The 72,089-nt window shown below is 35.4% G+C and overlaps 1 pseudogene; it reads left to right on the plus strand.

The window, feature by feature from the left end:
- The first annotated feature begins 34,573 nt into the window (after positions 1-34,573).
- LOC136306861 (cofilin-1 pseudogene) lies at positions 34,574-35,020 on the plus strand (annotated as a pseudogene).
- Positions 35,021-72,089: the final 37,069 nt, after the last annotated feature.

Raw genomic sequence — 72,089 nt, forward strand, 5'->3', positions numbered from 1 at the left:
TTATTTTATTTTCCATATGAATAACCACAAATCTACTTTTGCCCCACCTTGTATATAGAGCTAGAATTTTTATTTAATACTTTGAAAATCTAATTATAGTTTATTAAATATTATCATAAAAATGAAGCTATACATAATTCTAGTATTCAATGTCCATTTAGTTTCCAATATAAAGAAACTGTTTCATGCTGTGTGCCTATTATATCCCATATGCACATATAAGTGTAATGTGAGATTTTTTTGTTTGTTGTGTTGTTTTTTTAGTGAGCAAGAGAGAGAGTGAGAGACAGACAGACAGACAGAGGCAGACAGAAAGGGAGAGAGATGAGAAGCATCAACTCATCATTCTGACATCTTAGTTGTTTATTGGTTGCTTTCTCATATGTGCCTTGACTGGAGGGCTTCAGCCAAGCCAGTGCCCCTTGCTTAAGCCAGCAACCTTGGGCTCAAACCAGTGACCTTAGGGTCATGTCTATGATCTCATGCTCAAGCCAGCAACCTTGGTGTTTCAAACGTGTGTCCTCAGTGTTCCAGGTTGATGCTCTATCCACTGTACCACCACCTGGTCAGGCAAAAGTAATATGAATTGTTAATATTATAAATGTTCCTGGCCACCATGTAACCCTCAACAATTGTGAAGACCATGCCATTTTGTGGTAGGTAAAGATAAAAGAAAAAAAAAGGGATGCTCTGTACTACTGGAAAAACGATGTCTTATATCTGCTAGAATGATCTAAAAGACAACAGATAATAAGTGTTGGTGGGAAAAGAATACTCTTCTATACTGTTGATGAAAAAGTAAATTGGTACAACCAGTATGGAAAACAACATGGAGATTCCTAAGAAATTAAAAATATGATCTAACATTCTCACTTCTGGGTATAAATCCAAAGGAAATGAACTCACTATCTCAAAGAGCTATCAGTTGCAGTATTATTCACAATAGCTAAGATATGGAAACAATGTAAATAGCCATCAACATATATATTGATGAAGAAAATGCAGTATATACATACATACATATAAAATAATATTTAGCCTCAATGGAGAAATTCTTGCCATTTGTTCCAACATGGATTAACCTGAAGGACATTATTGTTAGTGAAAGAAGGCAGGCATAGAAAGACAAAATACTGTATTATCATACTTATATGTGGAATAGAAAATAGTCAAACTTGTAGAAGCAGAGAATAGAATAGTTGAGAGGTAAGGGAAATGAGTAGCTGTTGGTCAAAAAATACAAAGTTTCAGTTATGCATGATAAGTACATTCTGTAGATCTAATGTCCAGCATGGTGACTATTGCTAGAAATACTGTATTGTAAATTTGAAAATTGCTCTTAGAAGGTGAATCCTAAGCATTCTCACCACATATGTACACAAAAACAAAATGGTAACTGTACAAGGTGATAGATGTTAATTAACTGGATTGTGATAATTTGACAATGTATGTATATCAAAACATCAATTTTACATCTTAAATATAAAAGATTTGTCAATTATACCACAGTAATGCAGGAAAAAAAGACTATTGCATTTCTACTATTTGAGAGCAAGGATCTGACAGTTACTTGTCTCTTCTCTTACTTAAGTACTTCCACTACTCATATTGTTTCCTCTCTGAAATATGTTTGTGTTCAGTGATGACAGGAAGACATACTAAAAATCTCACATCCTTTAAATGGAGTCATTCTTTATTTTTGAGGACAAAGGGAAAGAGTTGTGAAATGCTTCCCTGAGCTAAATGGTGTTAGTCTTTTACTTTTATTATTTTTTTATTTTTATTTTTTTAAGCCAGAGGAGTGGGGATAGTGAGACAGATTCCTACATGCACCCCATCCGGGATCTGCCTGGCAACCCCTGTCTAGGTGTGGTACTCCAGTACCAAGCTATTTTTAGCACCTGAGGCTGACATGCTTCTGCATATCAATTAAGCCATTTGCTGTGGTAGGGGAAGAGGGAGAGAAGAAGGAGGGAGAGAGAGGGAGGTCACTTCTCCTGTGTGCTATGACTGGGAATCAAGCCCAGGATGTCCATACGCCCAGCCAGGGTCATGGTATTGCTATTAGTCTTAAAAGTGGACTTTTAATGTTATGGGCAATGTAGTACCAATACTGAGCACTGCATCAATTACTAGGTCTCCAGGCATTCTTTAACACATTTATCTTTGTGGGTTTGTGCTCTGCAGACATCAGGCACAGGGCATCAGGCAAGGCCCCTCTTGGTGGTCCTCAATGTAGTCCTGTCCCGAGAATTTGTAACATGTGGTTACTGCAACATCACCTAAAGAAAGTTGATCTTGTAATAATATATTTTAAGATATTCATCTGTATCGCTCTTGTGATTGCCACCAAATGACTCATGATAAAATATAAAATAACAATAAATGTTATTTAATAACTAGAGAAAAAGGTGACCTTAAATTAAGTTCTAGGAGTAAGAGATTGCATTGACATGAATATCATAATTTCTGCTCTTTAAAAAAAAATCATAATACTGTGGTAATATCAGTGATGGATATACTGTTAAAACTGCAGTAGAAATAAAACAAATAATTCTGCCAGCTATTTCAAGTGAATATCTGAAGTCTCTATTTGGGGCTCTAGGAATTATTAAAATAGAGTTGGTTTTTATACATTTTTTATCTTAATAAACAAAAATTGATATGTATCCTCTCAGGACTTTATTTTCTCTATTGCACTCAAAATACTAATATAAGATGTTGCATTAATATGAATCAAGATACATATGTAAAAATTTACATTTTGGTGTAATAGTTTTATCCAATCCCTGAAAAGGTAAAAGAAAACAATCTTAATTTTGCTATTTTATTTCTGTAAAACATACATAAATAATCCTATTAGAGAGCTAGTAAACTTTAGCTTAGTTCTCTTACCATCACTTCTGTTCTAATGCACAAATTTAGATTGCATGAAGAATTTACAAGTTAGTATCATAATATAACATATACAAATGTTTTGGTCATTTTCAAAATGTTTGTCTAATGTTAGGTCATTTAATTATATTGTTAAAATTAAAGATGTAATCTTTTAGCCACTACAGTTTTTCTATATTAGACTTAAATTTTTAAAATAAGTTTATAATTAACTATGACTACTAAGCACTTACTATACAAAAAATTGTTTTTGTATTTTTCTGAAGTTGGAAAGGGGAGGCAGTCAGACAGACTCCTGCATGCACCCAACCGGGATCCCCCCAGCATGCCCACCAGGCGGTGATGCTCTGCCCATCTGGGGCATCACTCTGCTGCAACCAGAGCCATTCTAGCGCCTGAGGCAGAGGCCACAGAGCCATCTTCAGTGCCCGGGCCAACTCCGCTCCAATGGAGCCTTGGCTGCAGGAGGGGAAGAGAGAGTCAGAGAGGAAGAAGAGGGGGAGGGGTGGAGAAGCAGATGGGCGCTTCTCCTGTGTGCCCTGGCTGGGAATCAAACCCGGGACTCCTGCACGCCAGGCCGATGCTCTACCACTGAGCCAACTGGCCAGGGCATAAAATTTATAGTAGAAAATATTGAAAATCACCTGTCAATAGTGAATCAACTTCTGAATTTTGAGATAACCAAAGTTAACATTTTCTGTATATTATTCCAGATTTAGATTTATACTAAAAGATATATATATATATATATACACACACACACACACACACACACACACAAAATTGAGTCATATTGAATATGCTTTTGGTAAATACCCTGTTAACTTAATTATATATTATGCCCAGTTTCCCATGTCAAAAATGTATATCTTCCTGGCCAGTTGATGGTGCAGTGGATAAAGCATTGGTCTAGGATGCAAAGGACCCAAGTTCAAAACCCCAAGGTTGCTGGCTTGGGCATGTGCTCAGCAGTTTGAGAGTGAGGTTGCTGGCTTGAGTGTGGGATGATAAAAATGACCTCATGGTCACTAGATTGATCCCAAAGGTCACTGCCTTGAAACCCAATGTTGCTGGCTTGAATTCAGGTCAATGGCTTAAGCAAGGGGTCACTGGCTCAGCTGGAGCCCCCTGGTCAAGGCATATATGAGAAAGCAATCAATAAATAACTAAGGTGCCACGACAAAGAATTGATGCTTCTTATCTCTCTCCCTTCTGCCTGTTTCTATCTGTCCCTCTCTCTGTCTCTTGTGTGTGTGTGTGTGTGTGTGTGTGTGTGTGTGTGGTCAATATATATATAGTCATTTTAATTTGCGTAATATCTGAGTATATTATGTAAACAATACCTTCTTTTGGTAATTAGTTTTGTTCTTTCACTATTATAAACATCATTAAGATAAACTTTAAATATATCTTGTGATCAATCTATTATTGTCTGATGATATATTCATGGAAAATAATTTATTCAACAAAAGTTATTGACTATCTATTAGGTGCTAGCCACTGTACTTGAGTCTAAGTGGCAAAGAATAAAGTGACAAAGTCCCTGCCCTCATGAATCATATAGTTTGTTAAAGGTGAAAACAATAAAAATAAATAAGGATATTTAAAAATGGTGATATGTACAATGGAGGATAATAAAGTGTAGAATGATGATCAAAGTGTCAAAAGGAGATATGCAGTTGTGAAAAGAATAATCTGGAAGTGGAACTGTTGGGCCAATGTACATCAAACACTGTAAAATATATTGCTTATTATTTTCTATACATTTTGTATCAATTATATTTCCTGTGGGAGACAGGCTATAAACTGTCAAAATCCTTACAGCCTAAGGTTTACTTTAAGACTAAGCTCTTTTCCAACCTTCCAATACTAAGATCTTCTACACACCCTTTTAAGACTAAGATCTTCTCAACACCCTTCTCAAAACTAAGCTTTTCCCCACACGCTTGACTGTTGCATGATGTGGGGGGGGTGCACTCTTATGAGGAATCCCATTTATGCTTCAGATAAGTGGCTTTGTACCAGAGACTTTCTTATTTGTATATTGGCTTAAAGGCTTTAATTGTCTATGCTATATAATAAAGCAAGACCAGGAGCTCTCGCTCTCTGATCTTGCCATCAGCATTGCAAAAGCCTGCCAATTTCATCCTCTTTTCTCAGTGAGTCTATTTTCTTAATTCCGTGCCATTCTCCCTCAGGACCTGGAATTACTAGCTGTGCTGGTTTGCAGAAATTTCCACTAACAGATAACAGAAAAATTTTCTTCTATTATTAAAATCTTTCAAGGCTCTGGCTGGATTGCTAAGTGGATAAATCATCACCCCAACACTCCAAGGTCACAGGTTTGATCCCCTGCCAGGGTATCCATGAGAGTTGCAATGGTGCAACTAAATGGAAGAAAGAGTTGATGGTTCTTTTTCTCTCCCTTCTAGATTACATAAAGTGATGATTGAGAACATGAGCTATTGCCATACACCCTACTTAAAGTCCTGGCTATACCTGCTGTTTAAGTTTTAAATAAGCTTTCAATGCCTTGATTTCCTTGTCTATTGAATGAGAAATACTCAAGTGTGTTGGAATGGTGTCTGGCTCTTGATTTATTGTTATAGATGCTATCAATGTTTGTGACTAGCTATCATGTAGTAAATTAGAGGTGATGTTTAACTGAGAAGGTTGAAAACAAGGGTTTTCATTCCTGGCATCTCCTGGCTCTGTTTTACTCCCAAAGGCTTATTCCATTTTCTGCTTTGTCCTCATTTGCAAAAATCCCCACTCTACCATCAGTTAGTAGTCTTTTCTTGAGACTGTACAAATTATCCTCTATCTATCAGCTCTCCCATCTTTCTGTCTGCTTTCCCAGAGTCTTAGTGAAGCTACAGTCTATCTAAACAGTATCTGATGATGACTTGGATGGAAACAATTGTGATAGCTACAACTTCATGGGAGCAGATGGACACCTTTCTTCCTCAGAGATGTCACCCTTTCCTTCTGGTATTTGTACCTGCTCTGGGTAGGTGAGTCAGTTCCATAGTTGCAGTAAACTCAATAAACCATCCAGAGGTCCAGCAGATTGCGTGAGGCCAGTGTGTCTCTCATTGCCACCATGCGGTCCCTGTAACATGGGACATAGGATGGACTCAATAGATATTTAATGAATAAGTAAGTAAATTGAACAAGAGAAAACCCTTGGGCATTATTAGGTAGAGATCCCATTTTGTTGTCTAAAGCCTGATCTGATAGTGATGATACTGACTATTCATAATAGCTGCCAATCTTAAAGAAGAAGCAGCATCTTTCAGGTCCTCTTTAGACATTAATTCTTTAGTTTTAGGGAGGACTGAAGTGATCCCAGTAAAAGGCTGGGGCAGTTGAAAGGTTCTGGGCTGGGGAAGAATGTGAGACAAAGGCTATTCGTCAACAGATACAGACATACAATAGGTAAAGCCATCCCAGTATGTGTTGGCTAAATATTAGTACTCTCTAAATTAACAATGGGATTTCCACTATTCTGCCACCCTTCAGACATAAACGGGAGGTGCAGTACAGGTATGGGAACCTCAAAGAATGCAATGTTTGTATCTATCTGTCCTCAAATATAGCTTGGAAGACAGAAGGCACTCAGTAGATATTTACTGAATGAGTGACTGGACTGGGTGAATGTACTTATTGATAGAGATCTTTTTCTGTTTTACCTTCCTGAAAAGTTTGGACCACTTACTATCAGTAATATTTGAATAAATATTATGTTTGAGGGGTTTTGAACATTCTCCTAGCAACAGTGAAGTAGAGGTTTAGTAAAATGAACATAGGCTTTGAAGTCAGACACATTATAATTCAAATCTCAGTTTTGTCCCTACCATCTTTAGTGATCATAGACAAATATTTCTGCTCTCTTAGACTATAAGACAGTATTTTTCTCATTACTACATATAATGTGTACTTTACAAAACTGTTAGGAAATTAAAGGAATGTACATTAAGTGTGAATGTGTGTATGTGTGTGTATATATATTATAAAATACACTTATATAATATAACATATATTTATCAGAAAATATTATATATATACTATCAGGAAAAAATAAACAATTAATACCTATTATTGTTGTTGAACATTGGTGCTATTATTAGCATACTACATTAGACTGTCAGTGTCCCTTTCTCTAGGTAGAGAAGTCATAATAGTCAAGTCAACCTCTCATGACTTCAATTAGCTAAATTATGTGTTTTTTCCCATCCTACACATCTAGATTATAACTTTGTTGCATATTTAGCAACCAACCTTATTTATTTAATGATAATTCAGAATATATAAATTCACAAATTTTTAATTAAAATCCAAATACATAAAATAATTCTCCACTAATTATCAGAAAACACTTAAGAATAAAAACCCAGTAAAAATATGCTTTCTCATGTATACCCTGCTTATCTTCCAAACATCATGAACATTCTTATTATTACAGAGTATTAACACATATCATCTTAATTCTGTGCAGCACTTCGCTAGAAATCAGATAGTTATTATTCTCTGTGGATCTGTGAACTAAGAGTCAAGGTCAAAAACTTCACATAAAGTGTATTTTGTTTGTATAATCAGATTAACATTCTTGTTTGGAAAAACATGTAGTCTAACATTTTTTTTTAAATAATTTTATTTTTTTAATGGGGTGACATCAATAAATCAGGATACATATATTCAAAGATAACAAGAGCAGGGTATCTTGTTGTTCAATTATGATGCATACCCGTCACCCAAAGTCAGATTGTCCTCTGTCACCTTCTATCTTGTTTTCTTTGTGCCCCTCCCCCTCCCCCTTTCCCTCTCCCATTCCCCCCTCCCCCCAGTAACCACCACACTCTTATCAATGTCTCTTAGTTTCACTTTTATGTCCCACCTACGTATGGAATAATGTAGTTCCTGGTTTTTTCTGATTTACTTATTTCGCTTCGTATCATGTTATCTAGATCCCACCATTTTGCTGTAAATGTTCCGATGTCATCATTTCTTATGGCTGAGTAGTATTCCATAGTGTATATGTGCCACATCTTCTTTATCCAGTCATCTATTGACGGGCTTTTTGGTTGTTTCCATGTCCTGGCCACTGTGAACAATGCTGCAATAAACATGGGGCTGCATGTGTCTTTACGTATCAATGTTTCTGAGTTTTGGGGGTATATACCCAGTAGAGGGATTGCTGGGTCATAAGGTAGTTCTATTTTCAGTTTTTTGAGGAACCACCATACTTTCTTCCATAATAGTTGTACTACTTTACATTCCCACCAACAGTGGATGAGGGTTCCTTTTTCTCCACAGCCTCTCCAACATTTGCTATTACCTCTCTTGCTAATAATAGCTAATCGAACAGGTGTGAGGTGGTATCTCATTGCTGTTTTGATTTGCATTTCTCTAATAGCTAAAGAAGATGAGCATCTTTTCATATATCTGTTGGCCATTTGTATTTCTGCCTGGGAGAAGTGTCTGTTCATATCCTCTTCCCATTTTTTTATGGGATTGTTTGTTTGTTTGTTGTTGAGTTTTATGAGTTCTTTGTATATTTTGGATATTAGGCCCTTATCTGAGCTGTTGTTTGAAAATATCATTTCCCATTTAGTTGGCTTTCTGTTTATTTTGTTATCAGTTTCTCTTGCTGAGCAAAAACTTCTTAGTCTGATGTAGTCCCATTCATTAATTTTTGCCTTCACTTCTCTTGCCATTGGAGTCAGATTCATAAAATGCTCTTTAAAACCCAGGTCCATGAGTTGAGTACCTATGTCTTCTTCTATGTACTTAATTGTTTCAGGTCTTATGTTTAGATCTTTGATCCATTTTGAGTTAATTTTTGTACAGGGGGAGAGACTGTAGTCCAGTTTCATTCTTTTGCATGTGGCTTTCCAGTTTTCCCAGCACCATTTATTGAAGAGGCTTTCTTTTCTCCATTGTGTGTTGTTGGCCCCTTTATCAAAAATTATTTGACTATATATATGTGGTTTTATTTCTGGACTTTCTATTCTGTTCCATTGGTCTGAGTGTCTATTTTTCTGCCAATACCATGCTGTTTTGATTGTCGTGGCCCTATAATATAGTTTGAAGTCAGGTATTGTAATGCCCCCAGCTTCATTCTTTTTCTTTAGGATTGCTTTGGCTATTCGGGGTTTTTTATAGTTCCATATAAATCTGATGATTTTTTGCTCTATTTCTTTAAAAAACGTCATTGGAAGTTTGATGGGAATTGCATTGAATTTGTATATTGCTTTGGGTAATATACCCATCTTGATTATATTTATTCTTCCTAGCCAAGAACAAGGTATATTCTTCCATCTCATTATATCTTTTTCAATTTCCCTTAACAATGGTTTATAGTTTTCATTATATAAGTCCTTTACATTCTTTGTTATGTTTATTCCTAAGTATTTTATTTTTTTTGTTGCAATCGTGAAGGGGATTATACTTTTGAGTTCCTTCTCAGTTGTTTCATTGTTGGCATATAGAAAGGCTATTGACTTCTGAATGTTAATTTTGTATCCTGCGACCTTACTGTATTGGCTTATTGTTTCTAGTAGTCTTTTTGTGGATTCTTTGGGGTTTTCGATGTATAGGATCATATCATCTGCAAAAAGTGATACCTTTACTTCTTCTTTTCCGATATGGATGCCTTTTATTTCTTTGTCTTGTCTGATTGCTGTGGCGAGAACCTCTAGTACCACATTAAATAAGAGTGGAGAGAGTGGACAACCCTGTCTTGTTCCTGATTTAAGGGGGAAAGTCTTCAGTTTAGTGCCATTTAATATGATGTTAGCTGATGGTTTATTATATATGGCCTTTATCATGTTGAGATATTTTCCTTCTATACTCACTTTGTTGAGAGTCTTAAACATAAAATTGTGTTGTATTTTATCGAAAGCCTTTTCTGCATCTATTGATAAGATCATGTGGTTTTTGTTCTTTGTTTTGTTGATATGGTGTATTACATTAACCGTTTTACATATGTTGAACCATCCTTGAGATTCTGGGATGAATCCCACTTGATCATGATGTATTATTTTTTTAATATGTTGTTGTATTCGATTTGCTAGTATTTTGTTTAGTATTTTAGCATCTGTATTCATTAGAGATATTGGTCTGTAGTTTTCTTTGTTTGTGCCATCCTTGCCTGGTTTTGGGATGAGGGTTATGTTGGCCTCATAAAATGTGTTTGGAAGTATTGCTTCTTCTTCAATTTTTTGGAAGACTTTGAGTAGAATAGGAACCAAGTCTTCTTTGAATGTTTGATAAAATTCGCTGGTATAGCCGTCAGGGCCTGGACTTTTATTTTTGGGGAGGTTTTTAATGGTTTTTTCTATTTCTTCTCTACTGATAGGTCTGTTTAGGCTTTCTGCTTCTTCTTGACTCAGTCTAGGAAGTTTGTATTGTTCTAGGAATTTATCCATTTCTTCTAGGTTGTTGAATTTAGTGGCATAAAGTTTTTCATAGTATTCTACAATAATTCTTTGTATATCTACGGTGTCCGTGGTGATTTCTCCTCTTTCATTTTGGATTTTGTTTATATGAGTTCTTTCTCTTTTTCCTTGGTAAGTCTTGCCAAGGGTTTGTCAATTTTATTGATCTTTTCAAAGAACCAGCTCCTTGTTCTATTAATTTTTTCTATAGTTTTTCTGTTCTCTATTTCATTTATTTCTGCTCTGATTTTTATTATCTCCTTTCTTCGGCTGGTTTTGGGTTGTCTTTGTTCTTCTTTTTCTAGTTCCTTAAGGTGGGAAGTTAAGTGGTTCACTTGGGCTCTCTCTTGTTTGTTCATATATGCCTGAAGTGATATGAACTTCCCTCTTATCACTGCTTTTGCTGCATCCCATAGATTCTGATATGTCGTATTGTCATTTTCATTAGTCTATATAAATCTTTTGATCTCTGCACTTATTTCTTCTTTGACCCATTCATTTTTTAAAAGTATGTTGTTTAGTTTCCACATTTTTGTGGGATTTTTTTCCTCTTTTTTGCAGTTGAATTCTAGTTTCAAGTCTTTATGATCAGAAAATATGCTTGGTACAACTTCAATTTTTCTGAATTTGCTGATGTTGTTGTTGTGGCCCAGCATATGGTCAATTCTTGAGAATGATCCATGTACACTGGAGAAAAATGTATACTCAGTCACTTTGGGATGAAATGTCCTGTAGATGTCTATCATATCCAGGTGCTCTAGTGTTTTGTTTAAGGCCACTATGTCTTTGTTGATTCTCTGTTTGGATGACCGATCTAGAGCCGTCAGCAGTGTATTGAGGTCTCCAAGTATGATTGTATTTTTGTCAGTTTTTGTTTTAAGGTAAATAAGTAGCTGTCTTATATATTTTGGTCCTCCTTGGTTTGGTGCATATATATTAAGAATTGTTATGTCTTCTTGATTCAGTGTCCCCTTAGCCATTATGAAATGGCCATTTTTATCTCTGAGTACTTTTCCTGTCTTGTAGTCAGCATTATCCGATATGAGTATTGCTACACCTGCTTTTTTTTGGATTTTATTTGCTTGGAGTATTGTTTTCCAGCCTTTCACTTTGAATTTGTTTTTATCCTTGTTACTTAGATGAGTTTCCTGTGGGCAGCATATAGTTGGATTTTCTTTTTTAATCCATTCTGCTACTCTGTGCCTTTTTATTGGTGAGTTTAATCCGTTTATATTTAGTGTAATTATTGATACTTGTGAGTTCCCTATTGCCATTTTATATCTTGCTTTCTGTTAGTTTTGTGTCTTGTTTGATCCTTCTCTTTCGTTTTTCTATCTTTTGTTTTTATTTGGTTGTATTCCATACATCTTTCCTCTGTTGCTCTCTTTTTTATCTCATATGCTTCTGTGGTGGTTTTTTCAATAGTGGTTACCTTTGAGTAATGAAAAGGGTCCCTACCCTGTTCATTGTAGCAAACTCTTTTGTGAGTACTTTTGCACTCCATCGTCCTTTGCTACTGTTAATCTCCATCTTCTCCCCCTCTTTCTTTTTGTTGTTGTCACAGTTTAAATTTGGTTTTATTGTGTTCTTCTTGGAGCTTTTACTTGTGGCTCTGTTTTTTTTTTTTTGTTCTTTGTATCTGATTGGAGAACCCCCTTTAGTAATTCCTGGAGTGGGGGTTTTCTGATGATAAATTCCCTCATCTTTTCTGCATCTGTGAATGTTTTTATTTCTCCTTCATATTTGAAGGATAGCTTTGATGGGTATAGTATTCGTGGCTGAAAGTTTCTCTCTTTCAGGACTTTAAATATTGGGGTCCACTCTCTTCTAGCTTGTAGAGTTTCTGCTGAGAAATCTGATGATAATCTAATGGGCCTTTCTTTATATGTTGTATTCTTCTTTTCCCTGGCTGCCTTGAGAATTTTTTCTTTGCTGTTGGTTTGTGTCAATTTCATTATGATATGCCTTGGAGTAGTTTTGTTGGGGTTAAGAAAACTCGGTGTTCTGTTTGCTTCTTGAATTTGAGGCTTTAGTTCTTTCCACAGGCTTGGGAAGTTCTCATCTATTATTTGTTTGAGTATGTTCTCCATTCCATTTTCTCTCTCTTCTCCCTCTGATATACCTATTATTCTTATGTTATTCTTTTTGATGGAGTCAGATAATTCTTGTAGGGCTATCTCATTTTTTTTAATTTTTGAGTCTCTTTCTTCTTCTCTCTGTTGTGCCTCAAGTTGCTTGTCTTCTATTTCACTAATCCTCTCTTCTATCTGACCTGTTCTATTAGCTAAGCTTGTTACTTCGTTTTTCAGCTCGTGAATTGAGTTTTTCATCTCTGTTTGATTTGTTTTTATAGTTTCAGTTTCTTTGGACATATATTCTTTGTGTTCATTGAGTTGTTTTCTGAGCTCCCTAAATTGCCTTTCTGTGTTTTCTTGTATATCTCGGAGGATTTTTAGGATTTCTATCTTGAATTCTCTGTCATTTAGCTCCAAGGTTTCCAATATATTAATTTTTTTCTCCATAGATTTTTCCTCATCTAGCTGTGTTACCTCTCTTTCTTTTGTATCCATGATATTCGATTTTCTCTTCCTTAATGGCATCTGAGGGTGGTTTTGTTGATAGTATTAATGAAATTTAATAAAGAATAAAAAGTTAAAAAAAATAAAAAATCAAAAAGAGTTGTTTTTTTTTAAAAAAATTAATAATGAAATAAAGAAAAATAAAATAATAATTTTTTAAAAAAGGAAATTATTCCCCCCCTCCTTTTTTCCTCTCCTCTCCCCTTTTTCTTGAGAAAATCTTGTGGTGAACTGTGAATTATAACAAACAATGCCTGTGATGGAGGTCCTGAATTGGGGAAAAGTAATAAAGGGGCAAAAAAAAAAAAGAAAAAAAAAGGAAAAAAAAAAGGGGGGCGGTATGGACCCACAAAAAGCAAATAAGGAAAAAATTTGGGTCAAGAATAAAATGATTTGCTTTTAGGTGTTGGTGTTGTCTAAGAGTTATGATGAGAGGAATAAGAGAACAGAAAAATGGGGGGACAAATTAAAAAAATACTATTGTATTTAGTGGAACAAGAACTAGATAAAATGGAGAGCCAGGGATGGGAGCACTTCTAGTGAGTTAAAAAGGTGAAGTAAAAAACCCCCAAAATGCCACAAACATAAGTTTGAGTCCCAGATAAGATAATTTGTTTGTTATTGAGGTTTGAATGAGAGGAGATGTAAAGGAGAAAGGAAGAAACTAATATAGAGGGAGAAAAGAAAGAGAGAGAGAGAAAAAAAGAGGGAACCAGTAAAAGAAGAAAAAAGAAAGGAGAGAGAGAGAGTTAAGGGTTTTGGAGTGCAACCCTCATAGAGAGAAAGGAAGAGGAGAAAATGATAATGGGAGATGTAACACTTATGGGTAGTGTAGTTCAAGGAGAGGAGAGAGTAAGACCGGCAGAGAGTTAATCGGCCAAATTGGAGGAGGAAAAAAAGTATCAAGAATGAAGATAAGAGAAACAAACGAACAAATATAATAAAATAGGATAGGTTATAAAGTCTGCAGATTATTCTTGATTTTGAGAGGTTATCTTCTTGTTTTTTCTTTTCTCTCCCTCTTCCTGGTCGGTGACTCTGTACCCCAGGTTCTGCCCCTTTGGCACGCTCAGGTAGAGGTTTGCAGTTGATAAGTCTCTATGGCAATGTCATGTATTGTGCTTTAGTCTCGTTGGGAGTCAAGGCTCATTAGCTTTCATAGGCTCCGACAGTGAGAGAGTCCGTGTTCCTGGAGCCTTTCTCCTAGTCTTTCCTTCCTCAATTAGTAGCCTGATAATCCAGCTATGGGGTTGTTGCTGCCTCTGCCTGGATAGTAAGAGTTTCAAAGAGCTGGCAACTCCCCACTCTATTTCCACTCAGCACAGGGCTCTGGGTAAGGCTCAGTCAGTCAGAGCTGCTAGCATAATCAGGCGGGCTTTCCGCCCACTCAAAGACCTCTGGCTCTGCCACTCTGTCTGGTAACACAGGCGGGCACCCACTTCCGGGGTGCTTGGAGGAAACTCTCATTCACTATCTGCGTGCGCAGACCAGGATATCCGGCCAGTAGTCTCATGCTCTGAGTGAAACCCCCAACCGCATGGAAATTTGCAGCGCTGGAATTCGCTCTCGCTCTGTCCCCGTGCGCGGCTTTTGCAAGGCGCTGGGGCCGCCCGAGATTCCGCTTTTGCCCACACAAAGTCCCCTGACTCTGCCCTTCTGTGCGATAACACGGGCGCGCACTGCCGAGGCACTCGGAGGAATCGCTCACTACCTATCTGCGCGTGCACACCAGGATATGAGGCTGGCCGCGTTTCCCTGAGTGAAACCCTCACCAGCACGGAAAATTTCCACCGTTGGAATTAGTTCTCGCTCCCTCCCGTGCGCGGCTTTCCCAGGGCGCTGGGGCTGCCCAGAGATTCTGCTTTCGGCCCACAGAAAGGCCTCTGACCCTGCCTCTCTGTGGGGCAACACGGACACCCACTTCTGGGGCTTAGGAAGAGATCTCTCGCCCACTAACTGCGCACCAACCAGGAGAATGGGTGAAATGGCTGCCCCGCTTGTCTTTCTTTGTTTGGGTTTGGCGCGAGTGTTAGCTTGTATTGCCTGGCTTGCCACAGGAACAGTTTTTCCTCCGCTAGGATCTCCGTGCCACAGCCTGGTTCGGTCTTTTGTGTGCGGCCTGGATGTATTCACCCCCTTTGCCCGCCTCAGTTTCTATATTCACAGTTACCAGAGAAAGCCGCCCTGTTTAGGTTAGTGAGGAAGGCGGAGCATTTCTTACTCCCTATTTCCTTCAGGATTTGGTTATATATTTAGCCAATTTTTCACTCGACCATACCTTCGGGTGTATTGTGAAGCATCTGGAGGCTCCAAGTATAGGTTTTTCTGTTTCTGGTTGAAGATCTTGTTGAGTTTTGGGGGAGATTTATCGGTATCGCTTCCTACTCCGCCATTACTCTGACGTCATCTCCGTAGTCTAACATTTTTGTAAAGCATTTCTCTATCTCTAGATCTTGATTTGACTTATATATGAAGTGGTCTTAACTATCACACACTGTTTTCAGATCAAAAAATAGTTAAAAATATTTTTGATTTGATTTGATTGAATTTGACTGAGGGCTTTATGGGAATGTAAAAGAGACATATTATCCAAGTTGGAAGATAGTCTGTAGCTAGTACGAGCTGAAAGTAGCAGATGGCACTATCTCTGTAGAGGGATGGGCCACCAAGGAGGCATGAAGAAGCCTCACGCAAATGTTTCAGTAGATACTTTGGAGTAGACATTCAGATCTCTGTTATGAGATAGAGACTTAAGCAAGGTAACCATTTGAAATTAAAAATAGTTTTATCAGTCCAGTTCAGTTGTACTTCGGTGTTATTTGCTCCTTCTAGAGGAAAGGGGGGTAAACACGCATGATCTGTGCATGTAAAAGACTGTGAGAAAAACACAAGATGCTTCCATCATTTCATTCTAAGAATAAAAGTAAAATTACAGAGGTCTTAAAAATCCATCCAATTTTTAAATCCTGCAAATTTCAATAACCCTATTGTATAGTCGTGATTCTTCTTGGATAATATAGTTCCTCAATACAAAGCAGAAGTTATTGTTTATATCTCCTTATTTATAAAACTAATGATTTCCAAAACTGAAAATAAGAATAAAACTCATCAGTGAAAGAGAATGCATTATTATAAATGTTCAGCATCAAATTATTAGTTGGTAAAATCATTATTATAAAGATCAGTCAAGAATATAAAATAGCAGGCCCTGGCCGGTTGGCTCAGTGGTAGAGTGTCGGCCTGGCGTGCAGACGTCCCGGGTTCGATTCCTGGCCAGGGCACACAGGAGAAGCGCCCATCTGCTTCTCCACCCCTTCCCCTCTCCTTCCTCTCTGTCTCTTTCTTCCCCTCCCGCAGCTGAGGCTCCATTGGAGCAAGGATGGCCCGGGCGCTGGGGATGGCTTCTTGGCCTCTGCCCCAGGCGCTAGACTGGCTCTGGTCGCAACAGAGCGACGCCCCGGAGGGGCAGAGCATCGCCCCCTGGTGGGCAGAGCGTTGCCCCCTGGTGGGCATGCCGGGTGGATCCCGGTCGGGTGCATGCGGGAGTCTGTCTGACTGTCTCTCCCCGTTTCCAGCTTCAGAAAATACAAAAAAAAAAAAAAAAAAAAAAGAATATAAAATAGCCAGACCAGATGGTGGCACAGTGGATGAAGCATAGGACTGGGACACGGAGGACCCAGACTGGGAATCCCAAAGTCGCTGGCTGGATCATGAGCTTATCTGGCTTGAGTGAAGGCTCATCAGCTTGAGCATGGGGTAGCTGGCTTGAACGTGGAATCGTGGACATGACCTCATGGTAGCTGGCTTGAGCCCAAAGGTTGCTGGCTTGAAGCCCAAGGTCGCAGGCTTGAGCCCAAGGTTGCTGGATTGAGCATGGAGTCACTCGCTCTGCTGTAGCTCCTCAGTCAAGGCACATATAAGAAAGTGATCAATGAACAACTAAGGTATCACAACTATGAGTTGATGCTTCTCGTCTCTCTCCTTTTGTTTCTGTGTCCCTGTCTGTCCCTCGCTCTGTCTCTCTGTCACAAGAAAAAAAAAAGTATAAAACTGCTCCAAACTTAATATGATAAAAATTTTTCAAAAATTATGTTGCTATATTATCTTTATATATTTATGTTTATCATTAGGCTACCTGGAACATTTTAAATTAAAGTCATTAAGGTAGAATTTGAATTAAATGTATATTTAATTTATACTAAAGGGAGGTCCTTCCCAAGATTTTAACTAAATTAACCTGGCAATAGGCTCATGTTCTCAATCAAAACTTAATGCCACCTCTTACATGACCTGAAGGATTAGCTTTACCCTATTAAAATGAGATTCAGTTTATTATTCTCACATTTCAATAAATGGTGATGGACAGAGACTTGACTTGGGGATGTAAACACACAATGCAGTATACAGATGAAGTGGTGTGGAATTGTGCACTTGAATCCTGTATAATTCTTTTTTTTAAATAATTTTATTTTTTAATGGGGTGACATCAATAAATCAGGATACATATATTCAAAGATAACAAGTCCAGGGTATCTTGTCGTTCAATCATGTTGCATACCCATCACCCAAAGTCAGATTGTCCTCCATCACCCTCTATCTTGTTCTCTCTGTGCCCCTCCCCCTCCCCCTTTCCCTCTCCCATTCCCCCCTCCCCCCCGTAACCACCACACTCTTATCAATGTCTCTCAGTTTCACTTTTATGTCCCACCTACGTATGGAATAATGTAGTTCCTGGTTTTTTCTGATTCACTTATTTCGCTTATTATCATGTTATCAAGATCCCACCATTTTGCTGTAAATGTTCCGATGTCATCATTTCTTATGGCTGAGTAGTATTCCATAGTGTATATTTGCCACATCTTCTTTATCCAGTCATCTATTGATGGGCTTTTTGGTTGTTTCCATGTCCTGGCCACTGTGAACAATGCTGCAATAAACATGGGGCTGCATGTGTCTTTACGTATCAATGTTTCTGAGTTTTGGGGGTATATACCCAGTAGAGGGATTGCTGGGTCATAAGGTAGTTCTATTTTCAGTTTTTTGAGGAACCACCATACTTTCTTCCATAATAGTTGTACTACTTTACATTCCCACCAACAGTGGATGAGGGTTCCTTTTTCTCCACAGCCTCTCCAACATTTGCTATTACCTGTCTTGCTAATAATAGCTAATCGAACAGGTATGAGGTGGTATCTCATTGCCGTTTTGATTTGCCTTTCTCTAATAGCTAAAGAAGATGAGCATCTTTTCATATATCTGTTGGCCATTTGTATTTCTGCCTGGGAGAAGTGTCTGTTCATATCCTCTTCCCATTTTTTTATTGGATTGTTTGTTTGTTTGTTGTTGAGTTTTATGAGTTCTTTGTATATTTTGGATATTAGGCCCTTATCTGAGCTGTTGTTTGAAAATATCATTTCCCATTTAGTTGGCTTTCTGTTTATTTTGTTATCAGTTTCTCTTGCTGAGCAAAAACTTCTTAGTCTGATGTAGTCCCATTCATTAATTTTTGCCTTCATTTCTCTTGCCATTGGAGTCAAATTCATAAAATGCTCTTTAAAACCCAGGTCCATGAGTTGAGTACCTATGTCTTCTTCTATGTACTTAATTGTTTCAGGTCTTATGTTTAGATCTTTGATCCATTTTGAGTTAATTTTTGTACAGGGGGAGAGACTGTAGTCCAGTTTCATTCTTTTGCATGTGGCTTTCCAGTTTTCCCAGCACCATTTATTGAAGAGGCTTTCTTTTCTCCATTGTGTGTTCTTGGCCCCTTTATCAAAAATTATTTGACTATATATATGTGGTTTTATTTCTGGACTTTCTATTCTGTTCCATTGGTCTGAGTGTCTATTTTTCTGCCAATACCATGCTGTTTTGATTGTCGTGGCCCTATAATAGAGTTTGAAGTCAGGTATTGTAATGCCCCCAGCTTCATTCTTTTTCTGTAGGAATCCTGTATAATTCTGTTGACCAGTGTCACCCAGATAAATTCAATAAGATAAATAAAAGGAATTAAGTTGGTTAAAAAAATCTTTATTTAAAGATTATTTAATATTAGGCAATTTATTGACATATCTCATAAAGAAGCCTATAAAAGAGGAAAAATAATCAAAATTAAATCTATGAGGACCTCGAAATGAGCTAGAAAATAATTTAAATGCATTTGTTATTAATTTAATAGAAACTGAGGGAGCAGTCAGCTCTATGAGCAGTGTTGATATGACAGAAATTTCTCTACTTATTGATACACATAAAGATCAATAAATCATTTAAAAGTTGAATATAATGCTCTATGTTGAATTATAGATTAGATAGAGTCATTATTTAGTAATAGTCATACCAAATAAAAGATTATATCAGATGTTTTTAAAAATCAATGAATGATTTTGAAATTATTAGGGCAATTTGCACTATAATTTGTCACTCATTAAGCAGCTAAACTTGTTAATTTAGACTAGAATGAACATTAATATATTTTAGATAGCATATGCATATATTGAATTACATAAGCTGTGAAAGCTTTTGGAATCTGTGAGTACTTAAGATAGATAAATTAGGAAATGCTGATATGAATTGAAAAAGCACATAGAGGACTTTTAAATCAGTCCTTATACTACGAATTTTCATTATAGAGTTATGTTTAGTGAAATTTGATGTATAATTCAACATTTTATGTAAAAGATTAATTTTTAAAAGTAATAGTATATATTGCATCATAAATTTTCCTGGTAAAATGAAACAAGATATACTAAAAAATTAACTTATCCCTTTAGATTCTCACTGAGAATGATAGGAAGATAATATGAGACTTCATTGAGATACCAATGCTAGATGGAGGGCTAGATGTTGTTATAATTAATCTCACTCCCTCCTGCATATCGCCCTGCAGTATATACAAATAAAATTTGTTCCTCAGCAAAACTGAACACTGCTACTTGCCATAGAACTTCAAGGACTCACAAATCTAAACCACACATTTTAATTTGTGAAAGCCAAGCAAGGGTCTACTTGAAGTAGCATAAAGTTTATGATTGGTTACATATAGAAACACCCATAGACCATGGACTTTCCCAGTGAGACAGGGTCAGATCATGCAGCCCAGTGTCTCATTACAAAGATAAGCAACTGAGACCTAGATCCCTGGGCTCCAGAAGTCTGCCTGAGGCAGGACTGGAATGGACTCTATATGTACAGCAGAAACACTTTTCCAGTATCTTATGTTGCCTTCTCACTATGAGAAAAAAGTTCAATTTTTTACAGTAATCATTTTTACCTCAGTGAAATTACCTATAGCAAATTAAGTAAAAATGTAACTAATTGAATTTGTGTAGGAGTCATGAAATTGGCCAAAAATGATTTGAAAGTGTCCTAAAAAACGGATGGCTTTCATATTGCAGTTTGTGGGTGGGACATACCATCTGGCCAGTTTCTCAAAGCCTGGAATGGGAGCAACGAAAGGTTGCCAAACCCCTATCATCAGCAATGAGAGTCTCTGACAATGCCCATTAATTATGTCATAATACTACCTAAACTAGCCACATTCACATGCTGCATGGCACAGGTTAACCCTTTGAGTAGTGAGTTTTTTCATGCTTGCTGACCCCTGAGAGTAAGTTTATTTTTCAAAAAAATAAAATTAGTTCCAGTTACAGTTTTATTAAATTAAAATTATGTTTGTTTGATAACCAGTTTATGGAAACAAGAAGAGCATACATTTGCCTTTTTTAATGTTGCCTTACACAGTTTTAAAATAAAAACTTTTGTACGATAGTACTCTGGATGGTCAGGAGGCATAGGGACATACATGAACGTTTGTACTACTCAAAGGGTTAAAATGCAGCTTGTGAAGTCTAACACTGCTAGAGTACTTGCAACTTTAATAGCTGCAGCCTTATTGGAAGTCAATAGCAGAATAAAAAGGCTTTTTGGTATTATTTTATGCACTCTATATTTAAAACCCTTCATGTTTCACATCCTTCATGTGGAGAGGATGATAGAGCTGAGCTCACATTGTTGTGCTGCTGATTTCTTTGTTTTTCTCACAAGATAATTTTAGCCCACTCTATTCAACAGCTGCCATGTAGCAGAGGCTTTTTCTTGTGAGTGGAGTTTTTTTTTAAAACCATAGCTACATAAAACAATAGACCATATTCAGCTTTCCATCTGTCTTTTATGTCCTGCTGGATTGCTTAAAGAGGCAACAGTTTATTTATAATCCCCATTATACTTTAAATCATATTTAATAAAGGCTAGTTTTTAAAGTTATCTGAGAAATCACATAATTTTACCTTTAGGACATGAGAAAAAGCACATTGAGGTTCCCTGTCCTTTCCTCACCCTGCTGAGCCATGCAATTGGCTTGTACACTCGATCCAATTTTGAACATCACATTGTGGGGAACAAAGATGACGGCAGTTCATACAAAATCTAATGTTGTCATTGGGAAAAAAGCGAAAATACTTCCAAATTGGTGCTTAAGAGGAGAAAAGCAAAGTAAATTGACATATTTTGATCAAAGTTTCAAAATAAAGAGACTCTAGAAAACTAGAACATAAAAAATGTATTACTGATCTGTTATTTGTACTCCGGTAAATCACTTTGGTGGCTCTTCAAGTGAGAGGGTATGGAACATCGTGGCACTCCTTCCAAGTGACATTTGCATAAGTGAAAAAAAGTCATATTATATTCAGGGATCCCAACCTCCTGAGTCCCATTTAACCCAGAAGTTCTCACAAGTGGCTATAGAGCCAAGTGCCCATTTGGTATCTTTCTGATTCTTTTTTTTTTTAAATTTATTAACTATACTAGGGTGACATTGGTCAATAAAATTATACAGGTTTCAGGTATATAATTCTATTATAATACATCATCTGTATATTTCACTGTGTGCTCAGCACCCCAAAGCAAGTCTCCCTTCATCACATCTATCCTCTTTTCATCCTCCTACCTCCCCCTAACCCTGTTTCCTCTCTGCAATCCTTACACTGTTGTCCATGACTATATGGTTTCTTTTTCTTTGCATAATCCCTTCACCTTTTACACCTTGCCCCACAATCCGCATTCTGATTCTTTACATTTGGTATTAAAAGGTAAGGACATATCAACAAGTTGGGGATCAAATAATACACATTTCTCTGGCACAACAACCAGACTTTAGCAGAGAAAATACTACATTTGTAGAATCTGTATTTGTTCCTTTTAAGGTGCTTATTTGCTTCACTGGGGACTAAAAAAGGTAACTGTTTTTGTCAAAACAGTGTGTCAGGACAGATCGAATGCTTATTTTCTTCCTGAGTTCTTGTGACAATCTGTGTTTTATTATTTTTTTGAAAAAGAGAGGAACTAATGTATCCTGATGTCTTATGTGTTCTAGATGCTTTAAAAGCATTCCCTTATTTTATTGTCAAAAGAAATATGTGAGTTAGATATTTTTCTTAAATGTCATATGAAAACAAAAGATTTTACTAAAGTTATATTTTTCTTTCAAAGACTTTTGAAAATCAAAAGATCAAAGGTCACATCAAATAATCATTACATCCTCTTGAACTTTATTCTCCTAAATTTCAGGATGGCAGGACATGAACTTTGGATATATTAGTTCAAGTCTAGATTTTCAGATTTTAAAGACCTTGAGATGGGAAGATTGAAAATCACTTTTTAAAGATATCTCAGTTTATAATGATTCCCAATTTGTGAGGCCCAGTTTTTAGTCAACCAGTAGTGTTAGGACAGTAAATATGGCTGAAAATAAGGTGAATTTTACCAAAATTACCTTTAAAATAGAGAGAGTTATCTCAAATTCTCTTACAATATCAAATACTCTTGAAACAAAGTTCCATTTAGAAAAGATACATTAACATAAATTTAATCAAGGCTATATATGTTTGCTTATAGAAGCCAACTAAGAGAGTTTCATAAAAAATGTGGCAAAGAAATTTAATATAAACCTAATAAATGTATTTGGGTATGTGACCTTATAACTGTATGTTTAATGTTGCAAACAAGCAATTAAAAGTGATTTAGGCCCTGGCCGGTAGGCTCAGTGGTAGAGCATCGGCCTGGTGTGCAGGAGTCCCGGGTTCAATTTCCGGCCAGAGCACACAGGAGAAGCACCCATCTGCTTCTCCACCCCTCCCCCTTTCCTTCCTCTCTCTCTCTCTCTTCCCCTCCCTCAGCCAAGGCTCCATTGGAGCAAGGATGGCCCGGGCACTGAGGATGGCTCTGTGGCCTCTGCCTCAGTCGCTAGAATGGCTCTGGATGCAACAGAGCAACGGCCCAGATGGGCGGAGCATCGCCCCCTGGTGGGCATGCGGGTGGATCCCGGACTGGCGCATGAGGGGGAGTCTGTCTGACTGCCTCTCGGTTTCCAACTTCAGAAAAATACAAAAAAAAAAAAAAGCAATTTAAAGAAATAAACAGTTAAATGGTTATATTTTGGAGGTTGCTCTTATATAAGAGCAGAATAAATGATAAAAAAATAACACTACTCTTGCACTATAATATAAGTACACATGGCTTTGGATAAAATGTGCCATGACAATATCAAAATTTGTTTCAAATTTGCTGTTTTCAGTTACTTAGATGGAAGTGAGGATAATATGCTCCAGGAAACTGTAACTAAAACTGTGGCTATGCAATGAGAAAGCTGTTAATGTTTAAAATGCATGTAAAGGGTTTTAATAAAACTGTTTTATGCAATGTGAGAACATTCTTTATAAATAGTTAAATAGCTTCATTAGAGAATTGAGATATTTTGGTATTATCTCAATTTGGCTTATGTATGCAAATCAAACAACATCCTCTTTTTAAACTGTATCATAAAAATTTTTACCAGACTATAATTCCCATGAGGCTTCAATCTAGCATTTCTGAACTAGAAGTAGCTTCAGTAAGTATCTGTTGGGTAATGGATAAATTAAAAGTGAATTCTAGCAGGCCTAATCAGGCGGTGGTGCAATGGATAGAGTCTCAGACTGGGACGCAGAAGACTCAGGTTCGAAACCCAGAGGTTGCCAGCTTGAGCGCAGGCTCATCTGGTTTGAGCAAAGCTCACCAGCTTGAGCCCAAGGTCACTGGATTAAGCAAGGGGTCACTGGTTCGGATGGAGCCCCCAGCCAAGGCACATATGAGAAAGCAATCAATGAACAACTAAGGTGCCTCTATGAAGAATTGATGCTTCTCATCTTTCTCCCTTCCTGTTTGTCTGTCCCTACCTGTTCCTCTCTCTGCCTGTCTCTGTCTCTGTCACATAAAAAGTGATTTTTAGCAGTTCCAATGAAAAAGATGCAACTTCATGATTTGATTGATTTATTCATTCACCAAATATTTATTAGTATGCTGGTCTGAGCAGTTTTCAAAGTGGATAAATGTTGCTTTGATTCTGAAAAATTCTTTTGTTGTTTAGCTCTTTTAAATTTACCAGGCAATTATGCTCTGAGGTTTAATTTTATTTTTTCTTGTTTTAATTATTTTATGTTTTTCCAAACTTTTAATTAATATATTCTAGTGTGACCTAAGATGATATTGTATATCATAATAATAAAGATACATATATAGCATGAATTTTTATTCTAATTTATAGCATGACATTGGTTAATAAAATAGTACAGATGTCAGGTGTGTATGGTTCTATAATACATCATCTGTATATTATATTATGTGTTCACCACCCCTAACCAGCATGGATTTTCTTATATTTTATCTACTGTGTTATATTTTTATTTTTAAATTCAGCAATTCAGAAATAGAGAATTAAAGTTATGTTCAAATTTCTTGTTTATAACCAATCCCAAGTAAAATGATTTTGTTACATTCAGTAAACCAGTTCAAATTTTATGATGATTTCCATGTAAACCAGTTATATATTGCTTTATTTTTCTAGAAAATGTTTTAACATTAATGTGGAGATATTTTTCACTTCTTAGAATCTGAGAAGTTTATATAATAATATTTCTATACTTTTTTATAAATACTATTTTTAGATCAACTATTATCTTAAATATATCAAAATAATATCAAAAGTTTATTTAACATTACATTTTTTCCAAATGTTATTTTTCATAAATACTATTAGTATTTCACATTGAATATGTTAATATATTTATCAAAAAATATGATTTAAAGATATATATTTTTTCAGAAGTATTTTTGATAGTATATCTTAGATATTAAATATATGAATTATTAGGAATTAATATATTACATTAGAACATTTTATTCTTATTTTTATTCTGAATTACATTTCTGTAAAAATATGTCAGTAGCAATTTAACATCTATGAATTTATCTATATATTGATAAATGAGAATAATAAATAAAGGTTTAAGGAGAACGAATTTTATAAACATCACTTTAACCTTTAATAAACATTGTTTATTATGAGGAAAGTAAGAAAGCAAGCAACATAATGAATTTTTAATAGACTTTATTGGACTTTTTGTTATTATAGTACTATATGATATTTGCTTGTATGTTCAAAACATTTTATTTTCCTCATTTGGACATAGAGTAGAAAGAATTTTCAATTAAAAAATCTTTTTATATAACTGCTTTAATGTCATGGCCTATGGCAAGGTGAAATTAATAATAGTAAAAGTTATTATGAATTAGAAAATGAGCTAAAATTGTGTCCCTATGCCTTTACTTTATTTTAGTTCCAAGGTGTTCTGTTCTAAATATGTAATAGGAATACTATAATAGAACTTAAAATGACATATATGCCTATTCATATAGGTTTCTGTGTGTGTGTGTAAAAATACTCATGTGCAATGATGTATATGAATTCTAAAAGATTGATTTATGTGATAAATATCAATCAGAAGTGAAATTATTTTGTTCTTAATTCTTTTCTGATATATACAGAAATATTGTCTATTTGTGTATGTTGATTTTGAGTCTTATAATTTTACTAAATTAATTCATTAGTTCTAGCAGTTGTCTGTATATTTCTTAGTTTCTCATACATTGATAATAATGTTATTTGATAAAAAATGCTTCTTGCTTCAAATACATAATGCCTTTTATTTTTTCTCCTGTTATTGCCTTAGTTATCACTTCCAGTACAATATTAAGTAAAAATGGTGAGAGCTGATGTCCTTGCCCTATTCCCAACATTATGAGTGATGCTAGTATTTTACTATATTTAATATGTAGCTTTTACATATACATACATACATACATTCAATACAAACTAAACATTTTTACAAAACTGAGCTCTTTTTTTCTTCATAGTGCTTGTTACATTATGTGCTAGTCTGATGTTTACCCTTAACTTTGCTTTTAAATTAGTTTCTTGATTATATCTCTGCCCAACTTTTACTATTTATTTTTTGTTATTTGATTTACCAATGATCATCTCAATAGATGCATACAAAGCATTTGAAAAAATTCAACGTTCATGATAACAACAAATCAGAGATTAAATGAATGTTCCTTAAAATAATAAAGGCCACATATGACAAGCTCACAATTAACATCATAATTAACAATAAAAAAAATTAAATGCTTTCTCTCTGTCTCCATTTACAGATCATATAAAATACCAAAAGAAAAAACTCAAGACTACACACACACACACACACACACACACACACACACACACACCAAGTAGACCTAATTAATAAATTCAGTAAAGTTGCAGTATAGAATATCAACATATAAAAATCAACTATGTTTTTATACACTAACAGTAAACTCTCTGGAAAAAATTGGGAAGGCAGTCTCATTTACAATAGCATCAAGACCCTGACCTGTGGTGCCGCAGTGGATGAAGTTCATCCTGGAATGTTGAAGTCACTGGTTTGAAAGCCTGGGCTTGCCTGTTCAAGGCACATATGGGAAGCAACTACTACAAATTGATGCTTCCTGCTTCTTCTCTCTCTCTCTCTCTCTTCTATCTAAAAAAAAATCAAATAAAATTTAAAAAAAATTATTAAACAACAGCAACAAGAGAATAAAACACTTTAGAATACATTTAACTAAAGAGGTAAAAGATTTGTGCACTGAAAATTGTTAGACATTGATATAATAAATGAAAGAAGACACAAATAAATGGAAAGATATTTCATATTTATGGATCAGAAGAATCAATAGTGTTAAATTGGCCATACTATCCAAAGTGATCTACATATTAAATGGAATCCCTATCCTAATTGCAAAGAAATTTTCCCCAGAAATAGAACTATCCTAAAATTCATCTGGAACCACAGAAACCCCAAATAGCCAGAGTAATCTTGAGAAGGAGGAACAAAGCTGCAGATATCACAGAGCCTGAATTCAAACTAAACTGCAAAACTATAGTAATTTAACAACTATGGTACTGGCATATATACAGACACGTTGACCAATGGACCAGAATTAATAGCCCAGAAATTAACCCCTATAGGTCAACTAATCTTTGATAAGGGGGCCAAAAATACACAATAGGGAAATTATAGTCTCTTCAATAAATGGTGTTGGAAAAGCTAAATAATCACATACAAAAGAATAAAGTTAGAGTTTTATGTTGCATCACAACAATAATTAACTTCAAATGAATTAAAGACTTAAATGTAAGGCCTGAAACTATAAAACTCCTAGAGGAGAGCATGGTGGAAAAGATCTTTGACATTGCTCCTAGCACCAAAATCACAAGCAATACAAACAAACATACATAAGTGGGGTTACATCAAAATGAAATGAAATACAACAAAGAAAACAATCAAAAATAAGAAAAAGATACCTAGCCTGACCAGACAGGCACAGTGGATAGCACATTGGCCTAGGATGTTGAGGACCCAGGTTCAAAATTCGAGATCACTGACTTGAGTGTGAGCTTATCCAGCTTGAACATGGGCTCACCAGCTTGAGTGTGGGGTCACTGGCTTGAGCATGGGATCATAGACATGACCACATGGTTGCTGGCTTGAGACCAAAGGTCACTGGCTTGAGCAAGGGGTCACGGGCTAGACTGGAACTCCCTGATCAAGGCACATATGAAAGAGCAATCAATGAATCACAACAAAGGAGTCACAACGAAGAATTGATGGCTCTCATTTTTCTTCCTTCCTGTCTGTTCCTGTCTGTCCCTGTCTCTTTGTCTCTTTCTCTCTGTCTCTCACTAAAAAAATAAAAATAAATAAATAAATAAAAGGAAAGGATACCTAATCAATGGAAGAAATGTTTGCAAGTCATATCTCTGATAAAGGATTGTAGCCAAAATATAAAAAAGGTTATAATTCAATAACAAAAAAACAAACTGATTTTAAAATAGACCTGATTAGATATTCCAAAGAAGATGTACAAATGGCCAACAGATATATGAAAAGATGCTAAACATCACTATTCACAAGAGGAATGAAATTCAAACCATAATGAGATACCACCTGATGCCTTTAGAATGGCTTTAATTTAAAGGCAAGGGATAACTAGTATTGACAAGGGTGTGGAGAAAAGGGATTGCTTGTACACTTATTTGGGAATGTAAAGTGATGTAGCTATTAATAATACCATATGATCCAGCAATCCCACTATGGGTCTTTATCAAAAGGAAATGAAATTAAGATCTTGAAAAGATATCTGCACAACTATGTTCATTGCAGCATCATTTATAATATTCAAGTCATGGCAACAAAAGAACATAAATATCTGTCAATGAAAAAATGATTAAGTCCACCCAGTGTGTGGAAGTCCTGGGTTCAATCCCTGGTCAGGGCACACAGGAGAAATGACCATCTGCTTCTCTACCCCTCCCCCTTTTGCCTGTCTCTCTCTCTCTCTCTTTCTCTTCTCCTGCAGCCATGGCTCAATGGGAATGAATTGGCCCCAGGTGCTGAGAATGACTCCATGGCCTCAGCCTTAGGCACTAAGAAGAGCTGGGTTGCTAAGCAATGGAGGAATGTCCCAGATGGTCAGAGTATCACCCCCTAGTGGGCTTGCAGGGTGGATCCTGGTTGGGCACATGTGAGAGTCTGTCTCTGCCTCTCTTCCTCTCATAGAATTAAAAAAAAGTTAAAAAATGTGTGCTCATGAATGAACACATTGTGGTGATCATTTCACAATGTACATATTTATCAAATCATCACATTATACACCTTAAATATTTACAATTCTTATTTCTCAATTATACTTCAATAAAACTGAGGAGTAGAAAAGAAAAAATGATTAGGTTTTAAGAAACAATTATTATTATATTTTGTTAGGGATCTATAGGGAAAAAGCAAAATACTGTAATTGTTCTGAGATTATAAAATAGAAAGTTAAATAGCTATGTTGGAGTATAAGCAGTCTTTCTATTTTAACCTAATTATTATTCTTAAAGTCATAAATTGACATTTCAGTTAAAATTCTCAATGTGATGACCAGGTAAATCTAGAAAAGTGATAGTAATACAAACCGAGAAATATAAAAGGGTAAAATCATCGAATAATTCATAAAATAGGAAAACTAAGGAAGTGAATTTGCCACTTCAGATTCTAAATGAAATTTCAAAGTTACAGTAAAAATATGAAGCAGTTGGTCTTGACAATTTAAAAATCGCAGAAATGTACTTAGTAATAAATATGTGTACAATAAAACCTGTTCTTGTTATAAAAATTCTTCACTTAACAAACCCATATATATGCAGCATAATTTAAAAAGTGTGTATATATAACTATATATAGTGTATAATTGTAGCAGTTAATATTTTCTTAAAATTGTGAAGGAAATATCCATATCTATCTATCTATCTATTTATCTATCTATCTATCTATCTTCTATCTTTCATCTATCTATCTATCTATCTATCTATCTATCTATCTATCTATCATGTATCTATTGAACCACCTATCTATTAATCCCTTATTAAATATAATTAGAACAGTACCTGATGTATAGTACACATCTAATTAAATTGTCATTGAATAAATAATTGATCATTTCTTCGGATCACCCCAGTATTTTAGCACTATATTACTGCTACAAGTATTTATCCTATTTCCACATTCCTTCTTAGATTTGGACAGATTGAACACATGCCTGTATCTCTCCATTTTTATCAAAGTGACTACTACAGCATTTATTTTGGCTCATATTAGTTATAATATGACCTTGTGAAAGATATTGGTTCTTATGAGTCAATACATATATTGACTGAAAATTTTTTTCTGTATTCATTACATTTTAGAACAAGGACTCAGGATCATAAAAATGCCATTTTATTGACACATTAAGTAAGGCATAAAGTCATATAAGTTAATCATATTTCATTCACAAATTAAGAGTAAATATCAGTACTAATTCATGATTTTATTAGTTTTTTTTTTTTGTGTGTGTGTGTGTGTGTGTGTATTTTTCCAAAGTGAGAAGCAGGGAGGTGGAGAGACAGACTCCTGCATGTGTTTGACCAGGATCCACTCAGCATGCCCACTAGGGGGCGATGCTCTTTCCATCTGGGGCATTGTTTCTTTGCAACCAGAGCCATTCTAGCATCTGAGGCGGAAGCTACGGAGCCATCCTCAGTGCCGGGCCAACTTTGGCTGTGGGAGGCGAAGAGAGAAAGAGACAGAAAAAGGAGATGGAGAAGGGTGGAGAAGCAGGTGGGCACTTCTCCTGTGTGCCCTGACTGAGAATTGAACCCAGGACATCCACACGCCAGGCTGACACTTTACCACTGGGCCAACCAGCTAGGGCTGATTTTATTAGTTTTTTTTACTTTTATATGAACATTAACATTAACTAATAAATGACTATATTTAGTCATTACTGTATATTGTTCAACTTCCCAAAATATAACCATTATTATCTATTTCACTTTTCTTATGCCAATAGTAAGCTCAGGAAAAAAATTATAAGCATATTAAGTTTTTAAGTTTTTTTGAAATTTTAGTAAACCTAAAAAAAGTGCTATTATTGCTTGTATATTTTAAGCTTATTTATTTAAATGAGATAGGGGAGGCAGAAAGACAGACTTCCACATATGCCCCCTCTAGGATCCACCTGGCAAGCTTCCTATGAGGCAATGCTCCATTACTTAGCTACTGAGCTATTTTTAGTTCTTAAGGTGAAAGCCACAGCACCATCCCCAGTGCTCAGGGGCCAACTAGCTTGAATCAATCAGCATGGCTGGGGGAGTGGGAGGAAAGAGAGAGAGAGAGAAAGAGAGAGAGAGAGAGAGAGAGAGAGAAAGGAGAGGGGAAAGGGTGAATGGAGAAGCAGTTGGTTTCTTCTCCTGTGTGCCCTGACCAGTAATTGCACCCAGGCCATCTACATGCTGGACTGATGCTCTACCACTGAGCCAACTGGCTAGGGTTATTTTAAGCTTAATATTAATTTTTAAAAATAAAATCAGGTTTATTTTCATAAAAATGATGAATTAATTTTAAATAACCTTTTTTTGATAAGACTACAAGTCAAGGTGTCAATAAGGAAAGATGGATTTTGTTCTTCTAAAATGACTAGATAAAAGTAAGCACTATTTTAATGTTTATCTCCTTTAAATATAGACAAAAATTATGTGAAACATTTACTAATATATTCTGATTTAGAATATGCTTTTACATATAATGAAAAACACTTATAGTTCAAGGTAGGCTTCTTTTGATCCGTTTCTTTCTTTCATTAAAATATTTCCTAGATCTTTTCTTATTTCTATTATAAATTGAGGAACAACAAAGATAAAAAAAATAGTCTCTTTTTCTCATAACATATAGCCTTGCACCGTCAGAAATGTCACAGGTTAATGGTACAGCTCAGCTCCATTTATCTTTTTCTGACAACTCAACCAAGCTAGCACAATCTTGCAAAAACATTCTTCCTCGACCAGGTGACATTCTCGGCTTTTGTTCCTTAATATGGTGGCTGTTAGAGTCATTAGTGTGTAATAACTTTGTACAGAAACTTTTTGCTTTAGGTTTCTTCAGTATTCAATCAAGGAGAAAAGTTTTTTGAATTTAAAGTCATGTCTTAAACATAAATACACAGAGTACTCTTTTACTTTCAAACAACCTAAGATTATCTAAAAACTCTAGATATCCTTAAAATACTTATCATTTGAGAGCTGTAAAAATTAGAAAATGTGTTTATAATTATCTAATTTTTGATTGCATAAACAGTTATTTTACATGAATGAAAATCTAATTTTAACATCAAGATTGATAAAAGGTGTCAGAAACAACACCCTAGTCACTTGGTAAATGAGTCTGAATATCTTTATAGACTATTTCTCCCTGTGTTGATGGAAATTTAAACAAGTTATGACACTTGAATATTTCCAAGCCCATTTCTTTGTTTGGAATTTGATATTGAATAATATCATGGCTTCTCTGTCAAGGAAATAATCATATTAAAATAGTGACTCTGTAATACTTTTCTTTATTTTTGACTGGTCATATTTAGTAAGATATTTTCCTATTGTAATGGAAAATCAATTAAAAAAGGAAAATAATGTTTCATTTTTAGGAACCATAGATACATAAATACATGTGCATACCTTGCTTTCATTTTTAGAGTCATTTTTACATTTTTCAAATAAATTAAAAATGTAGTTCAAAGAAATCTTTGCTCTTTGCCTCATCACAAAACCATAAATATTTAATCACATTCTGCATTTTTTGTTTTTGTATAGTGATTTTTATAAAATATTTATACTTAATTTTTATAATAATGTGGTCTTTTATCTCTGGAGACAATGAGTTTTTTTAACGCAATTTCATGTTACTTTTTTATTATTGTATTTTGTAAGAATTTTTAAAATTAATAAGACAAAATAAATTAGTCATCTTTGAGTTTGAATAAGACCTCTAATACTGCATTTTCTCATAAATATGTAATTATTTTAATAATTCTACTTTTAATCATTAGCTTTGTAGGGAAAATTAATATTCATTTTTGCTGAAGGACAACCGTGTTTTATTTACCTCCAACCTGAATTTCATATTAATATTTTGATAAAATGCATGAGCAAGATATAATTGTGATTTAAATGTATAGATAAATAATAAAAAATGTTAAATAAGTTATTTCCTATAATTAAGAATAAAAATTAGTTAAATATAACATTGGAACAAAGAAGTATCAGTTTTCAACATATTTTATGGTAATTTAAGTGGTTTAAAAAATACTGAACTGCTTTTGTCCTTACTGAGTTGTACCTAATAGCACTTTAATATAATGGAATTGTATGGCAGTGGCTGAAGTTACTTCAGATATTTTCTTGAGCCAGTTTGTTGCTTAGTAAAATAACCACCATTATTTTATTTCAGAATTAATAGCTCTAAATGATAAGTAAATCAATTCAAATGAGTTCTTGGCTCTTTCTGTTTTTGTAATTCTAAACTTTATTATGTAGTTCTGCAGAAAAATTGGCATATCAGACTGTATCTTTTGTGTTTTTGAAATTAGCCAATAAATTTCATTAATAGTTTGTATTGATAGATTGAATTAATTTTATCTAGAAATTGTTCACATATTTATATGGATTATAGGCTAACAGCTGGTGCTTAATATGTAGATAATTATTAATTTATTTCACAATGTAATGTCAGGGAAGATTGATTCACTGTCTGATTAACAGTTTGATATCATCTATGGATTAATAGGCATATCAGCTTCACATGGAGCTCTCCAAAGGTTCTATGCCTTCACAAATTCTATTTAACATACAAAATTTTATTTTGAAGCCTTGGCCAGATAGCTCTGTTGGTTGGAGCATAGTCCTAAAGTGGAGGTTGCCTGTTCCCGCCTCTCTCTAAAACAAAAACAAACAAACAAACAAAAACTTCTTTTGTTTTGACCACATTAATAATTATTCCTATTTTATTTATTTCACAATCTTAACTCCTTTTATTTTATTACTCCTGTCACATTGCAAAATATTGCTGCTATTTTCAGATCTTACAGATGAAATTATTTTTTAGCCAAATGTATCTGTATCATTTTCAAGATTACTGTTCCTTGTAACCTTTCTACTGTCTCAGACAGTAATTTAACCAATAGTTATGGAATACCTACCCGATGCAAATTACTGTGCTCATAAGTTCACTGCATCAGCTTAAATCATTCTTGATTTTTTTTCTGTCATTGACATTCTTAAAAGTTTATGTACTGCTTGACCTGTGGTGGCGCAGTGGATAAAGCATCGACCTAGAACACTGAGGTCGCTGGTTCGAAGCCCTGGGCTTGCCTGGTCAAGGTACATATGGGAGTTGATGCTTCCTGCTCCTCCCCCTTCTCTCTCTCTCTCTCCTCTCTAAAATGAATAAATAAAGTCTTAAAAATAAATAAATGTTTTAAAAAAAAAGTTTATGTACAATATTCACAACTAAGTAAGTTTTGGAAGAAAATCACTCTTTTCTACCACCTTTATCTTGCTTTGCTTCTCAAGGACTGCACATTTCTCTGTCAAACTCTTCACTGCATGTAGGGTTTTTTTCCAATCCATTTTTTTAGTCTCAATATTTACCAGTTAAATGAATATGCTCAGGTAGCAAAAATGGTAAACAAATAAACAAAAATTTTTTTTTAAATTATAAGTGAGTTAATAATTGTATGTGCCCTCTGCTCAGAATTATTACTCATGTTACCTTCATAAAGTAGTTTGCTTTCCAGTCGGATCTTGGCAGCAGCTGAGTGACTCCCACCTTCTCCAGCTCTTGCTGCCTCTCGTCCTTCCAGAAATCTGGCCTCAGCTGTGGCTGTCTTGGAGTCATCAGTGTGTTCAGTGACATGAAGGTGCACGAGTCCTGGGCACCAGAAGAGATGAAGAAGCACAAGAAGACGGTGATCTTCCGCCTGACTGAGCACACTATGATCATTCTGGAAGAGGGCAAGGAAGTCCTGGTAGGTGATGTGGGCAGACTGTAGAGTGCCCCTAGGCTGCCATTGTCAAGAGGCTGCGGGGAAAAGACTGCCACCACGCCCTGTGTGATGTAGTCTCCGAGACCGAGGAACCTGCTCTTTATCTCTTGGGCCCGAGTCTGCACCCCTTAAGAGCAAAATGACCTATGCCAGCTCCAAGGCTGCCATCAAGAGGAAGCTGCCAGGGATCAAGCGCAAATCACAAGCAAACTGCTGCGAGGACGTCAAGGACCACAGCACTCTGGCTTAGAAGATGGGAGCAGTGCAGTCATCTCCCCGGAGGGCAAGCCTCTGTGAGCCCCCTCCTAGTGCCTGGAACACTGGGCAGCTCCCGACGTGCCTATGGGGCTTGCAGGCTGCCTACCTCCTGCCAGTTGGGAGGGGCTGGGAGGATCCCAACAGGAGGAGGGCAATCACTTCACTCAGCTGCTAAACAGTCCGCCCTCAAGCCTTGGACTTGCCTCCTCCATCCATACCTGATGGGTCTGATTCCTCCTTGGTTGACACAGACCAACTTACCCTTCAGGTACCCCAGTTAGTGGGGGCCTGTATGATCTCCAACTCTGCACCTGTTTCTTCCCTTTCTCATGCTGCCAACTTCTGACCAATAGTGATTCTATGCTTGTCTGTTTAGTGCTGTGTATAAGTGGAATGTTGTGGAGATGACTTCTCCCCACACCGCCTGCTACCCTTTCCCTTTACACCTGGTTGTGGCAATTTATGGAAGCAGGACCAGTAGAGACTTTCATTTAAAAAAACAATCAAAATATTCACTTAACAAGAACAAAGTAGTTTGCTTTCTAATAGAAAATTCACATTCTTACGAGATCAGACGAGATCAGGTGCGTTCAGGCTGGTATGGTTGCAGACGAAAATTCACATTTTAAAATCACTATTAGGCCATTTAAATAGTAAATGTTATTGATGGCTTTGCAAAGCTTCTTGTTATTATTACTACACTGTATTAGTATTACAATTAGTACTATAAACTTTTGACCCTAAATTCATTTTTAATCTCTTTGCACTCTATGCTATACATATGGGGTATAGCAAAAGTAGGTTTACAGTTGTGAGTATGTAAAACACAGTTCATTCTTGTATTAACTATTGTAGTGTTTTCCACATGGACAACTGTATACCTACTTTTGCATCATCTTGTATTTAAGATGGTTAAGATACTGAATTAAAATTTATACATAAATGTGGGAGATAAAAATCAGATAACATTGAGATATTTAATGATATAAATGTCTATACTTCGCATTGCAAAGCTTGAAATGAGACTATTTTTTAAGAAAAAGAAAGGAAAAAAGAGATGATGGAGGGAGAAAGAGATAAAGAGAGAAAAGCATCAACTTGTTATTTCATTTAGTTATGCATTCATTGATTGCTTCTCATAAGTGTTCTGACTAGAGTGACCCATGAATCAAGCTGGTGAGTTTGGGATCAAGCTAAAAACTCAGGGAATGAGCCCTGGTGACCCCAGGATCAAACCCGCAACCTCAGTGCTCCAGGATGACACTCTAGCCACTGTGCCACCAGCCAGAGTTATGAGACTTTTCTTTTAAAAAATGAGCTAAAAAAAATGCTGCACATCCTGATTTAAGACAATTTCTATTTTTCATCAGAAAATGAATCTATAGACAATCTGGTCATGAATGAGAGTATTGTAAAATGCACCATTGTTTTATATACTAAGAGAAAAAAATATATCGATACTATGAGTTTAACTTTGGAAGTTAGATGATTTATTGACTGAGGAATTTCAATTATCCAGTCATGCCATTAAGACACAACAGCCAAGTATGCACAGATAGTAATTACTAAATTCTGATATTTGTTTGTCTGACAGTGATTGTAAGTCAAATTTGTATTTCAGAAATAATAAAATGTGAGAAATTAGTTTCCAAAAGTTGAAATATAGTAATGCATATGAAATACTAAGCATAGTACTTGATATAGTTAATAAAATAGTAGAGTATTATTATTGAAAAATATGAAACAAATTGGATGTATATTTGATTTTTCTTGCTGTAAATATTTATTTTAGTTTTGGTAATATTTACTAAGAATGTGTGTGAAAGTATAAACTTGTCAACCAGAACTGTGTAGTTTAGGCTATTTGCTTTAGCACAGATTTATTTTTGAGTTGCTAAAATGGCTCGTAGAAAATAGACTCATGCATGCAACTGTTTTCTAGCTTAAAAAGATTTTGAAATGTCTTATTGAACTTCACCAAGTTCTTATTGATAATTTGCTAAAATCAGAAGCAATATCTGTTAATACAAAAGAGCAGTGTTTCTAGACTATGTAAAAAAACAGAATTGTTGCATCTATAAGTAATTCTGTCCTTTATAAACTTTATTATGGAACATAAAAAAGAAAGAAAACCTATTTTGTATTTGGCTAACTACAGAATGTGTCAGTATGTATGCATAAGAAAAATCTTCAATATAGTTTATATTATGTTCTTTATCTTGTCTTACATAAGAGTTTCAGAAAATGCTGTCTCCCCAGCTCCATATCTTTCTAATTTTACGTATGTAGGTTAAATATCATAGTTTAAATAAATGGGTTACCATAAAAATCACTTTACAATTTTATTTTAAAAACATTTTAGGTACATTAGATACCTTACTAAAATAAATATTTTCTGTATCTTTAGAATTTATACTGAACAAGTTTATGCAATGAATTTCTAGGGGATTAAACTTTAACCTTTAGTATATTGAGTGTATCTCTTTTATTTTCTGAGTAGTGATACTTTCATATGTTCTTAAATTTTCCAAATATGGTCTCTTCAATTTATCACATACATATTTTTTAAATGTTATGTCTGATGAATTTAAATCTATGAAGTAAAATAAAATAAAAAAAGAAACTGAGGAAGAGAAAGAGAAGGAGAAAAATGAGAACAGAAAGAGGAGATGAAAAAGAAATAAAGGAGTCCAATGTTTTTGTTTAAAATTAAATGAATATATTTGGAAATAATGAAACCCTAAATGGACATTAGAATATTGGGGAAAATTCCAAATGAATGAAGGAGATCTTGCACTGGAGAAAGACATAGTTGAAAAGGAGACATTTGTATCTTGACTATTCACCGGCATAAATTTTAGCAGTATGTACAAAAGGGTGATGTGTACCAAGACTTGAAATGCATCAAGACTACTTAGGTGAGAACAGGAGAGTTAGGGAATAATCCACAAGTTTCTGAGCCTTGAAAAATAAATAAGAGTTTGTGCAAGCGATAAAGAGGGAGAATGTATTACAGATAGAAAAAGCAAGTATAAAGTGTGGGAAAAAAGTGTGTGATATGTTGTTGGGTGCTGCAAGTGTTTTTTTTTTGTTGTTGTTGTTGTTGTTTTTTTATAGAGAGGATGAAGAGAGAGAAAAGATGGAAGGAGAAATGCACCCTCATGTTTGTGGCAGCATTGTTTACAATAGTAAAGATCTGGAAACAGCCCAAGTGTCCGTTAGAGGACGAGTGGATTAAAAAGCTTTGATACATATATACTATGGAATACTACTCAGCCATAAGAAATGATGACATTGGATCATTTACAATAACATGGATAGATCTTGATAACATTATACGGAGTGAAATAAGTAAATCAGAAAAAACTAAGAACTATGTGAATATATACATAGATGGGACATAAAAATGAGATTCAGAGACATGGACAAGAATGTGATGATAATGGGGTGGGGTGAGGGGGTATGGGGCAGGAAGGAGAGAGAGGGGGTGGGGGGAGGGGAGGGGCACAAAGAAAACCAGATAGAAGGTGACGGAAGACAATTTGACTTTGAGTGAGGGATATGCAACATAATTGAATGTCAAAATAATCTGGAGATGTTTTTTCTCAACATATGTACCCTGATTTATCAATGTCACTGCATTAAATTTAATAAAATAAAAAATAAAATAAAAAAGATGGAAGGAGCCGGAAGCGTCAAATTGTAGTAGTTACTTCTTATATGTGTTTTGACCTGGCAAGCCTGAAGTTTTTGAACCAGAGACCTTAGCCTTCCATGTTAATGCTTTATCCACTGGGCCACCACAGGTCAGGTGAGAATTATCAGAAATTAAATAATAAGGCCATGTGGTCCAGGATCATTATGGAATATGATAGTCAATTTTACTCAAATATATTTGTAAAAAGTTTATAATAATTTTTCTGGTAGTTATTAAAAACATTTTATATAAAACCAAAGATAAATGTATTATAGAGTAAAAAATAACATTTATGAGAGTTCAAATAAATTATCCATTAGGATGACCACTTTGTTTATATGATTAACCTCAGCTTCCATGAGTAAAGATGAATTTTTCTCAGCAGTTATGGGTATGTTGCATGAAATTTTAAGAATATAAATGTAGGTGATAAGAAGTCACTATTTAAGTATTAAATTAACATTTCACTTGAGACTATTAATATCTGTGGTACAGAATTTGGAAAAGGCTATATAGAGAATGTTTGCAAATAGCTTAAGGTTAATGTTTCAGGCTCCTGGGAGGCTTGCTCCATGAAGTCACAGAGGGTCCTGAGTATAGTCATTTTTGCTACAACTAGGTGGAAGGGGAACAGGAATCCAGAGCCAGAAATTCCTTCTTGCACATATCTTTGCCATTTACATTTCATCACTGAAAGAGCACATAGAAATGTAGACCACATTGATCCACAAGAGTTACTGCAAAATGCATTTGCTGCCTTGTGCCCAAGAAAGGAAGATTTTGGTAGGTAGTTTGTATTCATTTGCCTCTAAATGATGCATTTACAGAAATTCTTTGTTGAATCATTTTACTTTAATTCTAAAAAATATTCTTTATTATAGCTACACTTATTTTTTATTATAGTGAAATTCCCTATTAAAATATATATATCAAATTCACAACTCAACAAACCACCACCTGCCCACCCATCGTGTACCCTCTGCCCCTGCAGTGTCTTCTTTGGTCTTCATTTCCCCCTGCCTTTGTCCATCTCCACTTAGTCCCCACCCCTGTGCCCTCTGCTTATCACTACACTGTTGATTATGTCTATGTGTTATGTATTATCTTTTTTGGCTAACCCCTTTGACCTGTATAGTTTTGCAAACCAATGTTATATCAATAAATTCAATTAAAAACTTTTTTTTTAAAAAAAACAGCACCATGGAAAGCAGAAAAAGAAGATTTGGGGATGCTCTACATGAAAAATGACTACAGACACACAGCCTTAATGCATGATACAGACCTTCATTAGATCCTGAATAAAAAAAAAATAAAACAACAACAAAACCAGCAACAAAAGATAAAAAAAAAAGACCGCATTGTCTAAGGTGGCTATTGTATTGACAGCTTCAGCTGTCAAAATATTGCAGATTGCATGACTTAAAGAACAGAAATCTATTTTCTCACAGTTTTATAAGCTAGAAGTTTAAAATCAAAAGTTCCAACCAATTCAGATTCTTCTGAGAGCTTTCTCTAGGTTTGCAGTCGGCCCCCTTCTCATTCTGGCTGTATGTTGTCTTTTCTCCTGCGTGCACACAGAGATGAAAATAGTGATGTCTCTCTCTCTCTCCCCTTCTTAAAAAAAGACACCAGTCTTATATAAATTTAGAACCCCATCCTTATGATTTCACTTAACCTTAATTACCTTTTAAAGACACTATTTCCAAATAAAGTCACATTGCAAGTTAGGGCTTTAAAATTGAATTAAAGGAGGACATAGTTTAGTCCACAGAACCTATATTTCATTGTCTTTATTCATCTAGAATGGACTTCTCTCATTCCCCCCTGTTTACTCTAATAACTACATTTTAAATTTTGTCTTTATTGGAAAAAAATCTGCACTTAAGTTAGCCACTGTGAGTAATTCTTGAGAACTGAAAGGACATCTTTTAAGTCTTAAAATGAGCCAACCAATTACCAGAATCTTTCTGGAAATAGAATGTGATATGAAAATATCAGGGCCTTTTCTCACATGTGAAGTTCTTCTAGCACTTCATAATTATGGATTAGTGCTCAAAAATAAATTTTTTTAAAAAGTCAGGCAACTATACAACAAAGAAGGGAATTTTACTGCAATTTCTACAACTCTTCTGTAAACAAATATTTATTTTAATATGCCAATTATCATCCTAAGCATTGAGGATAAAACTTCAAAACCTGACTTCAAGGAACTTAAAGGATAGTGGGTGAGATGGTGTGTGAACCAGAAATCGCAAAAATGTAAAAAGTGCAGGACACTTGGGAGTGCTTAGGAAGGACGAAAGAACAGAACTTCAAGTGGTAATAAAGAGATTCTTTGATTGGCTGACAGCTCCTGAAGGAGAAGTATTTAGACTGGAAGTTATGTATGCACATTCAGGGGGTGCATTTTGTATATTGAGAAGAAGAAGATGGAGTCCCAGCCAGAGAAGTAGTGTCTGAGAAGATTATGAAAATGAGAAGAGCATGGGACTCATGTGAAAATAGCATTTTCCTGTCAGCTCTCAAGACAAAACCTGTAATAGTCCTCCAGCGACTGTCACCTCATGTATGAAGTGTTCAAAAATTTGAAACCCTCTATAAGCTTAAGAACTGGAAAGAGTTTGTTATTTTACTCTACTTGCAAGCTGACAAGTTAGCCTGCCAGAGTTCACAGATGCTGGCAGGAGATATGAGACACCTGGGTCTGAGACATAGACCTCATATTACTCGCAGCCATAGCAATAGCAAGAGTATCAGCATTTGCTTCATTTCCCCAAGACACAACTACTTCTGGTCGTCTGAGAAGGCCAGGTGCTGCCTGAGCATACAGTGTGCTATATTACAGGGGAGGTCTATCGAAATTAGGGAATTTGAATATTTTTTAAAGTGCAGTAAAGCCTGCCTGAACTTTGCACAAGAAACAGACATTATCTTTATTACATGGAAAAGTAAACAACTTCAACTTGTCCTTGGTTCTTGAAGGTTATACTGTATCATTTCAGGGATGTTATAAACATCCTTGAAAAGTTAAACAAAAAACAATCAGCGTCACTGCTTGTAAGAAATGTAAGGGACCCAGAGAGAATTCTCAACAGTTTTAAGATTTTCTATAATATTATTTTTCTGAATATGCAATTTTCTTTTTATTTTATTCTTCAAAATGTGTTCCACTTGGTTAATTTTGCCTGTAGAAAACCATCTGTCCTCTTCTGCTTATCTATAAGTTACTAAAATGATCAACGGACAAACAAGACTCCCCCTTTGTGTGTCAGGAAGTGTGCAGAATCTGAGATTTTTCCATACTTGCAGGGTAATATGTTACTGTGTGACTCTATCGTGGATGCCAGAAAAAGACATGAGACCCCTGGGTCAGTGACAAAGGACTTTATTACTCACAGTAAAAACAATAGCCAGAGCTTCATGTTGGTTTTTGTTGGTTCCCATGCTCCCCATGTACCATGGGAATAGCTTTGCCAAAATCAGCGAATAAAAAATGTAGGCTATTCAGTTAAATTTAAATTTTAGTTAAATATTTTTTCATTGTGCGTATGTCTCATGCAATGTTTGAGGCACACATGAAAAGAGTTTATTGAGCCAGTAAAATTCTAATTTAACTGGCTGTCCTGTATATTATCTGACAGCTATACATGGTGGCTGTGCTGGGCCAGTGTGGGGTGCCTGCACATACAGTGGGCTATGTGACAGGAGAGAGAACCAGAGCTTGAGAGAGTCACTCCTTGTTTATGAATGGAAGCAAGGCTATTCTGTGAGAAGAGGTAAAGAGATGTTACTCATCTCTTTATGTTGCTTGCTGAAGAAAAAAAAAAAACAACCCGTAAAATGGACCAGGTAGAGGGATCAAGGCCTTGTCTTCTCCCTGCTTATCAACAATGTCCAGGAAGCCTCAGGGCCCATGTGGATTACGTTCAACATTCTGAAGCCGATAATTTAACCACACTCTATTTCTATCTAAAAGACTGTGTTTGGATATAGCACTATGACTTTTCATATTTGTACCTTTAGTATTTATTTAGTTCAGCGTAGTTTTTTCTTTTAATTTGCTCTGTAATCTTAGTAGTACAGAAAACATGTGCTACTTTTACTTTTATGTCTTTCAAAGCATCTTGTATAATGTCCATGCACAGATGTTGCCTAACAAGGACTTTTCAGATAATTAATGATTTTAAGATGAATAATTTTAAGATTGTACATTAATAAGGATAATAAACAAAGAATAAAATATTTGGAAAAATATTTATCTAAATCCATTTAAAATTTTTTTTTTTTTTGTATTTTTCTGAAGCTGGAAACGGGGAGAGACAGTCAGACAGACTCCCGCATGCGCCCGACCGGGATCCACCCAGCACGCCCACCAGGGGCGAAGCTCTGCCCACCAGGGGGCGATGCTCTGCCCCTCTGGGGCGTCGCTCTGCCGCGACCAGAGCCACTGTAGCGCCTGGGACAGAGGCCAAGGAGCCATCCCCAGCACCCAGACCATCTTTGCTCCAATGGAGCCTTGGCTGCGAGAGGGGAAGAGAGAGACAGAGAGGAAGGAGGGGGTGGTGGAGAAGCACATGGGCGCTTCTCCTATGTGCCCTGGTCAGGAATCGAACCCGGGTCCCCCGCACACCAGGCTGATGCTCTACCGCTGAGCCAACCAGCCAGGGCCATTTAAAAATTTTTTTTAAAATTTTAATTTAATTTAATTTTTTTTGTATTTTTCTGAAGTTGTAAATGGGGAGGCAGGCAGTCAGACAGACTCCCGCATGCGCCCGACTGGGATCCACCCGGCATGCCCACCAGGGGGAGATGCTCTGCCCATCCCGGGCGTTGCTCTGTTGCAACCAGAGCCATTCTAGCACCTGAGGCAGAGGCCATAGAGCCATCCTCAGTGCCTGGGCAAACTTTGCTCCAATGGAGCCTTGGCTGCGGGAGGGGAAGAGAGAGACAGAGAGGAAGGAGAGGGGGAGGGGTGGAGAAGCAGATGGGTGCTTCTCCTGTGTGCCCTGGCTGGAAATCGAACCCGGGACTCCTGCACACCAGGTCGATGCTCTACCACTAAGCCAACCAGCCAGGGCTCTAAATCCATTTATTATTATTATTATTTTTGATTAATTTTAATGGGGTGATAAATCAGGGTACATATGTTCAGAGAAAACAGCTCTAGGTTATTTTGCCATTTGCTTATGCTGCATTCCCATCACCCAAAGTCCAATTGTCTTTCGCCACCTTCTAACTGGTTTTCTTTGTGCCCCTCCCCTCCCCCGACCCGCTCCCTCCTCTCCCCCCACCACGTAACCCCTACACTCTTGTCCATGTCTCTGCCTTTGGACCCAGCTATCCCACTTTTAGGAATATACCCCAAGAACACCATAGCACTGTATGAAAAGAAGAAATGCACCCCCATGTTTATGGCAGCATTGTTCACAATAGCGAAGATCTGGAAACAGCCCAAGTGTCCATCAGAGGACGAGTGGATTAAAAAGCTTTGGTCATATATACTATGGAATACTACTCAGCCATAAAATGATGACATCGGATCATTTACAACAACATGGATGAACCTTGATAACATTATACTGAGAGAAATAAGTAAATCAGAAAAAACTAAGAACAAATATATGATTCCATACATAGGTGGGACATAAAAATGAGACTAAATCCACTTTTAAGAAGCGTTTTTCAGCCAGCAGCAAGTTGTCATGATCTATGTCCTATAATAAATGACACATTTCTTTTTTGCTTTCACTTTCTTATGTTATTAATTACTGTTGGGAAAACAACTCTGTTAGGCTTGCTTGCTTGCACTTTGTGTGATTAGTGCATGAGTTCACAGCATAGTCATGTGTGCACAGCCTATGTAAGGCTACAGGTTGTTTGACTCAGGGCAGATTGCGGATTGCCTGCCCGCCACTGGGAGGGGCCGTTTTGCTGTTTGTTCACCTGCTGCCATGAGGAAAGGTTTCCCCAGCCAATTTGCTTGTCCACCATTGTGAGACTCTATTAAATTAGAATGGCCCTATGCTTTTCGGCTCCACAGTTTCTCCACCATCTCCCCAAATCCAATGTGGACCTGCCTGGCCTCAGCCACCGGCATTACAATTACCTATTATCTTCTTGTGCTATCCTTTCATATATATTCCAAATAAGTAAGCCTACTCATATTTAAGGTTGGATAAATTTTATGATTTATATCATAAAAACTTTATATATAACCTTTGTGAGGTTGGGCAGATTACCATAATATTAAAGCCTCTAGAATGAATTTTGAAGTGGTGTTTGGTGTTTCTTCTGTATCTCCTCTTGGATTGTCAAAACGAGAGGGATTGTCCCTTTTTGAGATAATCACATGTAAGTGTGTGGGCATGTACCTACCCACATAAACACTCAACACTCATTCATGGTTTTCCTTGTTCCATCCACTGACCACTACTTGAACAGAGAGAGCAATGAAATGACACTGTTCTTTATGCTTACTCGTACTGCCATGGCTGCCATTTCACTTATCTAATGACAAATGAGAATATAAAATGCATAGTAAAACAGCCACCAAAGCGTGAGTCCTCAAATTGATTCTAGCAAGAAAACTCCTTATAGTGAATACAAACCATTTGGTTAACAAGAAAACAGCATTCTATTGAGATGCACTGCACATATTGTAATCATGCGTTTATACTCAGGTCACCTGTTTGGATGGTATTAAAATATTTGGATGAGCTATTCTCTGAACAAGCTATTATCCTGAAAGAACTCTGGGTTTCTCATGCCCTGAAATATTTTACATTCCTAATGAGTTAAAAATGCTTTTTTTCTACGTGTATTATCTATTGCTGCTTATCAAAGGATTGCATGTTTAATGGCTTAGAACACAAACTTTTATCATGACTCTGTGGGTTGACTGGGTTCAGCTGGGCAGTTCTTAGCTGGGTTTTCCCATTGAGTTGCAATAAGATGTGAGCTGGAGCACGCATTATCTAAAGCAGGGGTTCCAAACTTTTTACATAGGGGGCCAGTTCACTGTCCCTCAGACCGTTAGAAGGCCGGACTATAAAAAAACTATGAACAAAATCCCTATGCACACTGCACATATCTTGTTTTAAAGTAAAAAAACAAAACGGGAACAAATACAATATTTAAAATAAAGAATAAGTAAATTTAAATCAACAAACTGACCAGTATTTCAGTGGGAACTATGGGCCTGCTTTTGGCTAATGAGATGGTCAATGTCCTGTTCCATATTTGTCACTGCTAGCTGTAACAAGTGATATGACATGCTTCCGGAGCCGTGATGCATGTGTCCCACATCACTGGAAGTAGTACTGTATGTGAGCGATGCCACATACAGTACTCCAGAGGATACATCCTGTGCTCCTCTCACTGACCACCAATGAAAGAGGTGCCCCTTCCAGAAGTGCGGCAGGGGCCGGATAAATGGCCTCAGGGGGCCACATGTGGCCCGTGGGTCATAGTTTGGGGACCCCTGATCTAAAGCATGACTGAGCTAGATAGTAATGAAGGGTCACTCTCATGACTGGAATGTGACGCTGGCTTCTCACAGCTTGGAAAATGGGTTCCCAGTGGTAACATCACAAAAAGAAGTGTTCTAAGAGACCCAGCCAAAAGCTTTAGTCTTCTTATGATGCAGCTTTGGAAGTCCCCAAATATCTCTTTGCCACATTCTGTCAGTAGGACAAGTCAGCCCAGGTTCAAGGGCAAGGGAATTAGACTCTAACTCTTGATGGAGGAACAGCAAGGTCACATGGCAGAAGAGCATGTTGAGTGTTTTTTGGAAAGTATGTTCTGCTACAGTTCCTTAGGGCCACTTACCTGGGCTGTGAAACATGTCTGGATTTTTATAGTAAAGATTACCTGCTAGTAATACTAATTAAACAAAACTGAATGAAGTAGAGACCTATCTAATCACCATTCTTATAAGCTATGAGGTGGTATCATGAAAATCTAGTAGAGATTTTCACGTCTGATATGCACGTGTCTCTCTGTTACTCTGGCACTTTTCCTCGGTAATACCTGGACTGTAACTAGGAAAGCTATATTACTGCTTTTAGTCTAAATAGCCATAAAGTAGAGCTAAATAAGAATGTACTGACAAAGTACACTTATAAAAGAATTTCTGTAAAATGTTAAATCCAGTTTGTCTCTCTTATAATCGTAATTCAACACTACTAGTTTAATAATCAAAGTTATGTATTCTATAACAAATCAATAGTACTTAATCAAACCTGTGCTTTCACCTGTGGCCAAGTTCTCATTACAGTTAATAGGCCTGTTCTCCTCTGGCTGATGCACATCGTGTTAACATCTAAGCAAGAAGAATAAGGATAATCTCCCGCCCTTCTCACTCTTGATGCTGAGCTTGCAGTTCTGATTCTCTCTTGCTCAAGGCCAAAGAGGGCAACTTGATTGTGGGAACCTGTGGACACTTGTTACATGAAACAAAAATGCTAGTTTATAAATTACTTCTTACCTCCAGTTTCTGTAACAAGAAAAGAGACAAATTCTTGCTTTCAGATATGCCAACTCCAGGAGATGAACTAGCCTTCATCCACTTACCTGAACAAACTGTTTTAAGTCACCTCAGCAAATAACTCCCAACCTCCATATTTTGATTCCTTTGTTCTAATCTAGTTTATTCTCCCTCTTCTTCTCCTTCCCTATAAAAACACCTGTTTGCACCAGAAGAGAAAGAAGGGATTTTGAGGAAATGAGTTCCGCATATTCTCAGGTGCCTGGAACTTGAATAAACTGCTTTCCTTCTCACCAGCACTTGGGTCATGTAATTGATTTTCATGGTAACAGCCAGCCAGACCTCTAGGTCATTTTTCCGGTATCAGAACTACATTTGCTGCTGGTATCTAACTCATATTTCTCCTTTCCTAGGCTGACTTGCTCGTGTGTCACTTTCTCTAACACTTAAAGGGGTTTACATGGATCAGAGATTTACATGATTCTAATTCTTTTTTTTTTCTTTTCTTTTCTTTCATTTTTCTGAAGCTGGAAACAGGGAGAGACAGTCAGACAGCTCCCGCGTGCGCCCGACCGGGATCCACCCAGCACGCCCACCAGGGGCGACGCTCTGCCCACCAGGGGGCGATGCTCTGCCCATCCTGGGCGTCGCCATGTTGCGACCAGAGCCACTCTAGCGCCTGAGGCAGAGGCCACAGAGCCATCCCCAGCGCCCGGGCCATCTTTGCTCCAATGGAGCCTTGGCTGCGGGAGGGGAAGAGAGAGACAGAGAGGAAAGAGCGGTGGAGGGGTGGAGAAGCAAATGGGCGCTTCTCCTGTGTGCCCTGGCCGGGAATCGAACCCGGGTCCTCCGCACGCTAGTCCGACGCTCTACCGCTGAGCCAACCGGCCAGGGCACATGATTCTAATTCTTAATGTTAAAATTGGCCACCTGAATAAATCATTTTCAATCTGAGGCCTAGAGTTTTTCATATGAAATCAGAAGTCAAAAATTAAATTATAATCATAAAACAATGTATCCATGTGTATTTTCTTTTTCTCATCCCTGAAATGGGGATAATACCTGCTCACTTGTGTATTTATTGGCAAGGTATTGGGGATATAGCTTTGAACAAAATGGGCAAGAAAACGTTCCCTTCATGTACTTTATAGTCTAAAAAAAGGAGTGAGCTTAAGTTAGTATATATGTTTAAATTTATAATATATTTTAGTTAAATATAAATATATTTAAGTTAAAATGTGCTCACACTTTATATAAATAATATCTCTATTTTTCACTTTCTGTTATAATGCGAACATGAAATAATTTGTCGAATGAGCCATATAAATCAGTGTATTAAATAATATAGTACTTAAGTATTTTTAATCTGAGGAAATTTGATAAGATTAATTGTATTTAAAAAGTTTTGTGACTTCACACATTTAAAGTGATATGTCTCTTCTTTTCCTGCAAACAAAATTACTCTCACTTCACATTCATTTTATAAGTTAATAAGTCTTCAGAGAGCACATATGAATTGACATAAACTGGTCAAACTTGTGCCAAAACATAATTTCCTAAAAATTGATCTGTGTTATTGTACAAAGGTAAAGTTTTTTTTCCCTGAGGAAATTTAGTGTAAGACATAGTTGAGCATATGCTAGTGAATGCTACTCCTCCAAGCATACTTAACGGTATATCACCCATCCTGATGTTTTTTAACAAACAACAAATTAAACAATCAGTTCTCATGCAGTCTGTGCTCAGAAATAAATGGAATAGAAACAAATCAATAATGTGAAACAGAACAAAGACAAAAGCAATAAAAAATAATGATTTCCTAGTCTCCAAGAGTATGTTACAAATAGTGGAAAGGAAACTTAAAAGTATGACTCTAAAGCCTTCTTGGTCTAAATAGGTGGAAAATCATGTTTCTCACAATTCGTTATGGAGAGTTTATGTTCTGTGGCTATTCTGCCTGTGAATATAGGGCTATAAAATGCACAACCTTAGTAAAAAGGAAAAATAAAAAGCGAAGTACTTCTTCTATATCTTTCTATGCTTATAGAGATTATGTTACTTAGTATATTTTTCCTTTTGATTGTATCAAGAAGATATAGGAAATAATATGGGATTATTCCAAAAATAAAACATTGAATGGATATTTTAATCACCGTGACTTTTAAAGATATATTTATATTTCTCAGTGGTTTTCCCAAAGCTCTCATTTTATATAATCTTTTGTTAAAACTGCATATAACATGGGTTGATTTTATCCTACTATGGAAGAATATTATATATATATCCAGCTTAATGGTACAGAGTATGTGATTACTTAACTTTCTAGCTATTCCAACATTTCTTTAACATGTTGCCAGAGGCAATTGAAATGTCAACAAAAACATGTTTTATCTAGTATATGGTATGCAATGGTAAGGCTAGTGATTTGAAAGATATCATGATTAAAACGAAGAAAAAGATAGAATAGTAAATGACACAATTTTAGTACCAAAATAATTATCAATATATTATCAAATCAAGGCTTAATTTTTTGCATATATAAATTCATACACATATAATGCATTTATTTCAGGCTAATTTACTATTTTTGATATTGCACTTTATGTCAGCATAATCACTACCAACAAGCATTTACTAATTGGAGCTGTAAATGCAGTCATGTCAGGATGTAGATCTTAGTTTCTAAATACCATTTTTCAATAAAGTAAACCAGAACTCCTTGGAAAGTGATCAATTCTAGTACTGAAGCAAGGAAAATGCATAAATCTAGAGCATTATTCAGTGCCAGAAAGTAAGAAAGTGCTGAGAAAAATAAAAGGGTAGTGAAAGATACCTCAATGGCCAAATCTGGTGCAATTTAAGCAATAAAATAACATTGTATTTGATTATAACACAAAGTAAAATACAATGAGTTCAGATTGTCATAAATTAACGATTGAATAAATGAAGAAGAGACAAATCTTCCTTAGAGAAAAATTTTAGATATTATTATAGGTTCTTTCTCCTCTGAGAGTGAAATATAATCTTCCTTACTAATCTTGCCAACACTACCTTAGCCAAGTGATTCAAGGTTAGTGTCTCTAGCGGTAAATTATGTTAATATCATGGACCTTTTGAGATTATGTGACGAAAAGGGCATTCCACCTTTTTGTTATTCTTCCACCAAACCCATCACCACAGTCTAGTCATGACAACTATATCACATAACAGATACTAAAGGACATTATTCAAAATACCTGACCAGTACTCTTCAAAATTGTCAATGGCATGAAAAACAAAGATACTTTTAGTATCACAAAACAATTGATCATTGTTACTTCAGAGTTTTTATTTTTCACCATTACCTTTTGGTTTTCTTCTCTGTCTGCATCTATTTATATCTATCCTTCACTAGTTGAAATTGGGGGATACAATGTGGCAGATTTTCATTTGTATTAAAACCTATTACTTTTTTTTCCCCCTTCACGTGAATACAGCCTGAGCCATATTCCCCAGCCTCTCTTGAGGTTAGTTATGCCGCATAACTGACTTCTGGCCCAAGCAGTGTGGCAAGAAGTAATGGAATGGCATTTGCAGACCAAGATCATAAAACTTCACCATATGTGTTCATCATTCCTGCCCCATCCTGTGGATGAACAGATAGGACACCAGAGATTCAAAACTGTTTTATTCCTTAGTACAGCTTAATTTGGGAATTATAATGCTGATAGTCTGAATATTTACAAAACAATTTACATATAGCATCAAACTATTTTCTAAAATCATATACCAATTACACTCTGGCCAGAATTGTTCCATTTCAAAAAATCTTTATTGTTCTTAAAAATTATGTTTTCCTTTATTATTTTGATAGGCAAACTGTGTCTTGTTATAGTCTATCATTTTAATAAATAATGATGATACTTTTAAATATCTATTAACCAATATTATTTATGTCTGTGTGAAGTGTCTAGACATGCAAAAGTGTAATTTTTTGTTTGTATTTTGTAGTTATTCTTCTCTTGATTAAAGATATTCAGCCATTTTAAGTATATTATACCATTTCCTGCCATATATTTTACAAATATTTGATAATGTTATTTGTAATTTATTTTTACTCTTTCTGATGCTTTCTCTACTTTTGTTCTTACAAAAATCATAACCTGAAATTCAATAAATATTCTTTTGTGTTTTTAAAATTTTTAATATATTTTTTATATTTAACTAAGATCCACCTAAAATCTATTTTGCTTCTTATTGTAAGGCAGATATTTAACTTTCCTTTTGATAATAGATAATAGTTTCATAACTAATTGTTGACTAATTCTTTTCTCACTGATTTCAGATGTCAACTTTATAGTACATTATGTTAGATCTATTTCATATGTTTTGAAATGCTCAGTTTTAAATTATTACTTTTTGAACACTTACTTTCTTGAAAATTCTAAGGAATTTTAGAAAATTCTAGTGTATTCTAGTTTTTGCTTTTGTTTATTTAGTTTTGCCATGTGTACATTTTGCTATTTGACTAATTACATGGTTTTTCATCTTTGACCTAATTATTAAATATATTTTCTAATATTATGTCAAAATTTAGTATTGGAATAAACAAAACTTGCTCATAGCATTATCTTCTGTTATGAAAGCCCAGTTATTGTTTAACATTTTCTTTCTTAATTTAGTACTTTATTTTTTGTGTGTATCATCAATTTTTTTATATCATGGTTACACAGTTTAAAAAATTGGTTTTCTATCTTTTCCTGTGCTCTGGGTATGTGAGTCTTTATACACTAGATTATAAACTCCATGAGGACAAGAGCCATGCTTTTCTTGCCTATCACTTTAGTCATACATAGCAGCCTATCAGCACGTAATAGGTAACACTGAGTGTGAATAAGTTTACTGAGCTTGTACTATATCTGTATTTAAAAGATTAAAAGCATACATGATTTATTTCACTTAGCATAATGTTTGAAACTAGTCAGAGAAAGACAAGTACCATAAAATTTCACTCATGAACAAAATGAACTAACTAATGAACTAACAAGAAAAATGGAGACAGGCACATAGAAGGCAGGCTGACAGCTCTAGGAGGGTGGGACTGGATGAATGGGGTGGCAGTTTGAAGCAGAAAAGGACAAAAAAAAAGAGAAAAAACTCATGGACAAGGAAAACAATGTGGTGACTTCAGTGGGTCAGGGAAAGGAGGTGGAGGGTATATGGGGGATAAATGGTGATGGATGAAGACTTGACTTGAGGTGAACACACAATACAGTGTATATACATGTGTTGTAGAATTGGGCACCTGAAACCCATATAATTATGTTAACCAATGTCACCTCAATAAATTCAATTAAAAAATACATGAGTAAAATTCTTCTGTGCTAAGAACCTTTTAAAGACAGAAATTCTATGACAATGGTAAAAATATTCCTTCATGAATTTTTAAAATTTTTCTAACAATTGATCATCTTACCCAGAAAACTTTTTATTTAATTCAAATTTTAAATATATTAATATAAATTTATAGTTTTATGTTATAAATATAGAAATATTTCACCAATCTGATTTTCTAAAATTTACTTTTATTTACTATAGTTTATATTATTCAAGAAAAATATTCTTATTTTTGCAACCCAGATGCATTTTATCTCTTTTGTATCTTAATTGGCATGTTATTGTTTTTGTATTCATTATTTAATGAAAAAGTCTTACTTGACAATCATCAAATACATTGGTCCCTCTTGCTCTGTTTTACCACTGTGCAGTTGTTGTTAAAATCTTACTTCCACATTTAAATGAAAAGTTATTTGCTATTTCATTATCAATCTAGTGAGATCTGCTGGACAGGCCTTCTGCTTTCACTGTCTGCTTAGCTATGTCATTGTGTAGATAGGAACTAATTTGAGGATCATTTGAAGCAATCATGAAAACTATAGAGCAGAGAGTTCCCATGGTTATTCTTGTATTCATCTCCTCCTGTGTCTCTGACTTCTTTCTGGAGTGTAATTTGTTATTTCTAGTCCAATTCTGTCTTGAGATCTGTTGATTATTGGATTTACACTCCCAGTTGTAGTAACAAAGGGCAACAGACAATGGCTTTGAGTTGGAGAGAAAACTGTTTCTACTCATTAAAATCCTGGTTTCTTTTGCTTTACTTAATGATGGCATCATGTCTCTGAGGTAAGAATATGTATTAAGGTTTGATGGACATAATTTATTACTTTATCCTAAATGATTCTGCTTAATGACTCCATCTAATCTTTAGTTATTAGAAACTCCCTCTGGAGTCAGGCAGATACTTGGCCATTTATCCTGATTTTCACTGCTTTAGTGGCTTTGTTTTCTACCTTAGTTTTTAATATCTTTTTGTGTAAAAACTGAAGAAGAAATATTAGGACCTCCTAGCTAATATTTTAACCTGAACCTCACCAGGAAATTATTCTTTTCAACTGAAGGAAAATTTCTGGGTGAATATATCAACAATGCATACAAATGTTTTGCATGTACATTTTCTTGTGATGATAAATCAAGATGAGAATAAATTATTTATGATCTTTAATATAAACCCACTTAGGCACAAAAGACATGAATTTGGTTATGAAATTAATTCAAGGTATGCATAATAATAGTTCAAATATAATTTCTAACATGATATAATCTGAATTATACTTCTCATCCCCTATAATTTTAGAGACCCATTGATAATAAAGAAAATTTTAATTTTAATATAGGAAAACATGGACATTAAAAGTAATTCTATTAAATGCACGTTTTTGGCCCCTCCCCCCCAAATGAGAAGTGGAGGGAGTCAGACAGACTTCCACATGCGCAGACCAGGATCCACCCAGCATGCCTACCAAGGGGCGATGATGGCACCGCTGCAACCGGAGCCATTCTAGCGCCTGAGACGGAGGCCATGGAGCAGCAGCCCTCAGCACCCGGGGCCAACTTGGTTCCAATGGAGCCTTAGCTGCTGGATGGGAAGAGAGAGACAGAGAGAAAAGAGAGTGGGGAGGGGTGGAGAAGCAGATGGGCGCTTCTCCTAAGTTCCCTGGCTAGGATTAGAACCTGGGACTTCCATACCCAGGGCTGATGCTCTACCACTGAGCAAACCAGCCAGGATCTGCACTTTTTTTAAATATAAATTATTACAAGCATTTCAGAAGGCAGATACCATGTAGAAGAAAGACCAGAGAAGCAGGGTATAATAACATCTTTTTTTCATGTGCAATTGAACTTTTGAACATCTAGTCACTGATATACTCAGGACAATAAGATGATATTTATCTTAAAGGACATTTAAATTTTTGGCCTGTCTTTCACTTTTTTCACCTTCCTTATGACAATAGAACCCATTTTACTGAATGAGTGAGAAAATAGTTCATGTCTGATCTGAGTACTATAATCCCTTGGCTAGACTGATTGATCTGATGATGACCAAATGACTCAGAAAGGCTTATCAGATACTACCCCGGGAATTTTTTATCTAAGATATTGGGGAATAATGCCTATTTTTATTGGAGAGTAGGTGAACCATAATGGCCATGTAACTAATGTGCTGAGTAAGTGCATGTATGTTTTATATTTACCATTCCTTTAAAGTTTAAATAGGTGCAGTATATCATTGCCCTTGGTTTAAAAACTCAAGCAGACTCATGAATTTTCTTCCCATCTTTAGAAAATAGACACAATGCTATGATATACTACAGTTATTTTATCTTGAAGGAAGTATCAAGTAAGTAATGTAAGTATCCTAGTCTCACTTATAATCCCCAAACTGTAAATCACCTGGTTGCAATTGCTTTTTCTTTCCTTTCTCCAGCTTGCCACTGCAGTGTGGAAGAGGACATGGTGATGTTGACATCTCTTTTTCTTTGATTTAGGCTTTTCTTTTGTCCTCTTGTACTTATCTTTTAGCTGTGGTTTTGAACCTCACAGGGATGATTTTCATGGTTCTCACTTAAACTGGATAATAAGTTGAATTGAAGCCCTCTGGGATAACAGGTATATAAAGGTAAATCTCATGCACAGTTTTGTGGGATCTAGGCATCCTCTTCTAGACCCACTTCCCTTTATTTTCTTGATCCAGGCATATACCTTTGTATTTTGGGTGATCCATTTGATCTCCCTTTGCAGCCACTGGGTGACCTGTAGACTCTTCCTGCTAATGTTCTTTTGCCATTCCAGGTGGTGCTATTAGAAAGGACTCAACACAATTTCAGTCTGACTTTTCCACCTCTTCTAACAAAAACCTGATTTATGAGAAAAACTTAAGCATTTTAAGTTTCTTTAAAGTCTGGTGGTATAAGCCAATGCAAATATCCTAGGCAGAAGTCTAATTAGTTCAAAGAATACATTTCAGAATCATTAAGTAGTTTTTTTTAACGTCCCTTTTCTAGACTTGTGAAAAGGATGCACTCTGCCTCTTTCTAGAGTGGGTAAGGTAGGGATTCATAACAGTGACAGCTCTTTCCATCAATTTTGTCTTCTCTGTGGTGCCTTCTAGTATTCTTGCTTTGGGTGGTAAATTCAAGAGTCATGAAACAAGTTCTTTATCATTGTTCTTGCAAATTCTTGACATCTCCAACATAGTACCAAGAAGAGCCCCGTCGGCCTCAGTACCTTATATAATCCAGGTTGCTAAGGAGGGAGAGACGGAAGGAGGGAGGAAGGACAGAGCATGCTAGAGTCAAATTTTTTGAGGTAAAAAATTCTGCAGCTCCAGAAGTAGCTAATCTTACCATTGTTGCTATTACTGCTGCTACTACTATTGCAGTAGCTGCTATACATTTAAAAAATGTGTGAGTCATACTATGGGCAAAATCAATACCTTGAAAATCTCACTGAAGTTATTCAGTGAAGATATTTTTTTTTCTGTTGGAAACAAAACCAGAAAGATAGCCCTAAATATTTATGCTGTAAATACTTTTTTATTATTACTATTTTTTCATATAGAAGGAAGATAATTGCAGTTCTGTATCATTTGTGATATTAATTTTAGCCCATATGGTCCAGTACCTTTGAAATTTAATTTAATTGTTACACAACAGTTTCTTATTTCCTTTAGATCTATCTTTATAAACTATACTTCTGGAATTATAGGTATAACAGAAGGGATGGCAACATCTGATAAAATGCAAATGCTTAAAAACATATTTTAAAAGGTGAAAGACAAAGAAATCTAAAGACTTTTTAAGTTAAATAAATTGTCACAGTCTTTTAGTTCTTCATTTGGATGCAGTATTATTATATTAAAAAGTACCATGGAAAATTATGATTCAAAGAATAAATTTCCAAAAAATTGCTTTGCTAAATATAAAACTAGCCAGTGGGTGAACAAAACATGTATTATATTTAATCAGTTCTTTTGTTTAAGTAAACTTATAAGAGAAAATAACTAGAGTTTGTATGAATCTCTGAGCTTGACCTATAGATTCATGACTTTTCTTTTTACTTTACTCAATAAAATATTTTTATACTTTCTCTGTCTTTGGCACAATAAAACTCTTTGATAGAGAGTTTCACTTACATTCATCCCCTAGAGAACAGGGCTCCCAAGTGCTTACTGGTTATATTTATATTCAGTAATGTTATCAGTTAAGAGCTAAAATAAAACAAAACTTACTCTAAAATAAGAATATTTAACAGTCAACGTTGCTTCTCCTAGGAACACATACTATGATGCAGTCAAAGGTCATGTACTAATGTCACAAACTAAGAATATTATAATGCCTCATGTGATGGGAAAAGTAAGCATTTCAAAATAAGCATAATCAACATCCTGCATTATAGAAGGTTCTAGACCATTTCAAATCATTCCAAAGAAGAATAGTAGTACTGTTTGGAGGAAATTTATCTTTCATTTCTTATCTAAGAATGAAACTTAGATCTAAAAATTTCATAGCAGGAGATTTTATGACATATATAAAACTCAAAGCAATAAACTTGCCTTGGCCTTGAACTAGTTTTTCAAATTATTCTTTGTAAAAAGTTTTGAGATGATATTAAGGAACCAGTACTGGGGTTTTCTTTCTTTCTTTCTTTCTTTCTTTCTTTCTTTCTTTCTTTCTTTCTTTCTTTCTTTCTTTCTTTCTTTCTTTCTTCCTTTCTCTCTCTCTCTCTCTCTTCCCTTCCTTCCTTCCTTCCTTCCTTCCTTCCTTCCTTCCTTCCTTCCTTCCTTCCTTCCTTCCTTCCTTCCTCCCTCTCTCCCTCCCTTTCTCCCTTCCTTCTTTATATTTTTTCTTTCAATATGGAATTTAATTTTCCTTTTTTTGTAATATTACAAGTCAAATTCAAAAATCTGTTTTTTCTTCTGAATGTACAAGTTAGCGAATAAGTATTGAAGCTATCTAAGTTTACAAATTCAGTATCTGATTACAGTCTGTCATGATGACTCTATTATATTTATACATATTGTTTAATTTTGATGTACCATCAGTAATTTACTGTAAAAAATACCATATAAAGTACTTCCAAATTGGCTTATTTCTAAAATATTAATTTAATTGTTAATAGTAAGTGGCAACTTATTTAATTCAACACAAAAAGTGTGGATCTTGGAATAATGAATTTCAGTTCCAGGTCCCTGTATTAGTCTTCTTACAACTTAGGACAACTAGCATAACATTAACCTCTTTTGGTCTCTGATACATACTTCTTAAAATGTTTCATGGAGATATTTATATAGAATGAAATAGTGTATTAAATGCATGTAACATGTTCTAAATTCTAATCTAGATACTTTCATTACTATAAAATATATTGTATATTAAAGTGTTATATACAGGTTTCTCACTGGGCTGGATATTTTCTTCTGATTTTGGAAATTATTTTTAAAAATACATCTCATCTAGATGTTCACATCTCTATGCCCTATCAGTAGTAAACTATAAAAAGGTAAAGGGATATTACAGATTAGAGCCACATTATTTATGTTTCTATGTATCAAGAAAGATAGGAAGCAAATGGATATAATTGTTCAGCTAAGTAAATCACATATGTGTACATCATAAAGTTGAGAACAGCTGTGAAGATTTAGCTCTTTAATTGGTTAACTTTTATTAATCTAGTTAGTTAAAAGCTTAATATAGGGTCTTAGAAAAACTGGAGCACTTTTGGTTTATTTTTTGAAAAGGAGCAATAAGTTCTAAAATTCTACTTTGTTAATCTTTTTTTAAGAAGAGAAAGAAGTATATTTGCTATAGAGATTATCTTGCCTTTAATTGGAGAATAGAAAGGCATATTAATATGATATGTAATATGGAGTTAGAATATAAGGTAAATCAGAAATAACTTATCCTTGGTAGCCAGGCCTAGCTATTAAAATATCTCAGTTTTCAACTATTAATAAATTTGTCTCCCTTGACATGCAAAAGCCTTGTTCTTTTGAAGGGGTTCTGGGAAAAATGAGTCAACTAAAGATAAGCATCTGCCTTTGGAAAGAACCTGTGTAGATCAGGCACTTTTCTTGTGGACAGCAGATGGGAAGGGGAGAACTCTAAGAAGAGTAAGCTTTTATTTTGACTCTCAGTCATGGTGTGGTACAAGAGACACATTGTGTCATTCAACACATCTGTTTCTGAGAAAGAATGCTTAGACTATGCCTTGGTACTAGGGATGGAAACTAGGAAACTAAAGTTAAATGCTGCTACACCTTTTTATCTTTCAACTAATATATATGAACATCTATTTAGGCATATGTTCTCTTTTAGATATTGGATGTTAGGAGTCCTCACTCAGTTCAATGTGAATATTTTATAAAAATGTTTGATATTTTGTTTCCCTCTGACCATATTTCTCCCACAAACTCAAAGGATTTTCAAGATATTGAGCTATCCTTTCAAAATTTGGATTACTAGGTTAATGTGTAGAATATGAGACTACCTGGAGTAAAACTGAGTCCAAAGATTCATATACATACATTCCCAGATTCCTAGCTTCAGGAAAATATCTTTTTTATTGTAACAAAGATTTTCCCATATGAAGTATTTAAAAATGGAGCCCTGGCCGGTTGGCTCAGCGGTAGAGCGTCGGCCTAGCGTGCAGAGGACCCGGGGTCGATTCCCGGCCAGGGCACACAGGAGAAGCGTCCATTTGCTTCTCCACCCCTCCGTCGCGCTTTCCTCTCTGTCTCTCTCTTCCCCTCCCGCAGCCAAGGCTCTATTGGAGCAAGGATGGCCCGGCGCTGGGGATGGCTCTGTGGCCTCTGCCTCAGGCGCTAGAGTGGCTCTGGTCGCAACATGGCGACGCCCAGGATGGGCAGAGCAACGCCCCCCTGGTGGGCAGAGCATCGCCCCTGGTGGGCGTGCCGGGTGGATCCCGGTCGGGCACATGCGGGAGTCTGTCTGACTGTCTCTCCCTGTTTCCAGCTTCAGAAAAATGGAAAAGAAAATAAATAAATAAATAAATAAATAAATAAATAAAAATGGATAGTATCTTTTAAGATTAATTTTAATTTTTAAAATATGTAGATTACATAAAATTTGACCATTTCAAGTATGTAATTCTATGGGGGTAAACACATGCACATTGTTGTGAAAAAAATCTGCAGAATTATAGTCTTGCGAAGCTGAAACTCTATACCCATTTAATAACAACTCATTTTTTCCTTTCCTCCCGCCCCTGAGAATTATTATTGTACTTTCTGTCTCTATGGATATTACTACTCTAGGTACCACATATAAGTGAAATGATACAGTATTTTTCTTTTTGTGATTGGCATATTTACCTAGCATAATTTTTTCAACATTTATTCATGTTGTAGCACATGTGACAATTTCCTTCCTTTTTTTTTTTGCTTTGTTTTTTTTTTTTTAATAATTTTATTTTTTTAATGGGGTGACATCAATAAATCAGGATACATATATTCAAAGATAACAAGTCCAGGTTATCTTGTCGTTCAATTATGTTGCATACCCACCACCCAAAGTCAGATTGTCCTCTGTCACCTTCTATCTTGTTTTCTTTGTGCCCCTCCCCACCCCCTATCCCTCTCCCATTCCCCCCTCCCCCCTGTAACCACCACACTCTTATCAATGTCTCTTAGTTTCACTATTATGTCCCACCTACGTATGGAATAATACAGTTCTTGTTTTTTTCTGATTTACTTATTTCGCTTCGTATCATGTTATCAAGATCCCACCATTTTGCTGTAAATGTTCCGATGTCATCATTTCTTATGGCTGAGTAGTATTCCATAGTGTATATGTGCCACATCTTCTTTATCCAGTCATCTATTGATGGGCTTTTTGGTTGTTTCCATGTCCTGGCCACTGTGAACAATGCTGCAATAAACATGGGGCTGCATGTGTCTTTACGTATCAATGTTTCTGAGTTTTGGGGATATATACCCAGTAGAGGGATTGCTGGGTCATAAGGTAGTTCTATTTTCAGTTTTTTGAGGAACCACCATACTTTCTTCCATAATGGTTGTACTACTTTACATTCCCACCAACAGTGTATGAGGGTTCCTTTTTCTCCACAGCCTCTCCAACATTTGCTATTACCTGACTTGCTAATAACAGCTAATCGAACAGGTGTGAGGTGGTATCTCATTGCCGTTTTGATTTGCATTTCTCTAATAGCTAAAGAAGATGAGCATCTTTTCATATATCTGTTGGCCATTTGTATTTCTTCCTGGGAGAAGTGTCTATTCATATCCTCTTCCTATTTTTTTATTGGATTGTTTGTTTGTTTGTTGTTGAGTTTTATGAGTTCTTTGTATATTTTGGATATTAGGCCCTTATCTGAGCTGTTGTTTGAAAAAATCATTTCCCATTTAGTTGGCTTTCTGTTTATTTTGATATCAGTTTCTCTTGCTGAGCAAAAACTTCTTAGTCTGATGTAGTCCCATTCATTAATTTTTGCCTTCATTTCTCTTGCCATTGGACTCAAATTCATAAAATGCTCTTTAAAACCCAGGTCCATGAGGTGAGTACCTATGTCTTCATCTATGTACTTAATTGTTTCAGGTCTTATGTTTAGATCTTTGATCCATTTTGAGTTAATTTTTGTACAGGGGGAGAGACTGTAGTCCAGTTTCATTCTTTTGCATGTGGCTTTCCAGTTTTCCCAGCACCATTTATTGAAGAGGCTTTCTTTTCTCCATTGTGTGTTGTTGGCCCCTTTATCAAAAATTATTTGACTATATATATGTGGTTTTATTTCTGGACTTTCTATTCTGTTCCATTGGTCTGAGTGTCTATTTTTCTGCCAATACCATGCTGTTTTGATTGTCGTGGCCCTATAATAGAGTTTGAAGTCAGGTATTGTAATGCCCCCAGCTTCATTCTTTTTCTTTAGGATTGCTTTGGCTATTCGGGGTTTTTTATGGTTCCATATAAATCTGATGATTTTTTGCTCTATTTTTTTAAAAAACGTCATTGGAAGTTTGATGGGAATTGCATTAAATTTGTATATTGCTTTGGGTAATATAGCCATCTTGATTATATTTATTCTTCCTAGTCAAGAACAAGGTATATTCTTCCATCTCATATCTTTTTCAATTTCCCTTAACAATGGTTTATAGTTTTCATTATATAAGTCCTTTACATTCTTTGTTATGTTTATTCCTAAGTATTTTATTTTTTTTGTTGCAATCGTGAAGGGGATTATTCTTTTGAGTTCGTTCTGAATTGTTTCATTGTTGGCATACAGAAAGGCTATTGACTTCTGTATGTTAATTTTGTATCCTGCGACCTTACTGTATTGGCTTATTGTTTCTAGTAGTCTTTTTGTGGATTCTTTGGGGTTTTCGATGTATAGGATCATATCATCTGCAAAAAGTGATACCTTTACTTCTTCTTTTCCGATATGGATGCCTTTTATTTCTTTGTCTTGTCTGATTGCTGTGGCAAGAACCTCTAGTACCACATTAAATAAGAGTGGAGAGAGTGTACAACCCTGTCTTGTTCCTGATTTAAGGGGGAAAGCCTTCAGTTTAGTGCCATTTAATATGATGTTAGCTGATGGTTTATCATATATGGCCTTTATCATGTTGAGTTATTTTCCTTCTATACCCATTTTGTTGAGAGTCTTAAACATAAAATTGTGTTGTATTTTATCAAAAGCCTTTTCTGCGTCTATTGATAAGATCATGTGGTTTTTGTTCTTTGTTTTGTTGATATGGTGTATTACGTTAACCGTTTTACGTATGTTGAACCATCCTTGAGATTCTGGGATGAATCCCACTTGATCATGATGTATTATTTTTTTAATATGTTGTTGTATTCGATTTGCTAGTATTTTGTTTAGTATTTTAGCATCTGTATTCATTAGTGATATTGGTCTGTAGTTTTCTTTTTTTGTGCCATCCTTGCCTGGTTTTGGTATGAGGGTTATGTTGGCCTCATAAAATGTGTTTGGAAGTATTGCTTCTTCTTCAATTTTTTGGAAGACTTTGAGTAGAATAGGAACCAAGTCTTCTTTGAATGTTTGATAAAATTCGCTGGTATAGCCGTCAGGGCCTGGACTTTTATTTTTGGGGAGGTTTTTAATGGTTTTTTCTATTTCTTCTCTACTGATAGGTCTGTTTAGGCTTTCTGCTTCTTCTTGACTCAGTCTAGGAAGGTTGTATTTTTCTAGGAATTTATCCATTTCTTCTAGGTTGTTGAATTTAGTGGCATAAAGTTTTTCATAGTATTCTACAATAATTCTTTGTATATCTACGGTGTCCGTGGTGATTTCTCCTCTTTCATTTTGGATTTTGTTTATATGAGTTCTTTCTCTTTTTTCCTTGGTAAGTCTTGCCAAGGGTTTGTCAATTTTGTTGATGTTTTCAAAGAACCAGCTCCTTGTTCTATTAATTTTTTCTATAGTTTTTCTGTTCTCTAATTCATTTATTTCTGCTCTGATTTTTATTATCTCCTTTCTTCGGCTGGTTTTGGGTTGTCTTTGTTCTTCTTTTTCTAGTTCCTTAAGGTGGGAAGTTAAGTGGTTCACTTGGGCTCTCTCTTGTTTGTTCATATATGCCTGAAGTGATATGAACTTCCCTCTTATCACTGCTTTTGCTGCATCCCATAGATTCTGATATGTCGTATTGTCGTTTTCATTAGTCTGTATATATCTTTTGATCTCTGCACTTATTTCTTCTTTGACCCATTCATTTTTTAAAAGTATGTTGTTTAGTTTCCACATTTTTGTGGGATTTTTTTCCTCTTTTTTGCAGTTGAATTCTAGTTTCAAGGCTTTATGATCAGAAAATATGCTTGGTACAACTTCAATTTTTCTGAATTTGCTGATGTTGTTGTTGTGGCCCAGCATATGGTCAATTCTTGAGAATGATCCATGTACACTGGAGAAAAATGTATACTCAGTCACTTTGGGATGAAATGTCCTGTAGATGTCTATCGTATCCAGGTGCTCTAGTGTTTTGTTTAAGGCCACTATGTCTTTGTTGATTCTCTGTTTGGATGACCGATCTAGAGCCATCAGTGGTGTATTGAGGTCTCCAAGTATGATTGTATTTTTGTCAGTTTTTGTTTTAAGATCAATAAGTAGCTGTCTTATATATTTTGGTGCTCCTTGGTTTGGTGCATATATATCAAGAATTGTTATGTCTTCTTGATTCAGTGTCCCCTTAGCCATTATGAAATGGCCATTTTTGTCTCTGAGTACTTTTCCTGTCTTGTAGTCAGCATTATCCGATATGAGTATTGCTACACCTGCTTTTTTTTGGATGTTATTTGCTTGGAGTATTGTTTTCCAGCCTTTCACTTTGAATTTGTTTTTATCCTTGTTACTTAGATGAGTTTCCTGTAGGCAGCATACAGTTGGATTTTCTTTTTTGATTCATTCTGCTACTCTGTGCCATTTTATTGGTGAGTTTAATCCGTTTACATTTAGTGTAATTATTGATACTTGTGAGTTCCCTATTGCCATTTTATATCTTGCTTTCTGTTAGTTTTGTGTCTTGTTTGATCCTTCTCTTTCATTTTTCTATCTTTTGTTTTTATTTGGTTGTATTCCATACATCTTTCCTCTGTTGCTATCTTTTTTATCTCATGTGCTTCTGTGGTGGTTTTTTCAATGGTGGTTACCTTTGAGTAATGAAAAGGGTCCCTACCCTGTTCATTGTAGCAAACTATTTTGTGAGTACTTTTGTACTCCATCGTCCTTTGCTACTGTTAATCTCCATCTTCTCCCCCTCTTTCTTTTTGTTGTTGTCACAGTTTAAATTTGGTTTTATTGTGTTCTTCTTGGAGCTTTTACTTGTGGCTCTGTTTTTTTTTTTGTTCTTTGTATCTGATTGGAGAACCCCCTTTAGTAATTCCTGGAGTGGGGGTTTTCTGATGATAAATTCCCTCATCTTTTCTGTATCTGTGAATGTTTTTATTTCTCCTTCATATTTGAAGGATAGCTTTGATGGGTATAGTATTTGTGGCTGAAAGTTCCTCTCTTTCAGGACTTTAAATATTGGGGTCCACTCTCTTCTAGCTTGTAGAGTTTCTGCTGAGAAATCTGATGATAATCTAATGGGCCTTCCTTTATATGTTGTATTCTTCTTTTCCCTGGCTGCCTTGAGAATTTTTTCTTTGCTGTTGGTTTGTGTCAATTTCATTATGATATGCCTTGGAGTAGGTTTGTTGGGGTTAAGAAAACTTGGAGTTCTGTTTGCTTCTTGAACTTGAGGCTTTAGTTCTTTCCACAGGCTTGGGAAGTTCTCATCTATTATTTGTTTGAGTATGTTCTCCATTCCATTTTCTCTCTCTTCTCCCTCTGATATACCTATTATTCTTATGTTATTCTTTTTGATGGAGTCAGATAATTCTTGTAGGGCTATCTCATTTTTTTTTAATTTTTGAGTCTCTTTCTTCTTCTCTCTGTTGTGCCTCAAGTTGCTTGTCTTCTATTTCACTAATCCTCTCTTCTATCTGACCTGTTCTATTAGCTAAGCTTGTTACTTCGTTTTTCAGCTCGTGAATTGAGTTTTTCATCTCTGTTTGATTTGTTTGTATAGTTTCAATTTCCTTGGACATATATTCTTTGTGTTCATTGAGTTGTTTTCTGAGCTCCCTAAATTGTCTTTCTGTGTTTTCTTGTATATCTCGTAGGATTTTTAGGATTTCTATCTTGAATTCTCTGTCATTTAGCTCCAAGGTTTTTCCAATATATTAAATTTTTTCTCCATAGACTTTTTCTCATCTAGCTGTGTTACCTCTCTCTTTTTTGTATCCATGATATTCGATTTTCTCTTCCTTAATGGCATCTTTGGGTGTATTGCGAAGTATCTGGAAGCTCCAAGTATAGGTTTTTCTGTTTCTGTTTGAAGATCTTGTTGAGTTTTGGGGGAGATTTATCGGTATCGCTTCCTACCCCGCCATTACTCTGACGTCATCGCTTCCTTCCTTTTTAAAGCTAAACAATATTACGTTGTATACATACAACTCATTTTCTTTACCTATTCACCCATCAATGTATGCTTGGCTTGCTTTCACCTTTTTGGCTAATGTGAATAATGCTATAAAAATGGGCTCTTTGAGATTGTGCTTTCAGTTCTTTTGAGTGCATACCCACAAGTGGAATTGCTGGATCATATAGTAATTGTATTTTTAATATTTTTAGGAACTCCTATACTGTTCTTCATAGTGATTACATCATCCTACATTTCTACTAACATTGCTATTCAAATTGCTCTACATCCTTTTCAACACTTGTTATTTCTGATTTTTCATAATAGCCATCCTCTTGGATGTAATTTTAATGTGTGTTTCCCTAATGATTAGTGATGTTGAACATCTTTTCATGTGCTTGTTGGTCATTTGTGTGTGTGTGTGTGTGTGTGTGTGTGTGTATATATATATATATATATTTGTGCATATATAGGTAATTGTCTATTAAAATTCTTCACCCATTTTTATTTTATTTTATTTTTATTTTATTTATTTTTCTGAAGTGAGAAGTGGGGAGGCAGAGAGATAAACTCTCACATGTGCCTGCCTGGGATCCACCTGGCAAACCCATTAGGGGGCGATGCTCTGCCCTTCTGGGGCATTTGCTCCATTATAACTGGAGCCATTCTAGGGCCTGAGGTGGAGGCCATAGAGCCATCCTCAGCACCCGGGCCAACTTTGCTCCAATGGAGCCTTGGCTGTGGGAGGAGAAGAAAGAGACATAGAGAAAGGAGAGAGGGAAGGGTGAAGAAGCAGATGGGTGCTTCTCCTATGTGCCCTAGCTGGGAATCAAACCTGGGATTTTCACAGGCTGGGCCAGCATTCTACCACTGAGCCAATCAGCCAGGGCCTCTTTACCCATTTTTAAATTGGATTTTTGTTATTATTGAGTTATAGAAGTACTTTTTATATGTCAAATATTAATTTCTTATCAGATAATTTGCAAATATTTTCTCCCATTCTATAGGTTGCTTTTGTTTTAAAAAGCTTATCTTTTTTAGAGCAGTTTTAAGCTCAAAGCAATATTAAGCAGAAGGTATAGAGATTTCCCATATATCCCCTGTTTCCACAAATGCATACCATCTCCCCTCCCATTATCAAACCCCCCACCATAGTGATGCATTGGGCACCAGTGATGAACTCACACTGACCCATCATAATCACCTACATCCACATTTATCTTAAGGTCTGCTCTTGGTGTATTCTATGAGTTTGAGCAAATGAATAATGAGTGAATATATCCAGCATTATAATTTCATATAGAGTATTTTCAGTGTCCTAAAACTTCTGTGTTCTTTCTATTCATCTCTCCCCCTCCTGAAATCACTGGAGATCACTGATCATTTTATTTTCTCCATCGTTTTGTCTTTTCCAGAATTTTGTGTAGTTGGAATCATGCAGTAGGTAGCTTTTTCATATTGGCTTCTTTCACTTAGTTATATAAATAAATGTTCCTTCATATGTTTTCATCATTTTAGAGCTTATTTCTTTTTAGTGCTGAATAATATTTCAATGTTTAGATGTACCACAGTTTATTTATCTATTAATATACTGAGGGACATCTTGTTTTTCTTTTAAAGTTTTGGCAATATAAATAAAACTTCCATAAACTTTTGTTTTAAAAAAATGGACAATGGACAAGTTTTCAGCTCTTTTAGGTAAATATCAAGGAGTACATTAGCTAGATCATATGGTAAAAATATGTTTAATTTTGTAGGAAACTGCTAAATCTATCTTCCAAAGTGGCTGTACCATTTGCATTCCCAACAGCAATGAAAAAGAGCTCTTATCATCCTACATCCTTTTCAGCTTTTGCTATTATCAGTTTTTGGCCATTCTAATAAGTATGTAGTGGCATTTCATTGTTCTTTTAATTTACATTTCCCTGATGACATATGATGTGAAACATCTTATCTATATGTATATTTGTCATTTTATTTATTCTTTCATGAGGTATCTGTGAAGGTCTTTAGCCTTTTTTTTTTTGACCAAGTTGTTTAGTTTCTTATTGAGTTTGAAGATCGCCTTATGAGTTGAGTTTAAAGATCGCCTTATGTATTTTAGGTAAAAATCTTTTAGATGGGTCTTTTGCAAATATCTTCTCCCAGTCTGTGGCTTATCATCTAATTGTCTTTGACATTGTCTTTTGCACAGCAGTCGTTTGTTTTTAATTTTAATAAATCTCAGCTAATCAATTCTGTTTTTCATGGATGTGTCATTGGTGTTGTAATTAAAAAAAACATCACCATACCCAAGGGCATCTAGATTTTCTCCTATGTTATTTTCTAAAAGTTTTAAAATTTTGAGTTTTACATTTAGATCTATAATTCATTTTAAAAATTTTATTTTTATTAAATTTATTGGTGTAATACTGTTTAATAAAACTATATAGGTTTTAGCTATATAATTCTACAATATAACATCTCTATATTCTATTGTGTGTTTACCACCCCAAATCAAATCTCCTTTCATCAAAATTTATTCCCTCTTTACCTTCTTCTACCTTTCACCATCCCCCTTTAGTTTGGCAATTATCACAGTATTGTCTATGTCCATGAGTCTTTTTTTTCTTTGATTAATCCCTTCACCCTTCTCCCCCAACTCCCATTCTCTCTCCTCTGATAGCTGTCAGTGTGTTCTCTGTATCCATGAGTCTACCTCCACTTTGTTAGTTTATTTTGCTCATTATATTCCACATATAAGTGAAATCATATGGTAATTGTATTTTGCTGGCTGGTTTGTTTCACTTAGCATAATAAGCTCCAGGTCCATCCATGCTATTGCAAAAAGTAGATTTCCTTCCTTTTCAAGGCTGGGTAGTAGTCCATTGTGTAAATGTACCACAGCTTTTCTAGCCACTCATCTATTGATGAGCCTTGGGCTACTTCCAAATCTTGGCTACTGTAAATAATGCTGCAATGAATATAAGGGTGCATATGCACTGCTCACAAAAAGTAGGAGATCAAGGAGCATGCAGGTACTTCAGTACTTTCAGCCTTTTGTATAGTGCATTTTCACCAATAAAATAAAAGTTGGTTTTGCATCTCATTTGCATAATCAAACTTTTTTTGACTTGTTGTTTGCTTTTCTGATGTTCTTGTTTAATAAAAAGAATGCTTCTTTTTAATCACTTCATATTCATTTTGAAATATCGCCTAATTTTTGTGAGCAGTATATTTTCTTGAATCAGTGCTTTGGAATTTTTTTTAAGATATATTCTCAGCAGTGGAATTGCTGGGTGATAAAGCAGTTCCATTTTAAATTTTTTGAGGTAATTCCATACTGATTGGCTGCACCAATCTCTATTCCCACCAGTGATTCACAAAGGTCCCCTTTTCTCTTCATCCTTACCAACACCTGTTTGTTGATTTACTTTTTTTTTAAGATTTTAGTTTTATTCGTTTTTTTAGAGAGGTGGTAGAGAGAGAGAGAAAGAAGAAGGGGAGGAGCAGAAAGCATCAACTCCCATATGAGCCTTTACCAGGCAAGCCCAGGGCTTCGAACCGGTGACCTCAGTGTTCCAGGTCAACACCTCATCCACTGTTCCACCCCAGGTCAGGCTGTCCATTTATTAACAATAGCCATTCTGACAGGTGCGAGGTGATACTTCACTGTGGTTTTAATCTGTATTTATCTGATGATTAGTAATGGTAAGCATCTTTTTATATACTTATTGCTCATGTGTATGTCCTCTTTGGGGAAGTGTGTTTTCAAGTACTTTGCCCATTTTTTTTTTTGGTTTCAAGTTCTTTATTTATTAAATTTAATGCAGTGACATTAATAAATCAGGGTACATATGTTGAGAGAAAACATCTCTAGATTATTTTGACATTTGATTGTGCTGTATACTACTCCCCCAAAGTTAAATTGTCTTCTGTCACCTTCTATCTGGTTTTCTTTGTGCCCCTCCCCTGCCCCAACCACTCTCTCCTTCTTCACCCCATCCCCCCTCCCCCTCCCCTACCCCTGTTACCATCACATTCTTGTTCATGTCTCTGAGTCTCATTTTTATGTCCCTTTTATGTATGGATTCATGTAGTTCTTAGTTTTTTTCTGATTTACTTATTTCACTCCGTATAATGTTATCAAGGTCCATCCATGTTATTGTAAAGGATCCGATGTCATCATTTCTTATGGCTGAGTAGTACTCCATAGTATATATGTACCAAAGCTTTTTAATCCACTCGTCCTCTGACGGACACTTGGGTTGTTTCCAGATCTTCGCTATTGTGAACAATGCTGCCACAAACATGGGGGTGCATTTCTCCTTTTCGAGCCGTTCTATGGTGTCCTTGGGGTATATTCCTAAAAGTGGGATAGCTGGGTCAAAAGGCAGTTCGATTTTCAGTTTTTTGAGGAATCTCCATACTGTTTTCCACAGAGGCTGCACCAGTCTGCATTCCCACCAGCAGTGCAGGACAGTATGGAGATTCCTCAAAAAACTTTGCCCACTTTTTAATAAGATTGTTTTCTCAGTGTTAAGTTTTATAAGGAACTTATAAATTTTGAATTTTAACTCCTTATCAGATATATCATTGGCAAATTTGTTCTCTTATTTATTTAAGGGGTTGTCTTTTCATTTTGTTGATAATTTCCTTTGCTGTGCAAAAACTTTTTAAATTAAAAAAATGTTTGATGTAATCCCATTTGTTTATATTTTCTTTTATTTCCCTTGCTTGAGGTGATATATCAGAAAAAATATTGCTATGAAAATTAATACACCATGATCAAGTAGAAGTTATTCTGGGGATGCAAGATAGGTTCTATATTTACAAGTCAATAAATATGATACATCATGAAGGATAAAACCAGATGATCATATCAATAGATGCAAAAACCCCCCACAAAAACAATTGATAAAATCTAGTAAAACTCTCAGTAAAGTGAGATAGAGAAACATACTTTATCCTACTAAAAGTAATATATTACAAACACATAGCCAACATCATACTCAATGAGAAAAAAAGAAAAGCATTTCCCTTAAAATCAGAAACAAGACAGGGATGTCTGCCTTCATCACTCTTATCCACAGGAATCAGACAAGAAAAATAAAAGGCATCTAAATTAGAAATGAAGAAGTAAAACTATCATTATATGCAGATAGATAGCATAATCTTGTATATAAAGAACCCTAAAGATTGTACCAAAAAACCTGCTAGAACTGAAAAATTAATTCAATAAAGTAGCAGGATACAAAATAAATATCCAGAAATTAGTTGCATTTTATACTCTACAATGAGCTATCAGAAAGGGAAGGTATAGTTCATTATGAGTTAATTTTTATAAAATGTGTAAGGTCTGTGTCTAGATGAACTTTTTTAGATGTAAATGTACAGTTATGTTAACAGTATTTGTTGAAGTGGCTGTCTTTACTCCATGGTATTGTCTTTGTTCCTTTGTCAAAGATCAATTGACTCTACTATGGAGATCTATTTCTTGGTCTTCTATTTTCTTTCACATATGTGAACCAGCTTTTCCAACTGGTTACTTGTGTCCTTTGGTGCATCTTTTAAGGTTAACATAAGATAAACTTTTGAATTTGATAAATAAAATCAAAAGTATAACAAAATTACATAGTAGTTATATTTAAGGAATGTCATGATTTGTATTTTCCTTTTTGATTTATATTTTCAAAACATATTGCATTTTTTACTTAACAATATATTATTATAAACACTATCTTATAAAAATGCATCACTTTTTAAAAAATAACAGCACACTGTTAACATATATATTCATAAAATACGTATTCATAGAATACATATTCTAAATTTATTGTCATTTCCTTATTTTTGGTCATTTAATTTGCCTCCATATTTTTGCTATATATAAAGATAACATAAACTTTATGTATATAACAGTTAACTGACCTGTTAGAGTTTAATCTCAAAGTGTTGATTTCTTAAAGTTGTATAGAAATGGCTACATATTTTATAAACAAGTGGTATAAATTTATATATACACTGAAATATATGCATGTGTCCATTTCCCCACAATAATCTTAGCATTAGTTATTACCAATTTTTAAATTTTGTTGTCAAATAAAAAGAGGAAATTTCTTGCTTTAATTTACACTTTTCTGAAGTTTTGCATCTTTTTTTATATGTTACCTATTTATATTTACTCTTTCTTGTAATTACATAATATCTTTTCCATTTTTATTTTTAAAATTATTTTTTGTACAATTGATGAATGAAATCTTATGGTACTTGTCTTTCTCTGATTGACTTATTTTACTTAGCATAATAATATTCAAATCTATCCATGCTATTGCAAAAGGTAAGATTATCTTTCTTATAACTGATTAGTCCATTGTGTAAATATGCCATAGCTTTACTATTCACTTATCTACTTGTGAGCAGTTGGGTTGCTTCCATATCTTGGCTATTGTAAATAGGCTTTATTTTCAGATTTTCTATGGCCATACTGTTTTCTTTTAAAATAAAGAAGTCTATAAGCTTTTTATTTTCTCTTTGACTCTATCAACCAAAATCTGAATTAAAATTCACCAAAATTATTTTCCATTATTTTGTTCTCTTTTACTTCTTTTGGTCA

The sequence above is a fragment of the Saccopteryx bilineata genome, chromosome 5, assembly GCF_036850765.1.
Source record: "Saccopteryx bilineata isolate mSacBil1 chromosome 5, mSacBil1_pri_phased_curated, whole genome shotgun sequence".
NCBI classification, from domain to species: Eukaryota; Metazoa; Chordata; class Mammalia; order Chiroptera; family Emballonuridae; genus Saccopteryx; species Saccopteryx bilineata.